Raw genomic sequence first — 72,089 nt, 5'->3', positions numbered from 1 at the left:
CCCTAACCCTAACCCTAACCCTAACCCTAACCCTAACCCTAACCCTAACCCTAACCCTAACCCTAACCCTAACCCTAACCCTAACCCTAACCCTAACCCTAACCCTAACCCTAACCCTAACCCTAACCCTAACCCTAACCCTAACCCTAACCCTAACCCTAACCCTAACCCTAACCCTAACCCTAACCCTAACCCTAACCCTAACCCTAACCCTAACCCTAACCCTAACCCTAACCCTAACCCTAACCCTAACCCTAACCCTAACCCTAACCCTAACCCTAACCCTAACCCTAACCCTAACCCTAACCCTAACCCTAACCCTAACCCTAACCCTAACCCTAACCCTAACCCTAACCCTAACCCTAACCCTAACCCTAACCCTAACCCTAACCCTAACCCTAACCCTAACCCTAACCCTAACCCTAACCCTAACCCTAACCCTAACCCTAACCCTAACCCTAACCCTAACCCTAACCCTAACCCTAACCCTAACCCTAACCCTAACCCTAACCCTAACCCTAACCCTAACCCTAACCCTAACCCTAACCCTAACCCTAACCCTAACCCTAACCCTAACCCTAACCCTAACCCTAACCCTAACCCTAACCCTAACCCTAACCCTAACCCTAACCCTAACCCTAACCCTAACCCTAACCCTAACCCTAACCCTAACCCTAACCCTAACCCTAACCCTAACCCTAACCCTAACCCTAACCCTAACCCTAACCCTAACCCTAACCCTAACCCTAACCCTAACCCTAACCCTAACCCTAACCCTAACCCTAACCCCTAACCCTAACCCTAACCCTAACCCTAACCCTAACCCTAACCCTAACCCTAACCCTAACCCTAACCCTAACCCTAACCCTAACCCTAACCCTAACCCTAACCCTAACCCTAACCCTAACCCTAACCCTAACCCTAACCCTAACCCTAACCCTAACCCTAACCCTAACCCTAACCCTAACCCTAACCCTAACCCTAACCCTAACCCTAACCCTAACCCTAACCCTAACCCTAACCCTAACCCTAACCCTAACCCTAACCCTAACCCTAACCCTAACCCTAACCCTAACCCTAACCCTAACCCTAACCCTAACCCTAACCCTAACCCTAACCCTAACCCTAACCCTAACCCTAACCCTAACCCTAACCCTAACCCTAACCCTAACCCTAACCCTAACCCTAACCCTAACCCTAACCCTAACCCTAACCCTAACCCTAACCCTAACCCTAACCCTAACCCTAACCCTAACCCTAACCCTAACCCTAACCCTAACCCTAACCCTAACCCCTAACCCCTAACCCCTAACCCCTAACCCTAACCCTAACCCTAACCCTAACCCTAACCCTAACCCTAACCCTAACCCTAACCCTAACCCTAACCCTAACCCTAACCCTAACCCTAACCCTAACCCTAACCCTAACCCTAACCCTAACCCTAACCCTAACCCTAACCCTAACCCTAACCCTAACCCTAACCCCTAACCCTAACCCTAACCCTAACCCTAACCCTAACCCTAACCCTAACCCTAACCCTAACCCTAACCCTAACCCTAACCCTAACCCTAACCCTAACCCTAACCCCAACCCTAACCCTAACCCTAACCCCTAACCCTAACCCTAACCCTAACCCTAACCCCTAACCCTAACCCTAACCCTAACCCTAACCCTAACCCTAACCCTAACCCTAACCCTAACCCTAACCCTAACCCCTAACCCCTAACCCCTAACCCCTAACCCCTAACCCTAACCCCTAACCCTAACCCTAACCCTAACCCTAACCCTAACCCTAACCCTAACCCTAACCCTAAACCCTAACCCTAACCCTAACCCTAACCCTAACCCTAACCCTAACCCTAACCCCTAACCCCTAACCCCTAACCCTAACCCTAACCCTAACCCTAACCCTAACCCCTAACCCCTAACCCCTAACCCCTAACCCCTAACCCTAACCCTAACCCTAACCCTAACCCTTAACCCTTAACCCTTAACCCTTAACCCTAACCCTAACCCTAACCCTAACCCTACCCTAACCCTAACCCTAACCCTAACCCCAACCCCTAACCCCAACCCTAACCCCTAACCCTAACCCCTAACCCTAACCCCTAACCCCGACCCTAACCCCTAACCCCAACCCCTAACCCCAACCCCCTAACCCCTAACCCTCATGACTAACCCTCATGACTAACCCCAACTCCTAACCCCTAACCCAACCCCCTAAACCTAACCCTAACCCTCACCCCTCACCCCTCACCCTGACCCTAAACCCTGACCCTAACCCATAATGACTAACCTGAACCCTAACCTGAGCCCCTAACCTGACCCTGAACCCTGACCCTGACCCTGACCCCAATAAGGATTTTATTCTTCTGATGTCAGTGTATGGTTTGTAATTGGTGTGTTATGGGTCTTGATCAGTGGAGGTGTGTGAAGGAAAAATTTGCCCCTCATTTGCATATTTAATTGGTAATTTGCATATCTGATGGGTTTGCTTGCATAACTAGTATTCTAATTGGGAGTAATGAGTGGTTAAAATAATCTGTGGTTCTGATTATTTTAATCAGAGATTACTCCCAATTAGAATACTGCTCATTATGTATGCAGGGGGGGTAATATTATACTAATAAAAGAAATAAAAAAAATAATAAGACTGGTGCAGCAGTAGGTTTTGGTACAGGGGCTGGGAGTGACTTTTTTTTTTTAATTTGTTTTTGAAGTGACTACCAGCCCCTGTACCAAAACCTACTGCTGCTTTTTACCAATTCAAAATATGTCTACTTACAATGACCAACATGTAAAAAATGCTGGTCACACCAGACATACACTGACAACTGAACACCCTCCAGCAAATGCTCAGACACGCTCTCTCAAAATCAACCATACTGAATGCTACACTGACACCCAGCGTCAGACATCCAAAAACTCAGCCTCGATCACAGATGAACACAAGCAGGCTGCCAGCCAGTCTGAGTCATGCACAGACTCCAGCATGGCCAAAGACAAGCACATATCTGGATGCCAACTCCCACCCTATCCAAGATGCCTGCTCACAATCCGACACAATGCAGCTCTGTCACACTCAGAGTCCCACACCATTCAAAACACGCACACACACAGACATTCACAACCCAAAGCAGCACTGCTCATACTCAAGCACAGTCCAACACATGCATGCTCAGAGTCCAGAGCCTTCTAGAACATGCACACCAAGATTCCAGCTCACCCATACACAAAGTCACACACACATAGTAACAGTCCAAGTCTGCCACCACCACAGTCCAACTCAGCCACACACACAGTCACACTCCCCAATGTGTGACTCCAACAGCATCCAAGTCAAACTCAGGCTCCACCACCATCCCACACAGGCAGCCATCCGATCACACTCCAGACCGTGCACCCTCAGACTCCAACAGCATCCAACACTGGGAGCCGCACAGTCACACTCTGCAATGTGGACCTTCACAGTCCAACATTATCCAAGTCAAGCACAGGCTCCACCACCGTGCAACTCTGCCACACACACAGTCACACAGCACAACCTGCACCCTCAGACTCCAACAGCGTCCAAGTCAAACACAGACAACCACACAGGCATGCTCCGGTACGTGCAGCCTCAGACTCCAGCAACATCCGAGTCTAACACACACTCCAACACCACCCACCACAGGCAACCGCATGGGCATGCTCCACAATGTGCAGCCTCAGACTCCAGCAACGTCCAACTCATGCATGCACATAGTCACGCTGCAAAAATTACACCCTCAAACTCCGACGACACCACACACAGCAACAAGCATGCTAAGACTCCAATGCGGTCTGACTCAAGCACACACAAAAATCAAGAGAAACACACATCACACAAACACAACAAAACTTTTAATGGAGAATTAAAATGTAGCTTTATTATAGACAGTGGAACTAGTCCTGCTCTCACCTAAACCCTATGGAAGTTATCGTTCGTAAACTTCACTGTTGGTAAATGCAGACCTTGAATCCTGATGACTGCATTTGTGAATCCAGAAACATGTCCCAAAGTCTGTCGGTCGCGGACTCCTACCTGCCGCTTCCCCCGTGCCTGTTGCTGATGCCGTTGTTGTCCTGGGAGCTTGATAGAGAATGCCATGCATTGCAAACATCTCCTTACTTGCCTTGGTATTCTTCCATTATATACATATTTCTTCCCTTACAACAGTGTAGCTTTTTCCCCTGAGCTCTAAAATACCTCTGCCCTATCCCTGAAGATATAGGGCCAGAGAAAGCTTCTCTCCTTCATTTGGCTAGCGAGCCCTGCACAAACCACAACGCAACTCTATTAAGGTGTAGTTTACCTACCAGATCTAGCTCTTGCCCCCATACACAGAATTTCACCGCATGTATAGCGGCTCCCCTGCTTTATGGCTTAGTGTGATATTTGCCTCAGAATACAGCCTAAACATATTTCATTTCCCCCTATTAGCTCATTGCAATCAATGTTCAGGTTCAACAGGAATTCAGTCCTATTAGCAGTCTATGCTTCTGTAATTACCTTTGAGTAAGTTTAACACCAATACCTCAGCACAGCCAAATCTACCAGCTGACTACTTATTAACACCAAAAACCCTGACTTTCCTGGAACCTATCCAGAGCTACATTTACCTACACCTTGTCCAGGCTCCCTCCTACACCATGATGGAACTTACCTGATCATTTACAACAATTACTACAAGTACCTGTACACTCCAAATGAGAACTGTTCTTGACACAACTACTTCTACCTTCCCCCCCGCCCCACCACTATCAGCCCTGTTTCCACATCAACACTAAAATTATCTGCTACCCTTGTAAATTCTAGTGACATATTACTATAAGCCATCATCTCATCAAAAAAATATCACACCTTACTTCTTTCTTTTTTTGGTGCAACCAAACCAGAAGCATTCTAGCCTTCACACATTCCAAACACACCGCTCTCTCAACGACCACACACAACACCCACCGCTCTCGGCTCCTGCCTGCCTCTGACCACCTACTGCCAGATGCCGTCCCCCCCCGCAGGCTTCGCTCCCCGGGAGCGCCGCTCGCGGGGGGCTCCTAAATGTCCCTGCCTGACAAAACCCTGCCCGGAGCCCTACCTCCGCCCAAACTTTGGCGACAACTGTCACCTCGCAGAGGGGCCGGGACCAGGGGAAAAAAACCCCAGCCAGGGGAAAAAAAAAAAAATCCCCCAGCTGGGGCTTTTTTATTCTTTCATTTGGCTCTGCGCACCTTCGGTAAGCAAGACTCAACTCCACATATGACCTGCGAGGCAACAACAAAACCAAAACACAAGCGCCACGCACTCCGCTCTCTCAACGACCACACAAAACACCCACCGCTCTCGGCTCCTGCCTGCCTCTGACCACCTACTGCCAGATGCCGTCCCCCCCCGCGGGCTTCGCTCCCCGGGAGCGCCACTCGCGGGGGGCTCCTAAATGTCCCTGCCTGACAAAACCCCACCCGGAGCCCTACCTCCGCCCAAACTTTGGCGACCACTGTCGCCTCGCAGAGGGGCCGGGACCAGGGGAAAAAAACCCCAGCTAGGGGAAAAAAAAAAAAAATCCCCCAGCTGGGGCTTTTTTATTCTTTCATTTGGCTCTGCGCACCTGCGGTAAGCAAGACTCAACTCCACATATGACCTGCGAGGCAACAACAAAACCAAAACACAAGCGCCACGCACTCCGCTCTCTCAACGACCACACAAAACACCCACCGCTCTCGGCTCCTGCCTGCCTCTGACCACCTACTGCCAGATGCCGTCCCCGCCCTGCGGGCTTCGCTCCCCGGGAGCGCCACTCGCGGGGGGCTCATAAATGTCCCTGCCTGACAAAACCCCGCCTGGAGCCCTACCTCCGCTCAAACTTTGGCAACGACTGTCGCCTCGCAGAGGGGCCGGGACCAGGGGAAAAAAAAAAGCCCAGCCACAGGGGGACTTTTCCATTCTTTCATTTGGCTCTGCGCACCTTTGGTAAGGCAGGACTCAACTCCACATATGACCTCAATGTCAGAAGTATTAGGGAAAAGGGGACATCACATCACAACAGTGTCAAATAACCAACAACCGACTAACAAATTCCCAATATGGTGCAGTACATTCACAGACAGGTTCCACTGACAAACAAGACAAAGACAGAGCAATGCGATGCAAGATGTAACACTGTACATGACGGTACACTGCTACACACGGTCCAATAAAGAGTGGCCGATGAAAGATTTTACGACACCGGGACGTACGCTGGCAGAAGACATCAGATGTCGGTCAAGAAAACGGCAGAGCAATACAATGCTAGGTGTAACATGATACAGGGCAGTACAAGGCAATACATGGTCAAATAAACAACAACCAAGTAAAATAGCCATGATACGGTGCAGTCCTATGACAGTGCCTAAAATAACAACCGATACAATGACGGGGCAATACAATGTGAGACATACCACAATACAGAGCAGGACAAGGCGATAGGCAGCGAAATAAGTTAGAGCCGATTAAAATGTCCACAAAACAGTGCAGTACAATGACACAATATTTAAAATTACAGTCAAGACCGTGACACTGCGATACAATGCAAGGCCTACCAGTATACAAGGTAGTAAAAGCCATCACCGGGGCAAACAAAGAACAAGTGTTTGCAAAATTAACAGTACGTTACGATACGATCCCAGACGCTCTGACAGTCAGGAAAATGACAGGGCGATACAATGCGAGACATAACAGTACACGGGGCAGTAAAAGCCAACATGCAATCAAATAAAGAATGGCATGCTAACAAATACACAACATTGTAGTGCTATGAGACGAGGTTTAAAAGGATGATCGAGACCGTGACATGGTGATACTATGCAAGACGTCACATTGTACAGGGCGGTACAGCACAATACACGGTCAAAAAAACCAGCCACCAAATAAAATATTAACAATACAGTGCAGTCCTATGATACATTGTCTAAAATAACAACTCCAGACAGTGACAAGGCGATAACGATGCAAGATGTAACAGTATATCGGGCAGCACAAGGCAATATGCGGCCAAAGAACAGACAATTAAAACACACAATACAGTGCAGCGCTATGACACAATCTCTAAATGTACAATCGAGACAATGACAGGACAATACAATGCAAGGCATTACGGTATACCGGGCAGCGCAAAGCAATATGCAGACAGATAAATAACATGGGACTCAAAAATTGACAATACGCTCCAGTACAATCCCGGGAACTCGGAAATGACAATCAACAAAATGACAGGGCGATACAACAGAAGACATTACAGCATACAGGGTGGTACAAGCCAACGTGTGGTCAAATAAAGAACAACCAATTCGAAAATTGACAAGACTGAAGTACAATCCCAGGCGGTCTGAAATAAGCCAAGATAATGACAAAGAATTACAATGCAAGATGTGACAGTATACGGGGCGCTGCAAGGCAATACCCGGTCAAATAAAAAACAACCCGCTAAAAAATTCGCAATACATTGCAGTCCTATGACAAAACGTCAAGAATGACCGTCAAAACAATGACAGAGCAATGAAAGACAAGTCATAACACAATACAGGGAAGTACAAGACAAGACACGTTCAAATAAATAAGTCCATTACAATACCCACAATACAACTGAGTCCTATGACACAACATCTAAAATGACAAATCAATACAGTGACAGGACAATACTACAATGCAAGACATCGCATTATACAGGGCAACAGAAGGCAATAAACAGTCAAATAAATAACAGCCGATTCAAAATTTAACTGTATAGGGCACTACAGTTGCAGACGGTCTGAAATGGCAATCGATACAATGATAGGGCCATATGATACAAGACGTGACATGACACAGGGCAGTACAAGGCAATATGCAGCTCAATGAAAAGCAACCCATTAAAATACCCACAATGCAACACAGTCCTATGACACATCATCTAAAATGACAATCGATACGATGATGGGGCACTGCAATACAAGACATTGCACTATACACAGTGGTACAAGGCAATATGCGGTCAAAAAACCAAGCACATAAAATATTAACAATATGGTGCAGTCCTATGACAGATTGTCTAAAAAGACAGTCAAGGCAATCACAGAGCAACACGATGCTATACATACCACAATACAGGGCAGCACGAGGCAATACGTGGCCAAATGAATAACAGACGATACCCACAATAGAATGCAGCACTATGACACCATATCTAAAATGTCAGTCAAGACAATGACAAAATGATAGAATGCAAGATATCACGGTATACAGGGCGCTACAAGGCAATATGCAGTCAAATAACTAACAGTCAACGTACTGCACTGTATTATGAATTTTGATAATCATTGACGGTCTGAATTGACAGTCCACGCAATGACAGTGCGATACAACGCAAGACGTAAGGGTATACAGAGGCAGTACACAGCAATACGCGGTCATTTAAAAAAAACAGGTGATGAAAAAATTCACAATACGGTGCGGTCCTATGACACAATGTCTAAGACAACAGGAAAAACAATACCATAGCAATACAGTGCAAGATGTAACGGTATAGCAGGCAGGACAAGGCAATATGCAGTCAAATCAAGAATGGCCGATTAAAATAACCGCAATACAGTGCAATGCTATGACACAATCTCTAAAATGACAATCGAGACGCTGACGGGGCAATACAATGCAAGACATAACAGTATACAGGGCAGTGCGGGATAATACCAAGTCACATAAAAAACAGCCGATGAAAAAATTAACAATACAGTGCGATATAATCCCAGACACTCTGAAGTGACAGTCAATGAGCAGGCAATACAAAGCTAGACATAATAGCAGGCATAACACCACAACACAGTCAAATAAATAGACAGCCTGTTAAAATAACCACAATACATTCCAGTCCCAGGACACGATGTCTACAGTGATAGTTAAGACAATGACGGAGCAACGCGATGCAAGACATAACATTATACGGGGCAGTTCAAGGCCAATACGCAATCAAATAAGGAATGACCAAACACAAAACTGACATTACAGCGCAGTACTATGACAGAATGTCACAAAAGACAGTCAAAACCGTGACACTCTTATACAAAGGAATACATAACACAATACTGAACAGTACAAGGGAATACACAATACAATACAGCACTAATTAAAGAAAAACCACAATACGGCACAGTACAACCAAACACAGTCTCGGGTGGCAGGAAAGGCAGTTTCAGAGGAATAACACTCGAGACAGAACATCATACAGGCCAGTCCAAGCCGGTACGCCGGCACATAAAGTACAACTGATTAAGAAGCTCGCGATATGGTGCCTGTCAATGCTAGAATGTATCAGATGGCTCTCGGGACAGTCACAGGGAAATACAATGCAACATATCAGAAAATAAAGGGCAGGACAAAGCAATAAAAATTTCAACATGGAGCAACAGATCAAATCCACCCACAATGCAGTGCCGTAAAATCCCAGAGAGTCTCAAATGACAGTCCAGACAATGACAGGGTAATAAAATGCAGGACGTGACAGTATACAGGCAGGTACAATGCAATACAGAATAAAGTAAGGAATGACCGATCGAAACCCCACAATAAAGAACAGTACGATTCCAAACAGTCTCGGGTGGCAATCAAGGCGGTTACAGGGTGGCAGAATTGAAGACGGAACATTACAGTGCCATACGATGCTGTATGCAATCAAATAACTACCAACCGATAAAACAAAACCTACAACGCCGTGGCGGGACAACACAAAAATAAATGAGATGGCAGTCCAGATTATGACAGGGCAATACAATGTGAGACATAACACAATACAGGGCGGTACAGTACAATACACAGTCAAAAATAAACAACCCGTTAAATAACCCATAATACAGTGCAGGACAATGCCAATATATGCAGGACAGCAGCCAGGAGGATGACAGAGCAGTACAAGACAAAATGTAACACAATACAGGGCGCTGCAATACAAAATATATCAGATAGCAGTCCGAACGACAACAGGGCAATGCAATGCAAGACAACACAGCACAAGGCGCTAACGAGGCAATGCATGCTCAAGAAGAGCAACCGATAAAATTCCCCAAATACATATGAGGACAATCCCAGAATGTCTAAAATGCCAGTGAAGAGAATGACACAGCAATACAGGCCACTGCCATGCAGGGGAGCGGAAAAGGGCTCTTGGGCTGGCCATTATTGATAAAGTAAGCTAATTAACTTATAGTCACATTAGCATTGGAAGAAAATATGTAGGTCCCCACTGGAGACAGACTCAGGCCTGTATTGCGAGCCATCCCCCAAAGCAGAAGTACCATTCATAACAGCTTCCACTGATGGTTATAGCTCAAACAGCAACCTGGGGAAGAAAAAGAAGGGGGAGGTGGGGGAAAAAGAGAAGTAAAAAGCAAAAGGGAGAAAAAAAGAGAAACAGGGTGGTGGGGGGAGGGGGGGGACGGGGGGAAAAAGAGAAAAAAAAAACAAGGGGGCAGGCCGTGGAAGAGAAGAAAAAAAAAAAGGGGGGCAGAGGGGCGGAAGAAGAAAAAAAAAAGGGGGGCAGAGGGGCGGAAGAAGAAAAAAAAAAAGGGGGGCAGAGGGGCGGAAGAAGAAAACAACAGGGAGGCAGCAGTGGGAAGAGAAAAAAAAAAGGGGGCAGCGGCGGCGGAGGAAAAAAAAGGGGGCTGGGCGGGAAGACAAGGAAAAAAGGGGGCAGCGGGGGAAGAGAAGAAAAAAAGGGGGCGGCGGGGGAAAAGAAGGAAGAAGAGGGGGAGAAGAAAAAAGGGGGCGGCGGGGCGGAAGACAAGAAAAAAAGGGGGGCAGCGGGGGGGAAGACAAGAAAAAAGGGGGCAGCGGGGGGAGGAGGAAAAAACAGAGGGGCAGAGAGGAGGGAAGACAAAATGGGGGGAAGAAGGGGGGGAAGAGGAAAAAAGTGGACTGGGTGGGAAGAAAAGAAAAATGGGGCTGGGGAGGAAGAGGAAAAAAAGGGGGGAGAAAAAAGGGGGCGGAAAGGAAAAAAGAGAGGGACAGAGGGCGGAAAGGACAAAAAAGGGGGGAAAAGGGGCAGAGGAGGAAAAAAGGGGATGGCTGTGGGGAGAGCAGAAAAAGGGACAGTGGGGCGGAAGAGGAAGAAAAAAGGGACAGTGGGGCGGAAGAGGAAGAAAAAAGGGACAGTGGGGCGGAAGAGGAAGAAAAAGGGGGTGGCCTTGGGGACAGAAGGAAAAGGGGGGGAAAAGGGGCGGAAAAAAAAAAACAATGGGCAGCTGTGGGAAGGGGAGGAAAAAGGGGGCAGAGAAGCAAAAGAAGGAAAAAGGGGGCGGCTGAGGGGAAGGGAAGAAAAAAGGGGGCGGCTGAGGGGAAGGGAAGAAAAAAGGGGGCGGCTGAGGGGAAGGGAAGAAAAAAGGGGGCGGCTGAGGGGAAGGGAAGAAAAAAGGGGGCGGCTGAGGGGAAGGGAAGAAAAAAGGGGGCGGCTGAGGGGAAGGGAAGAAAAAAAGGGGGCGGCTGAGGGGAAGGGAAGAAAAAAAGGGGGCGGCTGAGGGGAAGGGAAGAAAAAAGGGGGCGGCTGAGGGGAAGGGAAGAAAAAAGGGGGCGGCTGAGGGGAAGGGAAGAAAAAAGGGGCAGGGGAGCGGAAGAGGAAAAAATGGGGGGAAGGGGCAGAAGAGAAGAAAAAAGGGGGCTGGGGAGGAAGAGGAAGAAAAAAAAACAATGGGCAGCTGTGGCAAGGGGAGAGAAAAACCGGGGGGGCTGTGGCAAAGAAGAAGAAACAAAAGGGGACAGAAGGGTGGAAGAGGAAAAAAAGGGGACAGAGGGGCGGTAGAGAAAAATGAAGTGGGATAGAGGATGTAAGAGAAGAAAAGGGGGGCAGCAGTGGGAAGAGAAGAAAAACGGGCTGGGAAGGAAGAGGAAAAAAATAGGGGCGGCCGTTCGGAAGAGACGAAAAAAGGGGGCTGGACGGGAAAAAAGAAAAAGGGGAGCAGGGGGGCGAAAAGAAGGAAAGAAGGGGGGGCGGGGGAATAGAAAAAAGGGGGGGTGGGAAGATAAAAAAGAGGGGGGAGAGGGGTGGAGAGGAAAAAAAGGGGGACAGAGGGGCGGAAGAGGAAAAAAGGGGTCGGCTGTGGGGAGAGAAGAAGAAAAGGGGGCGGCGGGGGAAGAAAAAAAAAAGAGGGGGCTGGACGGGAAGAAAAGAAAAAGAGGGGCTGGACAGGAAGAAAAAAAGGGGAGCACAGGGTCAAAAAGAAGTAAAAAAGGGGGGCGGCAGGGGAAGAGGAAAAAAAGGGGGGCAGCTTTGGGGAAGGGGAAAAAAGGGGGGGCTTTGGGGAAGGGAATAGAAAAAAAAGGGGGACAGAAGGGTGGAAGAGGAAAAAAGTGGGCTAGAGGGGGTAAGAGAAAAAAGGGGGTGGCTGGGAGGGAAGAAGAAAAAAAAGGGGGGACAGAGAACCGGAAGAGGAAAATATAGTGGGGTAGAGGGAGTAAGAGAAAAAAGGGGGGCAGCAATGAGAGGAGAAGAAAAAAGGGGACTGGGAAGTGGAAAAAAAATAGGGGGGGCCATTCGGAAGTGAGGAAAAGAATAGGGGCAGCCATTCGGAACAGAAGACAAAAAAAGGGGGTGGACGGGAAGAAGAGAAAAAAAAAAAAGGGAGCAGGGGTGCTGCCGTGGGGAAAGGAAGATAAAAAAGGGGGGCGGCCGTGGGGAAGGGAAGAGGAAAAAAAAAGGGGAGAGTGGGGCGGAGAGGAAAAAAGGGGGAAAGGGGCAGGACAGAAAAAAAGGGGGCGGCTGAGGGGAAGGGGAAAAAAATAAGGGGGGCAGAGGGGCAGAAGAGGTAAAACAGGGGGCGGCCTTGGGGAGAGAAGAAAAAAGGGGGGGAAGGGGCAGAAGAGGAAAAAAGGGGGGCAGCAGTGGGAAGAGAAGAAAAAAGGGGGCTGGAGAGGAAGAGGAGGAAAAAAACAACCGGCAGCTATGGGAAGAGTAGAAAAAAGGAGAGGGCTGTGGGAAGGGGAGAGACAAACCAGGGGGGCTGTGGGAAGGAGGAAGAAACAAAAAGGGGGACAGAAGGGCGGAAGAGGAAAAAAAGGGGTGTAGAGGGGGTAAGAGAAAAAAAAGGGGGGCGGCCGTTTGGAAGAGAAGAAAAAGGGGGCTGGGAAGAAAGAAAAAAAAATATGGGCAGCTGTTCAGAAGAGAAGAAAAAAGGGGGGGCTATGAGGAAGAGAAGAAAAAAAGGGGCTGGACGGGAAGAAGAGAAAAAGGGGAGCAGGGTGGCGAAAAGAAGGAAAGAAGAGGTGCGGCGGGGGAAGAGAAAAAAGGGGGGAGGGGGCAGACAGGAAAAAAGAGGGGGGAAGGAGCGGAAGAGAGAAAAGGGGGGGAAGGAGCGGAAGAGAGAAAAGGGGGGGAAGGAGCGGAAGAGAGAAAAGGGGGGGAAGGAGCGGAAGAGGAGGAAACGAGTGACAGGTGGCTGTGGGAAGAGAGGAAAAAAGGGGGGGCAGAGGGGCAGAAGAGGAAAAAAGGGGGGGCAGAAGAGGCAAAAAAGGGGGCAGACTTGGGGAGAGAAGAAAAAAGGGGGGAAACGGGGCGGAAGAGGAAAAAAATGATGGGCGGCTGGGGGAAGAGTAGAAAACAGGGGGCAGCTGTGGGAAGGTGAGAGAAAAAAAGGGGGCAGCTGTGGGAAGGTGAGAGAAAAAAAGGGGGGACTGTGGGAAGGTGAGAGAAAAAAAGGGGGGACTGAAGGGCGGAAGAAGAAATAAAGGTGGGTAGAGGGCGTAAGAGAAAAAAGGGGGGCGGCAGTGGGAAGAGAAGAAAACGGGGGCTGGGAAGGAAGAGGGAAAAATAGGGGCAGCTATGAGGAAGAGAAGAAAAAAAGGGGGCGGCGGGGTATCAAAAGAAAAAAGGGGCTGGATGGGAAGAAAAGAAAAAGGGGAGCAGGGGAGCAAAAAAGAAAAAAAGGGGGGCGGCAGGGGAAGAGAAAAAAAGGGGACAGAGGGGCGGAAAGGAAGAAGATGGGGGACAGAGGGGTGGAGAGGAAAAAGAGGGGGCGGCTGTGGGGCGGAGAGGAAAAAGAGGGGGCGGCTGTGGGGACAGGAAGAAAAAGGGGGGCAGGGGTGCGGAAGAGGAAAAAAAGGGGGGCAGGGGTGCGGAAGAGGAAAAAAAGGGGGGCAGGGGTGCGCAAGAGGAAAAAAAGGGGCAGGGGTGCGCAAGAGGAAAAAAAGGGGCAGGGGTGCGCAAGAGGAAAAAAAGGAGGCAGCCTTGGGGAGAGAAGAAAAAATTAGGGGAACAGGGCAGAAAAGGGAAAAAAGGGGGGGAACGGGGCGGAAGAGGGGAAAAAGGGGGGCAGCCTTGGGGAGAGAAGAAAAGAGGGGGCTGGGGAGGAAGAGGAGGAAAAAAACAATGGGCAGCTGTGGGAAGAGTAGCAAAAAGGGGGCGGCTGTGGGAAGGAAGAAGAAACAAAAGGGTGACAGAAGGGTGGAAGAGGAAAATAAAGTGGGGTAGAGGGGGTAAGAGGAAAAAAAGGGGGTGGCCGTTCAGAAGAAAAGAAAAAAGGGGGCGGCTGTAAGGAAGAGAGGAAGAAAAAGGAGGAGCAGGGAGGCAAAAAGAAGGAAAACAAGGGGGGAAAAGGGGCGGAAGAGGAGGAAAAAAACGACGGGCGGCTGTGGGAAGAGGAGGAAAAAAAAACGACGGGCGGCTGTGGGAAGAGGAGGAAAGAGGGGGACAGGAGATCGGAAGAGGAAAAAAGCGGGGTAGAGGGGGTAAGAGAAAAAAAGGAGGGCAGCAGTGGGAAGAGAAGAAAAAGGGGGCTGGGAAGGAAGAGGAAAAAATAAGGGCAGCTGTTCGGAAGAGAAGAAGAAAAGGGGGCGGCAGGGTAAGAAAAGAAAAAAGGCGGCTGGACGGGAAGAAAAGAAAAAGGGGAGCAGGAGGGCGAAAAGAAGGAAAGAAGGAGGGCGGTGGAGGAAGAGGAAAGAGAGGGGGTGGGGGGAAGAGGAAAAAAACAGGGGGGAAGGCACGGAAGAGGAAAAAAGGGGGCGGCTGTGGGGAAGGGAAGAAAAATAAAGGGGGTTGGAAGGGAAGAAAAATAAAGGGGGTTGGAAGGGAAGAAAAATAAAGGGGGTTGGAAGGGAAGAAAAGAAAAAGGGGAGCAGGGGGGCGAAAAGAAGGAAAGAAGGGGGGCGGCAGGGGAAGAGGAAAAAAAGGGGGGTAGAGGGGCGGAAGAAGAAAAAAAGGGGGGGCAGAGGGGCGGAAGAAGAAAAAAAGGGGGGCAGAGGGGCGGAAGAAGAAAAAAAGGGGGGGCAGAGGGGCAGAAGAAGAAAAAAAGGGGGGGCAGAGGGGCAGAAGAAGAAAAAAGGGGGGGCAGAGGGAAGAAAAAGAAGGGGCGGAAGAAGAAAAAGAAGGGGCGGAAGAGAAAAAAAGATGGGGGAAAAGGGGCGGAAGAGGAAAAAAGGGGTCAGCTGTGGGGAAGAAAAAAGGGGGTGGCTGTGAGGAAGAAAAGAAGAAGAGGGGGTGGCGGGGGAAGAAAATAAAAAACCAAGAGCTGGATGGGAAGGAAAAAAAAAGGGGGAGCGGGGGGGAAGAGGGGCGGAAGAGGAAAAAAAGGGGGGGAAGAGGGGCGGAAGAGGAAAAAAAGGGGGGGAAGAGGGGCGGAAGAGGAAAAAAAGGGGGGGAAGAGGGGCGGAAGAGGAAAAAAAGGGGGGGAAGAGGGGCGGAAGAGGAAAAAAAGGGGGGGAAGAGGGGCGGAAGAGGAAAAAAAGGGGGGGAAGAGGGGCGGAAGAGGAAATAAGGCGTCAGCTGTGAGGAAGGGAAGAAAAAAGGGGTCGGCTGCGAGGGAGAGAAGAAGAAGAGGGGGTGGCGGGGGAAGAAAAGAAAAAAGAGGGGGCTGGACGGGAAGAAAAGAAAAAAATGGGAGCTGGACGGGAAGAAAAGAAAAAAATGGGAGCAGGGGGCGAAAAGAAGGAAAAAATGGGGGCGGCGGGGGGAGAGGAAAAAAGTGGGGGTGGCTTTGGGGAAGGGAACAGAAAAAAAAGGGGGACAGAAGGGCGGAAGAGGAAAAAACTGGGCTAGAGGAGATACGAGAAAAAAAAGGGGCACGGCCGTGAGGAAGAGAAGAGAAAAAAGGGGGCGGCTGGGAAGGAAGAAGAAAAGAAAGGGGGACAGAGAAGCAGAAGAGGAAAATAAAGTGGGGTAGAGGGTGTAAGAGAAAAAAGGGGGACAGCAATGAGAAGAGAAGAAAAAAGGGTGCTGAGAAGGAAGGGGAAAAAAATAGGGACGGCCGTTCGGAAGAGAAGAAAAAAGGGGGCTGGATGGGAAGAAAAGAAAAAGGGGAGCAGGGGGGCAAAAAGAAGGAAAAAAGGGGGGCAGCGGGGGAAGAGAAAAAAAAGGTGGGGCAGTGGCAAGAGAAAAAAGGGGGGAGAGGGGCGGAGAGGAAAAAAAAGGGGGAACAGGGGCAGAAGAGGAAAAAGGGGGCGGCTGGGGGGAGAGAAGAAAAAAGGGGTGGATGTGGGGAAAGGAAGAAAAGGGGGGCAGGGGGGAGGAAAGGAAGAAAAGGGGGGAAGGGGGGCGGAAAGGAAGAAAAGGGGGCGGCCTTGCGGAGAGAAGAAAAAGGGGAGGAAGGGCCATTAGGGGGAAAAAAGGGGGGGAAGGGCCATTAGGGGGAAAAAAGGGGGAAGAGGAGGAAAAAAGTGACAGGCAGCTGTAGGAAGAGAAGAAAAATAAAAGGGGGGCAGAGGGGCGAAAGAGGAAAAAAGGGGGCGGCTGTAGGGAGAGTAGAAAAAGGGGGCTGTGGAGGAAGAGGAGGAAAAAAGAGACGGGCGGCTGTGGAGGAAGAGTAGAAAAAAAAGAGACGGGCGGCTGTGGGAAGAGAAAAAGGGGGGAAGGGGCGGAAGAGGAAAAAAGGGGGCGGCTGTGGGGAGAGAAGAAAAAAGGGGGGGAAAGGGGCGGCAGAGGAAAAAAAGGGGGTGGCTGAGGGCAAGGGAAGAAAAAAGGGGGGCAGAGAGGCGGAAGAGGTAAAAAAAAGGGCAGCCTTGGGGAGATAATTAAAAAGGGGGGTGGCTGAGGGCAAGGGAAGAAAAAAGGGGGGCAGAGAGGCGGAAGAGGTAAAAAAAAGGGCAGCCTTGGGGAGATAATTAAAAAGGGGGGCAGCAGTAGGAAGAGAAGAAAAAAGGGGGGCAGAGAGGCGGAAGAGGTAAAAAAAAGGGCAGCCTTGGGGAGATAATTAAAAAGGGGGGCAGCAGTAGGAAGAGAAGAAAAAAGGGGGGCAGAGAGGCGGAAGAGGTAAAAAAAAGGGCAGCCTTGGGGAGATAATTAAAAAGGGGGGCAGCAGTAGGAAGAGAAGAAAAAAGGGGGGCAGAGAGGCGGAAGAGGTAAAAAAAAGGGCAGCCTTGGGGAGATAATTAAAAAGGGGGGCAGCAGTAGGAAGAGAAGAAAAAAGGGGGGCAGAGAGGCGGAAGAGGTAAAAAAAAGGGCAGCCTTGGGGAGATAATTAAAAAGGGGGGCAGCAGTAGGAAGAGAAGAAAAAAGGGGGGCAGAGAGACGGAAGAGGTAAAAAAAAAGGGGGCTGGGGAGGAAGAGTAGAAAAAAGGAGAGGGCTGTGGGAAGGGGAGAGACAAACTGGGGGGGCTGTGGGAAAGAGGAAGAAAAAAAAGGGGGGCAAAAAAAGGGGGGCAAAAAAAGGGGGGCAAAAAAAGGGGGGCAAAAAAAGGGGGGCAAAAAAAGGGGGGCAAAAAAAGGGGGGCAAAAAAAGGGGGGCAAAAAAAGGGGGGCAAAAAAAGGGGGGCAAAAAAAGGGGGGCAAAAAAAGGGGGGCAAAAAAAGGGGGGCAAAAAAAGGGGGGCAAAAAAAGGGGGGCAAAAAAAGGGGGGCAAAAAAAGGGGGGCAAAAAAAGGGGGGCAAAAAAAGGGGGGCAAAAAAAGGGGGGCAAAAAAAGGGGGGCAAAAAAAGGGGGGCAAAAAAAGGGGGGCAAAAAAAGGGGGGCAAAAAAAGGGGGGCAAAAAAAGGGGGGCAAAAAAAGGGGGGCAAAAAAAGGGGGGCGGCTATGAGGAAGAGAAGAAGAAAAGGGGGTGGTGGGGGAATAAAAAAAGAGGGGGCTGGACGGGAAGAAAAGAAAAAACGGGAGCTGGACGGGAAGAATAAAAAAGGGGGCACGGGGGCAAAAATAAGGAAAAAAGGGGGTTGCCGGGGAAAGAGGAAAAAAAAGGGGGGCAGCTTTGGGGAAGGGGAAGAAAAGGAGGGCAGCTTTGGGGAAAGGGAAGAAAAGGAGGGCAGCTTTGGGGAAAGGGAAGAAAAGGAGGGCAGAAGAGGAAAAAAGTAGGCTACAGGGGGTAAGAGTAAAAAAGGGGCGCAGCCGTGAGGAAGAGAAGAGAAAAAAGGGGGCGGCTGGGAAGGAAAAAGAAAACAAAGGGGGATGGAGAAGCGGAAGAGGAAAATAAAGTGGGGTAGAGGGAGTAAGAGAAAAAAGGGGGGCAGCAATGAGAAGAGAAGAAAAAAGGGGGCTGGGAAAGAAGGGGAAAAAATAGGGGCGGCCGTTTGGAAGAGAAAAAAAAAAGGGGGTGGACGGGAAGAAAAGAAAAAAAAAAAGGGGAGCAGGGGTGCAGCCGTGGGGAAAGGAAGAGAAAAAAAAGGGGGGCGGCCATGGGGAAGGGAAGAGGAAAAAAAGGGGGGCGGCCATGGGGAAGGGAAGAGGAAAAAAAGGGTGACAGAGAGTGGAGAGAACAAAAAAGGGGGGAAAAGGGCAGAAGAGGAAAAAAGGGGGCAGCTGTGGGGAAGGGAAGAAAAAAAAAGGGGCGGATGTGGGGAAAGGAATAAAAAGGGGGGCAGGGGTGTGGAAAGGAAGAAAAAAGGGGCAGGGGGCGGAAGAGGAAAAAAGGGGGCGGCCTTAGGGTGAGAAGAAAAAGGGGGGAAAAGAGCCGGTAGAGGGGAAAAAGGGGACTAAGGAGGAAGAGGAGGAAAAAAACAACGGGCGGCTGTGGGAAGAGTAGAAAAAAATAAAGGGGGCAGCTGTGGGAAGAGTAGAAAAAAAGGGGGAGGCTGTGGGAAGAGTAGAAAAAAAAAAAGGGGCAAAGGGGCAGAAGAGTTAAAAAGGGGGCGGCTGTGGGGAGAGAAGAAAAAAAAGGCGGGCAGAGGGGCGGAAGAGTTAAGAAAGGGGGCAGCCCTGGGGAGAGAAGAAAAAAGGGGGGGAAACGGAGCGGAAGAGGAAAAAAGGGGGCTGGGGAGGAAGAGTAGAAAAGAGGGAGGCGGCTGTGGGAAGAGTAGAAAAAAAAAGTGGGGCAGAGGGGAAGGGAAGAAAAACCGGGGCGGCCGTTTGTAAGAGAAAATAGAAAAACCGGGGCGGCCGTTTGTAAGAGAAAATAGAAAAACCGGGGCGGCCGTTTGTAAGAGAAAATAGAAAAACCGGGGCGGCCGTTTGTAAGAGAAAATAGAAAAACCGGGGCGGCCGTTTGTAAGAGAAAATAGAAAAACCGGGGCGGCCGTTTGTAAGAGAAAATAGAAAAACCGGGGCGGCCGTTTGTAAGAGAAAATAGAAAAACCGGGGCGGCCGTTTGTAAGAGAAAATAGAAAAACCGGGGCGGCCGTTTGTAAGAGAAGAAAAAGGGGGCTGGGAAGAAAGAGGAAAAAAATAGGGGCGGCTGTAAGGAAGAGAAGAAAAAAGGGGGCTGGACGGGAAGAAAAGAAAAAGGGGAGCAGGGGGGCAAAAGGAAGGAAAAAAGGGGGGCGGCAGAGGAAGAGAAAAAAAAGGGGGGAGAGGGGCGGAGAGGACAAAAAAGGGGGGAAAAGGGGCAGAAGAGGAAAAAAGGGGGCGGCCTTGGGGAGAGAAGAAAAAGGGGGGGAAAAGGAGCGGAAGAGGGGAAAAAAGGCAGGGGAAGGAGCGGAAGAGTAGAAAAAAGGGGGCGGCTGTGGGAAAAGAAGAAAAAAAGGGGGGAAATGGGCAGAAGAGGAAAAAAGGGGGCGGCTGTGGGAAAAGAAGAAAAAAGGGGGGAAATGGGCAGAACAGGAAAAAAGGGGGCGGCTGTGGGAAAAGAAGAAAAAAGGGGGGAAATGGGCAGAAGAGGAAAAAAGGGGGCGGCTGTGGGGAGTGAAGAAAAAAAGGGGGGCAGAGGGGCGGAAGAGGTAAAAAAGGGGGCAGCCTTGGGGAGAGAAGAAAAAAGGGGGGGAAACGGGGCGGAAGAGGAAAAAATAGGGGCGGCCATTCAGAAGAGAAGAAAAAGGGGGCAGACGACGAAAAAAAGGGGGGGGAAAAAGGGGCGGAAGAGAAGAGAAAAAAGGGGGGGGAAAAAGGGGGGGGGAAAAGGGGCGGAAGAGAAGAGAAAAAAGGGGGGGGAAAAAGGGGCGGAAGAGAAGAGAAAAAAGGGGGGGGGAAAAAGGGGCGGAAGAGAAGAGAAAAAAGGGGGGGGAAAAGGGGCGGAAGAGAAGAGAAAAAAGGGGGGGGAAAAGGGGCGGAAGAGAAGAGAAAAGGGGGGGAAAGGGGCGGAAGAGAAGAGAAAAAAGGGGGGGAAAGGGGCGGAAGAGAAGAGAAAAAAGGGGGGGGGAAAAGGGGCGGAAGAGAAGAGAAAAAAGGGGGGGGAAAAGGGGGGGGAAAGGGGCGGAAGAGAAGAGAAGAGAAAAAAGGGGGGGGAAAAAGGGGCGGAAGAGAAGAGAAAAAAGGGGGGGGGAAAAGGGGCGGAAGAGAAGAGAAAAAAGGAGGGGGGAAAAAGGGGCGGAAGAGAAGAGAAAAAAGGGGGGGGGAAAAAGGGGCGGAAGAGAAGAGAAAAAAGGGGGGGGGGAAAGGGGCGGAAGAGGAGAGAAAAAAGGGGGGGGAAAAAGGGGCGGAAGAGGAGAGAAAAAAGGGGGGTGGCCGCGGGAAGAGAATTAAAATGGGGGCTGGGGAGGAAGAGGAGGAAAAAAAAACAGGTAGTGTGTGGGAAGACAAAAAAAGGGGGGCAGAGGGGCGGAAGAGGTAAAAAAGGGGGCAGCCTTGGGGAGAGAAGAAAAAAGGGGGGGAAACGGGGCGGAAGAGGAAGAAATAGGGGCGGCCATTCAGAAGAGAAGAAAAAGGGGGCAGACGACGAAAAAAAGGGGGGGGAAAAAAGGGGCGGAAGAGGAGAGAAAAAAGGGGGGGGAAAAAAGGGGCGAAAGAGGAGAGAAAAAAGGGGGGGGAAAAAAGGGGCGAAAGAGGAGAGAAAAAAGGGGGGGGGGGAAAGGGGCGGAAGAGAAGAGAAAAAAGGGGGGGGAAGGGGCGGAAGAGGAAAAAAGGGGGGTGGCCGCGGGAAGAGAATTAAAATGGGGGCTGGGGAGGAAGAGGAGGAAAAAAAAAACAGGTAGTGTGTGGGAAGACAAAAAAAGGGGGGCAGAGGAGCGGAAGAGCTAAAAAAGGGAGCAGCTGTGGGGAGAGAAGAAAAAAGGGGGGGAAACGGGGCGGAAGAGGAAAAAATAGGGGCGGCCATTAAGAAGAGAAGAAAAAGGGGGCAGACGACGAAAAAAAGGGGGGGGGAAAAGGGGCGGAAGAGAAGAGAAAAAAGGGGGGGGAAAAAGGGGCGGAAGAGAAGAGAAAAAAGGGGGGGGAAAAAGGGGCGGAAGAGAAGAGAAAAAAGGGGGGGGGAAAAAGGGGCAGAAAAGAAGAGAAAAGGGGGGGAAAAAGGGGCAGAAGAGAAGAGAAAAAAGGGGGGGGAAAAGGGGCGGAAGAGAAGAGAAAAGGGGGGGAAAAAGGGGCAGAAGAGAAGAGAAAAAAGGGGGGGGGAAAGGGGCGGAAGAGAAGAGAAAAAAGGGGGGGGAAAGGGGCGGAAGAGAAGAGAAAAAAGGAGGGGGAAGGGGCGGAAGAGAAGAGAAAAAAGGGGGGGGAAAAAGGGGCAGAAGAGAAGAGAAAAGGGGGGGAAAAAGGGGCAGAAGAGAAGAGAAAAAAGGGGGGGGAAAAGGGGCGGAAGAGAAGAGAAAAAAGGGGGGGGAAAGGGGCGGAAGAGAAGAGAAAAAAGGGGGGGGGAAAAGGGGCGGAAGAGAAGAGAAAAAAGGGGGGGGAAAAGGGGCGGAAGAGAAGAGAAAAAAGGGGGGGGAAAGGGGCGGAAGAGAAGAGATAAAAGGGGGGGGAAAGGGGCGGAAGAGAAGAGAAAAAAGGGGGGTGGCCGCGGGAAGAGAATTAAAATGGGGGCTGGGGAGGAAGAGGAGGAAAAAAAAAAACAGGTAGTGTGTGGGAAGACAAAAAAAGGGGGGCAGAGGGGCGGAAGAGGTAAAAAAGGGGGCAGCCTTGGGGAGAGAAGAAAAAAGGGGGGGAAACGGGGCGGAAGAGGAAGAAATAGGGGCGGCCATTCAGAAGAGAAGAAAAAGGGGGCAGACGACGAAAAAAAGGGGGGGGAAAAAAGGGGCGGAAGAGGAGAGAAAAAAGGGGGGGGAAAAAAGGGGCAGAAGAGGAGAGAAAAAAGGGGGGGGAAAAAAGGGGCAGAAGAGGAGAGAAAAAAGGGGGGGGAAAAAGGGGCAGAAGAGGAGAGAAAAAAGGGGGGTGGCCGCGGGAAGAGAATTAAAATGGGGGCTGGGGAGGAAGAGGAGGAAAAAAAAAAAAAACAGGTAGTGTGTGGGAAGACAAAAAAAGGGGGGCAGAGGGGTGGACAGAAAAAAAAGGGGTGCCTGTGGGGAGAGAAAAAAAAGGGGGAGCCGTGGGGCGGAGAGGAAAAAAAGGGAGCGGCTGTGGGGAAGGGAAGAAAAAGGGGGGCAGAGGGGCAGAAGAGGAAAAAAGAGGGCGGCTGTGGGTAGAGAAGAAAAAAGGGGGGCTGTAGGGAGAGAAGAAAAAAAGGGGGGCGGCCGTGGGCAGGAAGAGGAGAGGAAAGTGAAAAGGGGGCGGCCGTGGGCAGGAAGAGGAGAGGAAAATGAAAAGGGGGCGGCCGTGGGCAGGAAGAGGAGAGGAAAATGAAAAGGGGGCGGCCGGCAGGGGTAGAAGGGCAGAAGAGAAAAAAAGGGGGCGTCTGGCGGGGGTAGAAGGGTAGAAGGGGAAAAAAAGGGGGCGGCTGTGGGGAGAAAAAGGAAAATAAGAGGGGGGCAGAAGGGCAGAGGAGAAAAACACAGAGGGCGGCGGCGGGGAAGAGAGGGGAAAAAAAAGGGGGCAGCGGCGGGGAAGAGAGGGGAAAAAAATGGAGGGCGGTGGCGGGGAAGGAGAGGAAAAAAAAGGGGGCTGGGGGGTGGGGAGAGAAAAAAAGGAGGGATCACACCACCACAGCGCTCCAATTTAGAAAAAAAAAATTAAGAAACTCACAATTCAGTACAATACAATCCCAGACACTCTAAAGTAAATCAGGACGACAGGGCAATACAGTGCAAGAAATAACATTATACAGAGAGGTGCACAGCACTACACACTCAAATAAAGAACAGCCAATGGAAAAATTGAAAATACATTGCCATCAAATGTTAGAAAACATCAGATGTCGTTCAAGACAATGACAGAGCGACACAACGGAAGGCTAGCACAATACTGGGCAGTACAAGGCAATATGCAGCTAAACAAAGAACAACTGATGAAAAAATTCACAACAGAGTGCAGTCTTATGACAATCTCCAAAGCGACCTTTACGACAATGACAGGGCGATACAATGCCACACATTACAGTATACAGGGCAGTACAACCCAATACGCAGACAAGTAAGCGACAGCCAATTACAAGACCCACAATACAGCACACTACAATGCCAGACAGTCTCAGATGTCTGTCAAGACAATGACAGGGCAATACAGTGCAAGACATAACATTAAGCGGGTCAGTACAAGGCAACACACAGTCAAATAAAGAACAGGAAAGTACAATACCCAAGACACACTACAGTACAATGGCAAATCCCACGTGTCAGTCAAGAAAATGTCAACGCCAAACGGAACACCACGCAGGGCAGTCCAAGGCAATACACAGTCAAATAAAGAACAGCCAGTCAGAAAACCCACACTATGCTGCTGTACAATCTCAAAAAGTCTCAGACAGCAGTCAAGACAATTACCAGGCAATACAGTGCAAGATGTGACACAATACAGTCAAGCGCAAGGCGACACTTAGCCAAATAAAGAACAGACAGTTAAAAAATTCACAATACAGTGCACTAATATGACACAATGGATCAGATGGCAATCAAGATGATGACGGGGCAATACAAGGCAAGACGCGACACCATACGGGGACAGAGAAGGCAATATGCGGTTGTTGCGGGCAGAGCGATTCACTTCACTCCTGAGAGAGAAGTTGAGAAACATTTAGAAACACACACACAGTGATTCAACAAAGGTAGCAGCGCAAGTGACAGCACTTCACCAGATTCCACGGCCACTTACCCCGGATTATTTACTGCCTAGGGGCCAGGGTCAGACAAGCTGACAGGGAGGCCCTCCTGTTGAGTCACGAGGCTCGGAAAGGACCCCCTTGTTTTCTAAGCTCCTTCTCAGAGAGGAGTCTAGGTGCGGCTGGATCCAATTCCTAGCCCCGGACTTGATCAACGGTTTACCTCTAAAGGATTACATCTGCACCATCAACCCATTATACCACTCAGCTAAGATTGCTAAATTTGCCATGTTATTAGTCACTTACCGAGAATCTGTTGCGGCAAGGCATCTCTCAGCCTTAAGGAACAGAACCTTACATGAGCATCCCCACTCGATGGGAGGTGCTGGCGAACGGACCACTGCCTTGCAAGAGAGCTCCAAGGGTTCTTTGTCCTGTTGACTATTTGTAGAGGCAGCTAATTGACTTTTAGTCATATCAGCCTGGGAAAAAGATATCTAGGTCCCCACCCCAGATGGCACATTGACTCTGTTGCCTGTGGGGAGGGGAGAAAGGGGGGAGGGGTGGAGGGGACCACACCGCTACAACAGTCAAACGAAGAACAACCAATTCAATAATTTACAACACAGAGCAGTACAATCCCAGACAGTCTAAAAGACGTTGAAACAGTGACAAACCAGTACAACGCAAGACATAACACAACGCACGGCAGCGCAAGGCAATACACAGCCAAATTAAGAACAACCGATCAAAACACTCACGATACAGTGCAGTCCTACGACAGAATGTTTAAAGTGACCGTCAAAACAATGATAGGGCAATGCAATGCATAACGCAGTACAGGACAGTACTATGGAACACACAACCAAAGAACTAATTCAGAAACTCACAATACAGTGCAGTACAATCCCAGACAATCTAAAATAACAAGCAAGACAACATCGTCAGGGCAACACAATGCAAGACAAAGTTATCCAGGGCAGTACAGCGCCATACACGATCAAATAAAGAACCGACAATGAAAGAATTCACGGTACAGTGCCATACAATGGCAGACTATCTATCAGATGTCAGTTGAGACAACAACAGAGCAATACAACGCAAGGCATAACACGATACAAGGCACTACAAGACACTGCACGGTCAAAGAAACAACCACCTATTAAAGAAGTCACAATACAGTGCAGTCCTAGGACAGAACATATAAAATGACTGTTGAAACAATGACAGGGCAATACAACGCAAGACAAAACACGATATGGGGCACTACAAGGAAAAAACACAGGCATGTAAACAACCACCCCTTAAAAAAACCCACAATACAGTGCAGTACCATGCCAGAATATATCACTCAGGACTATTATATGGCAATACAATGCCAAACGTAACACAGCACAGGGCAGTACAATGCAAAACAGAATGAAAGAAAGAACAACCTGGCAAAACCCCAACACACAGGGCAGCACCATCCCACAGGGCGTCAGGTGGCGGTCGAGACAGTTACAGGACAACAGAATCCGAGACGTAACTTTACACAGCGCAGTACAGTGCAATAGTCAGTCAAATAAATAACCCACGAAGGGACCCACAATACTGTGCCTTCCAACGCCAACAGAGGTCAGACAGCAGGCAAGATACCGACAGAGCAATACAACGCACAACGTAAGACAAGAGAGGACGGTCTAATGCTCAGACGCATCAGATGGCAGTCAAAACAATGATGCGGCAATACAATTCGAGACCCAACACAAAGGCGGTAGCACGGCAATACACGGTGGTCAAAGAAAGAGCACCCGGTAAAACCCCCACGATACAGATGGCTACTATCCCAGAGCGTCCACAATGACAGTGAAGAGGACGACGGGGCAATGCAACGCAAGACAGAACACCATACAGGGCACTACAAGGCAATACGCAGCCAAATAAAGAACAAACGTTTAAGAAAACCGCAATACCAAGTGGCACGTACCGGAACGGATCAGACGGTCGTCAGGGCGATTACAGGGCAATACCAATACAATGCAAGACAAAACACAACACGGGGCAGGACGAGGCAAGAGGTAGTCAAATAATGAACCGACAATCGAAAACCCACAGACGAGTACGCTGCAAGCCCGGTCGCAGATGGCACTCAATAAAGTGACTGAGCAACAGAATCCAAGACATAACATTATAGGGGGCGGTAGAATGCAATCTGCAGTCAAACAGGGAACAACCCATTAGAAAACTGACGAGAAAGCGTGCTCTAATGATAGAAAATATCAGATATCATTCGAGACGCGTCCAGAGCAATACAATGCAAGATGTAACAGTATACCGGGCACTACAATGCGATACACGGTGAAATACAGAGAAATGATTCTAGAACTGCATACAAAACTGACGAGACAGCGCACTGCAATGAGAGGACATATCAGATATCAATCAAGACGGGTCCAGAGCAATACAATGCAAGACCTAACAGTATACCAGGCACTACAATCCGATACATGGTGAAATACAAAGAAAACGATTCTAGAACTGCATACAAAACTGACGAGACAGCACGCTCCAATGAGAGGACATATCAGATATCAATCAAGACGGGTCCAGAGCAATACAACGCAAGACCTAACAGTATACCGGGCACTACAATCCGATAAATGGTGAAATAAAAAGAAAAGGAGTCCAGAACTGCACAGTCTTGAGAATTTTTTAACACAATGGCTGAAATGACAATCCAAACAATGACGGGGTAATCCAACACCAGACATAGCACTATACGGGTCAGCACAAGCCAATACCCGCTCAAATAAACAACAAACAATTCTAGGACTGCACGGGATTGGGAATTGTTTAACGAATACACAGTTCAATAAACAACAGCCAATTTTTGGACTGCAGTGGACTGTGAAAGTTTTAAACACAAAGTCTAAAGTCACAAACCCGACAATGACAGGACAATACAATGCGAGAGAGCGTAACGGCGTACATGGCAGTACAATGCAATACACCGTCAAATAAAAAACAGCTGATGAAGGAAGTGACAATATGGTGGCCTACATGGCAGAATACATCAGATGGCAGTGAAGACAACAACAGAGCGATACAATGGAAGACGTAACACCACACGGGGCAGTACGAGGCAATACACAGCCACATAAGAACCCATGAAAGACATCACAATACAGTCCAGTCCTAGAACAGATTCTCTAACGTGACCGTCAAGACGACAGGGCAATACAATGCAAGACGTAGCACAGGCAATATGCAGTTGTGGCGGCACAGTGATAAAATTCACTCCTAAGAGAGAGGTAGAGAAACATTTACAAACATAACAGCAGTGATTCAACAAAGGTAGCAGCGCATGTGATGGCAACTTTACCAGATTCCATGGCCACGCACCCCGGGTTATTTACTGCCTAGGGGCCAGGGTCAGACGAGCTGTCAGGGAGACCCTGCCCTTGAGTCACGAGGCTCGGAAAGGACCCCCTGGCTTTCTAAACTCCTTCTCCGAGAGGAGTCGAGGTGCGGCTGGATCACATCCTTGCCCCGGCCTTGGGCAACGGTTTACCTCTTAAAGTATCATATCTCCGTGATCAAACCCTTTATATCGCTCAGCTAAGATTGCTAAATCTGGCATGCTAGTCACTTACCCAGAATCTGTTGTGGCAAGGCATCTCTCAGCCTCGAAGAGCAGAACCTTAAGTGAGTATCCCCGGGAAATGATGGCGAACAGGCCGCTGCCTTGCAAGAAAGCTCAAAGGGCTCTTGGTCTGTCCGCTAGTTATACACTAACCTAACTGACTTAGTGTTTTGACTCTGTTGCCAGCCATTCCCAAAAGTTCAAGTGCCACTCGTAGTGACTCCTGCTGGTCCTTTTAGCTTAAGCAGCGGCCTGGGCGAAAAAGGGGGATGACATCGCAACAGCGGTCAAATACAGAACAACTGGTTATAAATTGCACAATACAGTGCCAGACAGTCTAAAATAACTGGCAAGACAATGACAGGGCGATACAATGCAAGATCGAACCTTACACAGGGCGGTACAAGGCAACATACAATCAAATGCAGAACAGACGATGAAAGAATTGACGGCACAGTGCCATACAATGGTAGAATATATCAGATGTCAGTCGCCACAATGACAGAGCGATACAAGGCAAGACGTAACGCGATACGGGCCCTACCAGGCGATACAGTCAAAGAAACAACAACCCATAAAAGAATTCACAATACGGCGCGGTCCTAGGACAGAACGTGTAAAACGACCGTCGAGACAATGACAGGGCGATACGATGCAAGATGCAGCACCATACCAGGCGGTAACAAGGCACCGTGCAGCCAAATGAAGAACAACCGATTAAAAAACCCAGCATACGTTCAACTGTAATACCAGAAAAGATCAGAAGGCAGTCAAGACAGTGACAGCACTATAATGCGAGAAGTAACACAATACAGAGCAGTACAAGGCATTACGCAGTCAAATAAAGAAGAACCGATTAAAAAACACACAATACAGTGTGGTGCGATGCCGGAGTAGATCAGAATGCAGTCGAGACTAAAAAGGGGCAATATAATGCGAGATGTTACACAACACAGGGCGGTACGAGGCGTTAGAAAGCCAAATGAAGGACAACCGATTCAAAAACCCGCAATACAGTGTGGTACGAGGCCCAAACAGATCAGAAGGCAGTCAACGCTATGATGGGGCAATATAATGCCAGACGTAACACAATAGAGGGCATTACAAGGCATTACGCAGTCAAAGAACAACCGATTAAAAAAAAACACGCAATGCGGTGTGGTACAATGCCAGAATAGATCACATAGCAGTCAAGAGCGTGACGGGGCAACACGATGCAAAACTGATACTGACCCAGGCGGAGCAATACTATTTCCAATATACAAGACCGTCTCAAATGGCAGTCGAGGACATTACTGAGCGACATAATGCAAAAACAACACGCTGCCCGGCAAGGCAATATGTGGTCAGATACAAAACAATCCGTTCCGGAAACAACATATCAAACAGTAAAACTCCACGGTCTCAGATGGCAGGCAAGACATATGCAGAGCAATACCATGCAATACGTAACACAATACAGGGCAATACAATAAAATACATAGGGTAACTTAAGAACGACGAATGAAAAAACCCACAATACAGCGATTACAATGGCAGACGGCCTGAGATGGCAGTCGAGACGATTGCGGGGCAATGCAACGCAAGACGAAACGCGATACGGGGCGGTACCCTGCAAAACCATCCCAGACGGCCAGCGGGGAAATTACAGAGCGATATAATGCTGAAAACAATGCCCTGCCCGACAACGCAATATATGGTCACGTACAAAACAATCTGTTAAAGAAACAACATACGGAACAATACCGTGCGAGATGGTTTCCGATGGCGGTTAAGGAAAATACAGAGTGATGTGATGCAAAACTGAAATAGCGCCAAACAATACAATACAATTTCAAATACACAGCCTTCAAATACACAACAAAATACTTAAGGATGCAATGCCAGAGTGTCTCACGTGACAGTCAAAACAGTGACAGACCGAAATGATTTGGGACGTACCGTGATACAGGGCAGAACAATGCAATACATGGTCAAAGGAAGAACAACCGAATAAAAAAAAAAATCCTTAGTACCATGCAGAATGATGACAGAATATATCGGACAGCTGTCAAGACAATGACAAAGCCATATGCTGCAAAACCAAAACACGGCCAGGCGACGCAACAGAGGTTCAAATACGCAACCGTGCGATTCAAAACAAAATATGGAAGGCTACTGTACCTGATCATCTCAGATGGCAGTCAAGACAATGACTAAGCAATACGACACGAAACCGAGATACGGGCAGGCAAAGTGATACAATTTAAAGTACAGACTGATGGAAAGCCACACAAAATACAGAACTATACGATGCAACGCGGTCTGACGTGCCGGTCAACACAATTACGGGGCGCTACAATGCAAGACCGATACAGAGCCGGGCAATGCAATACTATTTCAAATACACAATACGACACAAAACAAACAATACATAAGCATACAATGCAAGACAGTCTCAGACAGCAGTCAAGACAGTTACAGAGCAACGCAACTCAAAAACAACACAGAGCCCGGCAGTGCAATACAGTCAGATGCAGAACAATCCAAAGTAACAACATGGCGAACGGTACAACATGACAATCTCAGATGGCTGTCAAGACAATGACCGAGCAATACAGCGCAAGACGTAACGGAATACAGGCGTTACCATGCTAGACCATCTGAGACTGCAGACGAGAACACTACAGAGCAATACAATTCCAGGCTACACACAATACAAGGCAGTGCAATGCAAAACAGTGTCACATAACGGTCAGGACAATTACGGCTCCGCTGACGTGCCCAAAGGGCACCGCTCCTAGACAGCCTGGGGCACTACGCTCACTTTTAAATGCCTTGCTGCTATTTCCCACCCTGTCCCATCCCCTCCCCAAGGAAGCTCCACTGCCGGTACCTCAACTTCGCTGAGGGCCGGGACTCTGGAGCCCTGCTCAACAAGAAAAAAAAAAAAAAAAAAGAGTTACCATATATCAAATCGATTCATCCTGGAGGCACTGGGTTTCCTCTTCATCATCTGCAAAAACAAACAAAGGAACCCCAATTTGCACAAAACGGTGCCGTCGGGCACCATCGCATCCGTCAACACTAAGTTGTACTGCAATATCCCCCGCATCATATGCGCCGCACCCTTCTGCTCACCTGCTCCTCGTGGATTCCAGATTCGGACTTTGTGGCACTCTCTGGTTCTGGCACCTAAAACACCTAAGACACACAATATTACTGTTGAGCTTACGGGAAACCACCACCCCCACTCGCTACCTCTCTACTACCCAGCACACCTCCAACGCTCGTCCGGCTCCGGATGCCTGTGGTGCCTGCAAAACCAAAGACAAACACTCCACTGAGCTGCAACATAGTACTTTGCTATTAGACACCAACAGGTCCACAAGCGCCTCACTTGCTGGGACTACTCAGTGGGCGTGCAGCATCGCTCCTCTGACCCTGCGTGTCACGCCAACCAAAGAAACGCATGCTGAGATACCGCCCAAAACCCTACAAATTCCCATCTCCCGCTCCCTCGCCTCGCTCGCCCGTCCTCCCCTGAGGCATGCAACCTGAAGGCTCGCAAAGCGCCTGTAAAACCCAACCGACACGGGTTGCTTCAAACTTGAAAGTTGCTCCCTCTGAGGAGGATGTGATACTTCAGCCCACCCGTCGCTGCTGACCTTGACTGACTCATCCCCGTCCCCACATCCCATGTCATTCATTGCTTCAAAACTTCAAATCGGAAAGAACCAATACATACAGTACTCAAAGCCCCATCTTCTCTCTAACACCACGTGCTGACCCACCTTCTTACGTTGCTCCCCTATCCTACGCTGCCCTGCCAAGCTTGTCCTGTTGCATCTGCAAGAATGACATTAGAGAAACCACGTTGAGGCAGAGCAATAGAGTCATAACAACAGAAACTCCTGCACCTTTTTACAAATACCATTTAAGGTCCAAATACAACCGTACACAAAGAAAATAACAAAAAAAAACCACACCAAAACCAGCCATACCCTCTTCCACAGGAACTCTTCTTCACTACTGCTGTATTGCCTTTCCAACATGCCTGTGCTCTTCCCAAACAACAAAAATGCAAGAGCTGTCCACACCACCTCCTGATGGCTACCCTGAGATGACTCTAACACCTTTGCCCCGATCTACAGAGATTCATGTACCACGTGGAGACTCTCCACACGACTCCGCCCACCCTGGACACTACGCACCCGGGCAGGGCAGCCCCGAGCCAAACACTCACGGTTGCAGACAGACGCTACACAGAACGCTACGAACGACGCGCCTCAAAGACGACAGAAAACTCTCAGCAAGAAAGATGACAACGGGACCAAAGTCACCGTCGTGCAAGAAAATCTGGGGGATTGTGATGATGTCGATGTGAAGACGCTCTACGGAACCCCCTGAAACAAGCTGTAGAACATGATGGTACGTAATAAGAATGGACTGTTGAGCCCACTAAGATGGGCGTGCAGGAAGCCTGCCTTCAAGACCTAAGAACGTAACGATGCAGGGAAGAAATCCCAGTCGTGGAAGTGGGCCGTCTGGAAACTTCTGAGACAAGACCGATGCACGCTTTAAGATGCTGACGCAAGAAGAGCGGCAGCCGAATGGTGCTACGCCCACAGGCCCGAGCGTTCGAGACCCTAAGGATGATGCCTGGGGCCCCACATTGTGCTCCTGGAGCTCAAAGATGACCTCGACACCCAAGAAAGGGCTAAGATACACAACACAGACCACATGAACAACATGACAACACGCACAGGCTGGAACTGCCCTGCCTGGGACGCGCTAGCGTCACACTGAACAGTAAGCAACATTCTTTGCCTTCCCAAATATGACTGTGCCCCGGGACAGCCCTCGCCACTACGCTAACATCAAAGACACCATTTTGCAAAAGTCCACCTCAGCCTCTCTCCATCGCCTGACTGTCAACTTAGCTTTTGGAGGGCCAGGCATCTGGATCCTTCTTCAATGCGGTCTGCAAAAACCAGCCACCCGATACATTTCCACAGTCACCAGGTCCCTCCTCTTCCCTCTGCAAAAGGAAAAGAAAAAATAATCCCAGAGGCAGCCACAGCACCAGCAATAAGCATCCTGAGAGGAGATGCCAACCTCTTCCACGACACCGTCAGCCTCACAAACACCGTGGCATTCTGCTTGCCCGCTCCGCGCCTATTCCGGAGTCGGAGACTGTGGTGATAGTTATTCACAGCACCTAAGAGACCAAGAAACACAACATTACCACTTCGCTTCTGCCAAACCGCCACACCATCAACTCCTATCTTCTGTCTTCCCACGGACTCCGGGCTCTGCTGCAGACCCAGAGAGTCAGCAAAGCCCTGACCCGACCTACACCGGGGGCCTGCTGCAAGCCGCAAAGGCTCCAGGGACACGGCGGTACCCTGCACAATGCGGGGGCAATTGAACAGGTGCCCCACAGCCTGAAAGAGGTTATACCTTATGGCCCTGCTGCTTTCCTGTGAAATGTGAAAACTCCATCTACGGCTGCAGACAAGATGCTCACCTGGTCCCTGCGTAGTAATCTCATCTGCCCAATTTAGAAAAATTCTATCGGTGTCTTACCCGGGATATGGCAAAGCCGGTGGAAAAAAAAAAACCTCCCCAAGAAAGGTCCATCTTCAATGCACTCAGGGATTCCACGACAATACGCCGTGCCTGGAAAAGAGAAAACTATACCCTTAAACCATCTCGCTGCCCCTGAAACACTCACTACAACGTGACTGTCCTGAAAAACCACAAGGAAGAGAAGCAGCATACGAGACCGCTCTCTACTCTACATGCTGCCAGACCTCACCTGGTCCTCAAGGTCTTACCACCTCCAGCTTCCTACCTGCTATTCTCTAAGTGGGATAACATCGCCCCAGGAGCTGAGCCACCTCCAAAGCTGCAATCGACTGAAGGACCGGCGAAGCTCCGACCCTGGAGACGCCCGGCAGCAGAATGAGGTGCCCCAGCAGAGGCTGTGGGTTATATACCCCGGGCCCCGCCCACCGCCCTTCCCACCAGCACCTGGGAAAGGGGCCCGGCTGACCTCCAGAAGCCATAGAGCCTGCCAGAGAAGCGGCCTTTCCTCACAGGCCTGAAAAGTACAGCATGCAAAACACCAAAACGGAGAAAGCGACCCTTAGAGGAAATGACAACACGTCCTCTTTTATTACAGCTACATCAATTGCGTCAGCAAGAGGGCCCGGTAGGTACGTAAACTTAAACAAACTTTTGCAGGGCGTAGACAGAAAGAGAAAGACATCATCCTAACCTCCATAGGCAAGTAGATCATTAGGCCCGATAACCACGTTTTTAAAAGAAAACACCATGTCTTCCGATCCCTTGTAAAAGAAAACCCACAATGTTAGCGCGGCCACACGTCACTTCTATCGAGACCCCGCGTATTACCCGACTTCTGCCAGAACTACGTTCTGGCTAGGACAGACGGACAGAGTGCAAGCAGAGGCTCGTGCGCCACCTGTAATACAGCAGCTGAGAAAGAGCCGATGCTCTAGGCTGCCGCTCTCCTCAGCCGAGTCCGCTCCGGCGCCCTAACCGTCGTTGCTGTCGCAGTTTATGCTGGGCATTAAACCAAGTGACAGATGCTCTCTGTTAACTTCTCTCCTGAGGAAGGAAAGAACGTGAGGGAGACTTAGGAACTGAAAGAGAAACTGAACTCTTTCATCATGAACCATAAACAGAAAAGTAATACCCAGGAGAGACAACAATAACAGGAAAAAAATAAAATATACATACAAGCCAGTATCAGGCTCCCAGGATGACCATCGCTTCACCGGCAGGCACGGGCAAAGTCCGAGACTGGACACGGCAATGGATTGGAACCGGATTCTGGATCTGGTTGCATAAATGCATGGATCAGGATCAAACCCTGTTGGACGGAGGAGTCCTCGGACACCAGCCGCTGAAGCAAAGGTACCGACCCCTTCGATCCCTCCGCTTTTATACTGAGCGTGATGACGATGGGATGCGATACCCCATCAGTCAGGTTCGGGTCACCGGTCCTGTCTACTCTTCACGATGGGTGCGACCCCTCTATGCTTTTCCGCTTCCGACCCTCCAACAGGGCATATATAAAAGTGAGCTGAGCTACACTGTTACAGCAATAAGTATAAGCAAGAGCCTCTCCGCATGGCATCCCTTCGCATTAAGTGTAAATACGAGGTCTTGGCGCTCTGAAGGCAGATACTACCTGAAAAATACATCATTATCTTCAGACAGTTCAGTTTGTTGGAAGAGACTTACCTGAAGAGTAAAATGACTGAAAACAACACTGGTTCTATTGTACCTCAGACCTGCACATGGCTACGTAACCTCATATGCACATTAAAAAAAAAGAAGTGGCCAAATGTATTCATGGAGCCACCGGTCACATCTTCCCTTTATTACCTCGTGCCGAGCCACCTTTGTACCGCACTCCTGTCGGCTCCCCTGCATCGCCCTGTCCATCTCATCTCTCTGCATCAGAAAAAACACACCAATATCAAACATTACCCTAATGCGGCGCAGTACCTTAATTCCAAAGGTCTTGTTTCTACTTAGGAACCCTGTTCACCTAAGTCCAACTAAATTCACCTAAGTCCAACTGCCATCCAAAAAAAAAAAGTAAGCCCAGAAAATTAAACCCCACAGAAAGCAGCCTTACCATCTTTGAGATACTGTCTCCTTCACTAACCGTGAACACCCTCTCTGAATTAGCTCCGCTTATGCCAGCGCCCGCTAATGAAACACCCGTCCACACAGCCTCCTGAGACCTAATCGATTTGAAACGACTACGCAAACTTTGCCTGGGTCTAGGCAGATCCTCATATTCACTACAGACTCTCATAGTGATTCTGACTACCCTGGACACTACGCACCCGGGCAGGGCAGCCCCAAGCCAAACACACACAGTCGTAGACCAACACTATGAAGACCACCATGAAAGACACGCCTGAAAAGATGAGAGAAAACTCTCAGCAAGAAGAATGACGCCGGGACCAAAGTCACCATCGGGCAAGAAGACCTGCCGGACTGCAGTGGCGATGATGTGAAGAGGCTCTTCAGAACCCCCTGAAATAAAATATAGGACTTCACGGTCCCTGATGAGAAGGGATTGTCGAGCCCGACAAGATGTATGCGCAGGAAGCCTGGCTTCAAGACCTAAGAACATAACGATGCAGGGAAGAAATCCCAGTCACGGAAGTGGGTCGTCCAGAAACTTCCGAGACACAAGACCGATGCATTCTTTAAGATGCTAACACAAGAAGAGCAGCAGCCGAGTAGTGCTATGCCCACAGATCCGAGCATTCGAGACCCTAAGGATGATGCTCGAGTCCTCACACCACGGTCGTTGAGCTTAAAGATGACCTCGAGACCCAAGAAAGGGCTAAGATGCAGAATACGGACCACACAAATGACACGACAACACACACAGGCTGGAACTGTCCTGCCCGGGACGCGCTAGCGTCACACTGAACAGTAAGCCACATCCTTTACCTTCCCAAATATGACTGTGCCCCGGGACAGCCATCCTCACTACGCTAACGTCAAAGACCCCATTTTGCAATTGTCCACCTCGGCCCCTCTCCGGCGCCTGACTCTCTACTTAACTTTTGGATGCCCGGGCAGCGTCCAAATCCTTCCTCGATGCAGTCCACAAAAACCAGCCATCCGATACATTCCTGCGGTCACCAGCTTCCTCCTCTCCCTCTCCAAAAGGAAAAAAAAAAAAAAAAATCCCACAACAGCAGCCACAACACAAGCAGTAAGCATCCTGAGAGAAGACGCCTCCTCCACAAGACCGTCAGCCTCCTGAAAGCCGTACCCTGCACGCTGTGGGGGAAGGCGACAAGCGGTCCTACACCCTGAAAGACATTATACCTTACATTCCTCTTCCTTTCCTGAGAAATGCGAAAACTCCATCTACAGCTGCAGACAAGATGCTCACCCAGTCCCTGCAAAGTGATCTCATCATCTGCCTGATTAAGACAAGTGCTATCGTTATCTTACCTGGGACGCAGCAAAACCCGTGGAAAAAAGAAACCAAATAAAATTCCATCTTCAATACGGTCAGGGCTTCCAGGAAAACACGCCGCACCTGGAATAAAGAAAACCATACCGTTAAACCATCCCGCCACCTCTGAACGCTCACTACAACGTGACTGACCTGAAAAACCACAAGGAAGAGAAGCAGCATACGAGACCGCTCTCTACTCTACATGCTGCCAGACCTCACCTGGTCCTCAAGGTCTTACCACCTCCAGCTTCTTACCTGCGATTCTCTAAGTGGGATAACATCTCCGCCCCAGGAGCTGAGCCAGCTCCAAAGCTGCAATCGACTGAAGGACCGGCGGAGCTGCGACCCTGGAGACGCCTGGTGGCGGAATGAGCTGCCCCAGCAGAGGCCCTGGTTCCTGCACCCCGGGCCCCGCCCACTGCCCTTCCCACCAGCACCTGGGAAAGGGGCCAGCCGACCAGCAGAAGGCATAAAGTCTGCCAGAGGCGCGGCTGCGCCTTTTCTCACATGCTTGAAGATTACAGCGTGCAAAACGACAAAACGGAGAAAGCAACCCTTACGGGAAATGACAATACATGCTTTTTTACTACAGCTACGTCACTTGTGTCAGCAACGGGACCCGGTAGAGAAGTAAACTTAAACTTTTGCAGGGTGTAGATAGAAAGAGATACATGTCACACTAGCCTACAGAGGAAAGTAGATCATTAAACGCAATAACAATATTTTTATCAAGACTCAACGTGCTTTAGCTTCCTTGTAAAAGAAAACCCACAATGGGTCATACAGCACTTCTAGCGAGACCACGCATATTACCCGACTTCTGCCAGAACTGTGTTCTGGCTAGGACCGACGGACAGAGTGCAAGCAGAGGCTCGTGCGCCGCTTGTAATACAGCGGCTGAGAAAGAGCCGATGCTCTAGGCTGCCGCTCTCCTCGGCCGAGTCCGCTCCTGCGCCCTAACCGTCGTTGCTGTCGCAGTTTAGGCCGGGCATTAAAACAAGCGACAGATGCTCCCTTTTAACTTTTTTCCGCACGGGAGAAAAGAATGAGAGGGATTTATCAATTGAAAAAGAAAGTGTACTGTAATGAAATGTTAACAGAAAAATAATACCAACAAAAGACAACAGTAACAAGAAAACAAGGAAATATGTATAATATATACACAACACAGTATCAAGCTCCCAGGATGACCATCGCTTCACTGGCAGGCATGGGGAAAGTCCGAGACTGGAGTCAGCAACAGATGGAAACTGGAGGCCAGATTGGTTGCACAAACGCATGAATTGGGATGAAAGGATGACAAACGGACAGAGGAGTCCTCAGACGCTGGATGTTGAAGGAAAGGTACCGACCCCTTTGATCCCTCAAGCTTTTATACTGAGCGCGATGAGGATGGGATGGAATACCCCGTCAGTCGGATTCGGGTCACCGCTCCTGACCGCTCTTCACTGCGGGTGTGACCCCTCTACGCTTTTCCGCTTCCGACCCTCCAACATGGCTCACACAGTTACCTGACACAGGTTGTTACAGCAATAAGTATAACCAAGAACCTCTCCGCATAGCATCCCTTGGCATTAAGTGTAAATATATGCTCTTAGCACTCCGGAAGCCGATAGGACCTGAAAAATACGTCACTATCTTCAGAGAGTTCGGTTAGTTAGAAGAGACTTACCCGAACAGTAAAATTACTGAAAGGATAATTGGCTCTGTTGTACCTCAGACCAGCACATTCGCACATGGCTACGCAACCTCACATTCACATGAAAAAAAAAAAAAAGTACCCAGTTGTATTCATAGAGGTGCCAGTGACATCTTCCCTCTAATACCACAAGCCGAGCCACCTCCGTACAGCGCTCCTCTCTGCTCTACTGCATCACCCTGCACATCTTGTCTCTCCACATCTACAAAGAGATAAAAAATCAGTCAAACATTACGCTGATGCAGATCGATAGCTTAATTCCAAAGGTCTTGTTTCTACTTCAGAACACTGTTCAATTAGATCCAACTACAGCCTGCCACCAAAACAAAAAAAGAAGTAAGCCCACAAACATTACACCCCACACAAAGCAGCCTGAACATCTTTGAGATATTATCTCCTTTGCTAACCATGAACAGCCTCTCTGACTGAGCTCTGCTTACGCCAACACCCACTAATGAAAAACCCACGCACCCAACCTACTGAGAGCACGTCGATTCTAGATGACTACCCAACCTTTGCCTCAGTCTCGACAGATCCACATATTAACTATAGACTCTCATCACTATTCTGCCTGCCCTGGACTCTGCACACCCGGGCAGGGGGGCTCCGAGCCAGACAGACAGACACACACACACACAATCACAGACCAAGACTACACAGAACGCTAAAAACAACGCGCCTCAAGGCTGAGAGAAAACTCTCAGCAAGAAGGATGACACCCGGACGGAAGTCACCGTCGGGCAAGAAGACCTGGAGACGGTGGTGGTGATGTGAAGAGGCTCTATGGAAGCCCCTGAAACAAAGCGTAGAACTTCATCACCGGTGATAAGGAGGGACTGTCAAGACTGATAAGATATACGCGCAGGAAGACTGGCTTCAAGACCTAAGAACGTAATGACATAGGGAAGAAGTCCCAGTCATGGAAGTGGGCCGTCCAGAAGCTTCCGAGACGCAAGAACGATGCATGCTTTAAGATTCTAACGCAAGACGACCGGCAGCCGAATGGTGCTATGCCCATGGGTGCAGGTGTTCGAGACCCTAGGGATGGCGCCTGAGGCGCCATGCCGTGCTCCTGGAGCTTAAAGACGACCTCGAGACCCGAGAAAGGTCTAAGACACAGAACACGGACCACACAAATGACACATCAACAGACACAGGCTAGAACCTCCCTGCCCGGGAATGCCAAACAGTAAGCCGCGTCCCTTACATGCCTAAAGGAGACTGCGCTCCCGGACAAACCTCTCCCCTATGCCAACTTCAAAAACACATTTTTTCAATTCTCAACCTCGTCCCCTCTAGGGTGCCAGTCTCTCAACTTAGCTTGTGGAGGGCCAGGGGTCCAAATCCATCCTTGAGGCAGTCCACAGAAAACAGACATCCAATACGTTCCTGTGGTCACCAGGTTCCTCCTGTGCCTCTGCAAAAGAAAAAGAAAAACCATAATCCTCAAAGCAGCCACAGTACCAGCAATAAGCACCCTGAGAGGAGATGCTAACCTCCTCCACAACACCCTCAGCCTCATGAATGCCAAGGCATTCTGCTTGCCTGCTCATTGTCGACTCTGGAGCCAGTGCTACACAGTGATTCACAGCACCTAAGATACCAAGAAACACAACATTAGCACTGCGCTTCTGCCAAAACACCAGTCCCGTGCCCCAGCTCGATGATATCCAGCTCGCCTCAAATGCTAGAAACTAGAACAGACCAGGCTCCGTCGACACCCAAACCCAACTGCAGAACCTGTCCGAGAAAAAATCGTGAACCCGCATCCCTTTTCCTAACCATCCCCCAGTGCCAAAACTTGAGAAAGCCTCTCTCTTATCCCTGAGCTGTCAGGGAAGGAGCCCCACTTATTCCCCACAGCTCCCGCGCTCTATTTGCTGGCCCGAACCCCCGGCATCAGACGCTCCTCAGGAGCTGCTCTTCCCAGCCCCTCCCTTAATTCTGCCATTATCTCCTATCTTCTGTCTTCCCACGGACTCCAGGCTCTGCTACAGACCCACAGAGTCAGCGAAGCCCTGATCCAACCTACACCAGGAGCCTGCCGCAAGCCACAAAGGCTCCAGGCACACTGCGGAACACTGCGCACTGTGGGGGAAGGCAGTGAGCTGCCCCACACCCTGAAAGACATTATACCTTACATCCCTGCTGCTTTCTTGAGACGAGATGCTCACCCAGTCCCTGCAAAGTAATCTCATGATCTGCCCAATTGAGACAAATGTTACCAGCATCTTACCTGGGATACAGCAAAACCAGTGAAAAAAAAAAAAAAACACCAAGGAAGTTCCATCTTCAATACAGACAGGGATTCCAGAAAAATAGCCGTGCCTGAAGAGAGAAAACCATACCTTTAAACCATCTCACCACCCCGAAATGCTCATTACAACATGACTCACCTGAAAAACCACAAGGATGAAAAGTATCATACAAGGCCGCTCTCTACTGTATGTGCTGCCAGACCTCACCTGGTCCTCAAGGTCTTACCACCTCCAGCTTCTTACCTGTGATTCTCCAAACGGGATAACATCTCCACCCAAGGAGCTGAGCGGCCTCCAAAGCTGCAGTCGACTGAAGGACCGGTGGAGCTCCGACCCTGGAGACGCCTGGCAGCAGAATGAGCTGCCCCAGCAGAGACTGTGGGTAATATACCCCGGGCCCTGCCCACCATCCCCTGGTAAAGGGGCCAGGCTGACCTCCACAAGGCATAGAGTCTGCCAGAGGAGCGGCTGCTCCTTTCCTCAACAGGCCTGAAAATTACAGTGTGCAAAACACCAACTCAGAGAAAGCGACCCTTAGAGGAAATGACAATACGTGCTCTTTTATTACAACTACATCACTTGTGTAAGAAACAGGGCCCGGTAGGTAAGTAAACTTAAACTTTTGCAGGGCATAGGCAGAAGGAGAAAGACGTCATCCTAGCCTATGCAGGCAAGTAGATCATTAGGCCCGATACCCATGTTTTTAATCAAGACACAATGTCCTTTTGTTTCCTTCAAAAAGAAAACCCAAAATACTGGGGGGGCGGGGGGAGCCACGATATGTCACTTCTAGCCAGACCCCGCGTATTACCTGACTTCTGCCAGAATTATGTTCTGGATAGGAATGACAGACAAAGCGCAAGCAGAGGCTTGTGCGCTGCCTGTAATGCGGCGGCTGAGAAAGAACCGACCCTTCCGACTGCCGCTTTCCTCATCCGAGTCCGCTCCGGTGCCCTATCTGTCATTGCTGTCATGGATTACGCTGTGCATTAAACCAAGTGACAGATGCACTCTTTTAACTTCTCTCCTGAGGGAGACTTAGGAACTGAAAAAGAAACTGAACTCTAATGAAATATAAACAGAACAGTAATACCAAGGAAACAACAATAACAGTAAAACAGTAGCACAGAGAAAATATGTACCCACAACCCGGTATGGAGCTCCCAGGATAACCATCGCTTCGCTGGCAGGCACAGGGAAAGTCCAGGACCGAACCTCAAAACTTATGGGAACCAGATTCCAGATCTGGTTGCATAAATGCACGATCGGGATCAAAGGATGCCAAACAGACAGAGTCCTCGTATGCCGGCCATCGAAGGAAAGGTACCGACCCCTTTGGTCCCTCTGCTTTTATACTGACCGTGATGACGATGGGATGCAATACCGTGTTGGTCAGATTCGGATCACCGATCCCGTCCGCTCTTCACTGTGGGTGCCGCCCCTCTACGCTTTTCTGCTTCCGATGGGGCATATGTAAAAGTCAGCTGAGCGGCGCTGTTATAGCAATAAGTATAAGCAAGAGCCTCTCTGCATGGTATGCCTTCACATTAAGTGTAAATGTAAGGTCTTGGTGCTCTGGAAGTGGACACTACCTGAAAAACATGTCATTATTTTCAGACAGTTCAGTTAGTTGGAAGAGACTTACCTGAAAAGTAAAATGACTGAAAACAACACTGGTTCTGTTGAACCTCAGTCCAGCACATTAGCACATGACTACGCAACCTCACATTCACATGAAAAAAAGAAGTACCCAATTGTATCCATGGAGCCGCCGGTCACATCTTCCCTTTATTACCTTGTGCTGAGCCACCTTTGTACGGCGCTCCTCTCGGTTCCCCTGCATCGCCCTGCCCATCTCATCTCTCTGCATCTGGAAAAAAGCAACACACCGATATCAAACATTACCCTAATGTGGAGCAGTAGCTTAATTCCAAAGGTCTGGTTACTACTTCAGAACACTGTTCAACTAGGTCCAACTACAGCTTGTCATCAAAAAAAAGCCAGCCCACAGACATCACACCCCACACAAAGCAGTCTTACCATCTTCGAGAAATTATCTCTTCGCTAACTGTTAACAGCCTCTCCATCTTTGCCCTGCTTATGCCAACACCCACTAATGAAACACCCACACACCCAACCTACTGAGAGCTAATCAATTCCAGGCGACTACCCAATCTTTACCTCAGTCTCGACAGATCCACATATTAACTATAGATTCTCATCACTATTCTGCCTGCCCTGGACTCTGCACACCCGGGCAGGGGGCTCCGAGCCAGACACACACACAATCACAGACTGACACTACACAGAACGCTAAAAACAACGCGCCTCAAGGATGAGAGAAGACTCTCAGCGAGAAGTATGACACTGGGACTGAAGTCACCGTCAGGAAAGAAGACCTAGAGACTGTGGTGGTGATGTGAAGAGGCTCTATGGAAGCCCCTGAAACAAAATGTAGAACATCATCATCTGTGATAAGAAGGGACCGTCAAGACTGGTAAGATGTACGTGCAGGAATCCTGCCTTCAAGACCTAAGAACATAACAACGTAGGGAAGAAGACCCAGTCACAGAAGTGGGCCACCCAGAAACTTCCAAGAAGCAGGAACGATGCAAGCTTTAAGCTCGTAATGCAAGAAGGCCAGCAGCCGAATGGTGCTGTGCCCATGGGTTCAGGTGCTCGAGACCCTAGGGAGGGCGCCTGAGGCGCCATGCCGTGCTCCTGGAGCTTAAAGACGACCTTGATACCCGAGAAAGGTCTAAGACACAGAACACAGACCACACAAATTACACAACAACACCCACAGGCTGGTACCGCCCTGCCCAGGACGCACTAGCGTGATGCCAAACAGTAATCCGCATCCCCTACGTGCCTAAAGGAGACTGCGCTCCCGGACAAAGCTCTCCCCTATGCCAACGTCAAAGGCACCTTTCTGCAATTCTCAACCTCGTCCCCTCTCGGGAGCCAATCTCTCAACTTAGCTTGTGGAGGGCCAGGGGTCCAAATCCATCCTTGAGGCTGTCCACAAAAGACAGCCATCCAATCCATTCCTGCGGTCACCAGCTTCCTCCTCTTCCCTCTGCAAAAGGAAAAGAAATATTATCCCAAAAGCAGCCACAGCACCAGCCATAAGCCTCCTCAGAGGAGATACCAACCTCTCCCACAACACCCTCAGCCTCATGAACGCTGAGAAATTCTGCTCACCCGCTCAGTGCCAATTCCAGAGTCCGAGGGTATGGTGAGTTATTCAGTGCACCTAAGAGACCAAGAAACACGACATTAGCACTGCACTTTGCCAAACCACCAGTCCCGTGCTCCTCCTCGATACTATCCGGCTCGCCTCAAATGCCAGAGCCTAGAACAGACCAGGCTCCGTCGACACCCAAACCCATCTGCAAAACCTGTCCGAGAAAGACTCGTGAACTCGCCTCCCTTTCCTAGCCCTCCCCCAGTGCCAAAACTTGAGAAACCCCTCCTCTTCTCCCTGAGCCATCAGGGAAGGAGCGCCGCTTCTTCCCCACAGCTCCCACCCTCTATTTGCCAGCCCAACCCCCCGGCGTCGGCTGCTCCTCGGAAGCTGCTCTTCCGAGCCCCGCCTTCGCCAGGCACCTCCTATCTCCCATCTTCCCACAGACTCTGGGCCCTGCTAAAGACACACAGAGTCAGCAAAGTCCTGACCCGACCTACACCGGGGGCCTGCCGCCAGCCGCAAAGGCTCCAGGCACGCGGCGGCACTCTGCGCACCGTGGGGGAAGGCGATGAGCCGTCCCGTACCCTGAAAGACGTTATACCTTACGTCCCTGCTGCTTTCTTGAGAAATGCAAAAACTCCGCCTAAGACTGCAGACAAGATGCACACCCAAGCCCTGTGAAAGAATCTCATCATCTGCCTGATTAAGACAAGTGCTATCGTTATCTTACCTGGGACACAGCAAAACCAGTGAAAAAAAGAAACCAAATAAAATTCCATTATCAATACAGACAGGGATTACAGGAAAACACACCGCACCTGGAATAAAGAAAACCATACTGTTAAACCATCCCGCCGCCTCTGAACGCTCACTACAACGTGACTGACCTGAAAACCTACAAGGAAGAGAAGCTGCATACAAGACCGCTCTCTACTCTACACGCTGCCAGACCTCACCCGGTCCTCAAGGTCTTACCACCTCCAACTTTATACCTCCGATTCTCTAAGTGGGAGAACATCTCCTTCCCAGTAGACGAGCCGCCTCCAAAGCTGCAATCGACTGAAGGACCGGCATAGCTCTGACCGTGGAGAAGCCCGGCGACGGAATGAGCTTCCCCAGCAGAGGCCCTGGTTCCTGTACCCCGGGCCCAGCCCACCCCCCTTCCCACCACTGCCGCGGAAAGGGGCCGGGCCCACCACCAGAAGGCATAAAGTCTGCCAGAGGAGCGGCTGCTCCTTTTCTCACGTGCTTGAAGATTACAGCGTGCAAAACGACAAAACGGAGAAAGCAGCCCTTACAGGAAGTAGCAATAAGTGCTGTTTTACTACAGCTACATCACTTGTGTCAGCAACGGGACCCGGTAGAGAAGTAAACTTAATTAAACTTTTGCAGGGCGTAGACAGAAAGAGATACATGTCACGCTAACCTACAGAGGAAAGTAGATCATTAAACGCAATAACAATATTTTTATCAAGACTCAACGTGCTTTAGCTTCCTTGTAAAAGAAACCCCACAATGGGTCATACAGCACTTCTAGCGAGACCACGCATATTACCCGACTTCTGCCAGAACTGTATTCTGGATAGGACCGACAGTCAGAGCGCAAGCAGAGGCTTGTACGCTGCCTGTAATACAGCGTCTGAGAAAGAACCGACGCTTTGGGCTGCCGCTCTCCTCGCCCGAGTCCGCTCGGGTGCCCTACCTGTCATCGCTGTCCCAGGTTAGGCTGGGCATTAAAACAAGCGACCGATGCTCCCTCTTAACTTCTCTCCCGAGGGAGAAAAGAATGAGAGGGATTTATCGATTGAAAAAGAAAGTGTACTGTAATGAAATATTAACAGAAAAATAATACCAACAAAAGACAACAGTAACAAGACAATGAGGAAATATATACAATATATACACACAACACGGTATCAAGCTCCCACGGTGACCATCACTTCACTGGCAGGCATGGGGAAAGTCCGAGACTGGAGTCAGCAACAGATGGAAACTGGAGTGCGGGTCTGGTGGCGCAAACGCATGAATTGGGATGAAAGGATGACAAACGGACAGAGGAGTCCTCAGACGCTGGATGTTGAAGGAAAGGTACCGACCCCTTTGATCCCTCAAGCTTTAATACTGAGCGCGATAAGGATGGGATGGAATACCCCGTCACTCGGATTCGGTCACCGGTCCTGTCTGCTCCTCACCGTGGGTGCAACCCCTCTACGCTTTTCCGCTTCCGACCCTCCAACATTGCGCGCACAGTTACCTGACACAGGTTGTTACAGCAATAAGTATAACCAAGAACCTCTCCGCATAGCATCCCTTGGCATTAAGTGTAAATATATGCTCTTAGCACTCCGGAAGCCGATAGGACCTGAAAAATACGTCACTATCTTCAGAGAGTTCGGTTAGTTAGAAGAGACTTACCCGAACAGTAAAATTACTGAAAGGATAATTGGCTCTGTTGTACCTCAGACCAGCACATTCGCACATGGCTACGCAACCTCACATTCACATGAAAAAAAAAAAAAAGTACCCAGTTGTATTCATAGAGGTGCCAGTGACATCTTCCCTCTAATACCACAAGCCGAGCCACCTCCGTACAGCGCTCCTCTCTGCTCTACTGCATCACCCTGCACATCTTGTCTCTCCACATCTACAAAGAGATAAAAAATCAGTCAAACATTACGCTGATGCAGATCGATAGCTTAATTCCAAAGGTCTTGTTTCTACTTCAGAACACTGTTCAATTAGATCCAACTACAGCCTGCCACCAAAACAAAAAAAGAAGTAAGCCCACAAACATTACACCCCACACAAAGCAGCCTGAACATCTTTGAGATATTATCTCCTTTGCTAACCATGAACAGCCTCTCTGACTGAGCTCTGCTTACGCCAACACCCACTAATGAAAAACCCACGCACCCAACCTACTGAGAGCACGTCGATTCTAGATGACTACCCAACCTTTGCCTCAGTCTCGACAGATCCACATATTAACTATAGACTCTCATCACTATTCTGCCTGCCCTGGACTCTGCACACCCGGGCAGGGGGGCTCCGAGCCAGACAGACACACACACACACACACAATCACAGACCAAGACTACACAGAACGCTAAAAACAACGCGCCTCAAGGCTGAGAGAAAACTCTCAGCAAGAAGGATGACACCCGGACGGAAGTCACCGTCGGGCAAGAAGACCTGGAGACGGTGGTGGTGATGTGAAGAGGCTCTATGGAAGCCCCTGAAACAAAGCGTAGAACTTCATCACCGGTGATAAGGAGGGACTGTCAAGACTGATAAGATATACGCGCAGGAAGACTGGCTTCAAGACCTAAGAACGTAATGACATAGGGAAGAAGTCCCAGTCATGGAAGTGGGCCGTCCAGAAGCTTCCGAGACGCAAGAACAATGCATGCTTTAAGATTCTAACGCAAGACGACCGGCAGCCGAATGGTGCTATGCCCATGGGTGCAGGTGTTCGAGACCCTAGGGATGGCGCCTGAGGCGCCATGCCGTGCTCCTGGAGCTTAAAGATGACCTCGAGACCCGAGAAAGGTCTAAGACACAGAACACGGACCACACGAAAGACACGACAAGACACACAGGCTGGAACCTCCCTGCCCGGGAATGCCAAACAGTAAGCCGCGTCCCTTACATGCCTAAAGGAGACTGCGCTCCCGGACAAACCTCTCCCCTATGCCAACTTCAAAAACACATTTTTTCAATTCTCAACCTCGTCCCCTCTAGGGTGCCAGTCTCTCAACTTAGCTTGTGGAGGGCCAGGGGTCCAAATCCATCCTTGAGGCAGTCCACAGAAAACAGCCATCCGATCTATTGTTGTGGTCATCAGCTTCCTCCTCTTCCTCTGCAAAAGGAAAAGAGTCATCCTAAAAGCAGCCGCAGCACTAGCAATAAGCATCCTCAGAGGAGATACCAACCTCTCCCACAACACCCTCAGCCTCACCAACACCGTGGCGTTCCGCTTGCCTGCTCCGTGATGATTCCAGAGTTGCAGGCTGCTGTGACAGTTATTCACGGCACCTAAGAGACCAAGAAGCACAACATTAGCACTGCACTTCTGCCAAACCACCAGTCCCGTGCTCCTCCTCGATACTATTCGGCTCGCCTCAAATGCCAGAGCCTAGAACAGACCAGGCTCTGTCGACACCCAAACCCAACTGCAAAACCTGTCCGAGAAAGACTCGTGAACGCACACCCCTTTCCTAGCCCTCCCCCAGTGCCAAGCCCCTCTCTTCTCCCTGAGCCATCAGGGAAGGAGCCCCACTTCTTCCCCACAGCTCCCACCCTCTATTTGCCAGCCCAACCCCCCGGCGTCGGCTGCTCCTCGGAAGCTGCTCTTCCGAGCCCCGCCTTCGCCAGGCACCTCCTATCTCCCATCTTCCCACAGACTCTGGGCCCTGCTAAAGACACACAGAGTCAGCAAAGTCCTGACCCGACCTACACCGGGGGCCTGCCGCCAGCCGCAAAGGCTCCAGGCACGCGGCGGCACTCTGCGCACCGTGGGGGAAGGCGATGAGCCGTCCCGTACCCTGAAAGACGTTATACCTTACGTCCCTGCTGCTTTCTTGAGAAATGCAAAAACTCCGCCTAAGACTGCAGACAAGATGCACACCCAAGCCCTGTGAAAGAATCTCATCATCTGCCTGATTAAGACAAGTGCTATCGTTATCTTACCTGGGATGCAGCAAAACCCGGGGCGGTGGGGGAGGGAGGGGAATCAAACAACGTTCCATCTTCAATACAGTCAGGGCTTCCAGGAAAACACGCCGCACCTGGAATAAAGAAAACCATACTGTTAAACCATCCCGCCACCTCTGAACGCTCACTACAACGTGACTGACCTGAAAAACCACAAGGAAGAGAAGCAGCATACGAGACCGCTCTCTACTCTACATGCTGCCAGACCTCACCTGGTCCTCAAGGTCTTACCACCTCCAGCTTCTTACCTGCTATTCTCTAAGTGGGATAACATCTCCGCCCCAGGAGCTGAGCCAGCTCCAAAGCTGCAATCGACTGAAGGACCGGCGGAGCTGCGACCCTGGAGACGCCTGGTGGCGGAATGAGCTGCCCCAGCAGAGGCTGTGGGTTATATACCCCGGGCCTCGCCCACCGCCCTTCCCACCAGCACCTGGGAAAGGGGCTGGGGCAACAAGGCATAGAGCCTGCCAGAGGAGCAGCTGCTCCTTTCCTCATAGGCCTGAAAAGTACAGCATGCAAAACACCAAAACAGAGAAAGCAGCCCTTACAGGAAGTGACAATACATACTCTTTTATACAGCTACGTCGATTGTGTCAGCAACTGGACCGGGTAGAGAAGTAAACTTATTTAATCTTTTGCAGGGCGTAGACAGAAAGAGAAAGACATCATCCTGACCTAAATAGGCAAGAAGATCATTAAGCACAATAACAATATCTTTAATCAAGGCTCAATGTGCTTTAGTTTCCTTATAAAAAAAACCCCACAACGAGTCATTCAGCATTTCTATCAAGACGACACATATAACCCGACTTGTGCCAGAACTACGTTCTGGATCAGACCGACGGACAGAGCGCAAGCAGAGGCTTGTACGCTGCCTGTAATGCAGCGGCTGAGAAAGAACCGAGGCTTGAGGCCGCCGCTCTCCTCGGCCGAGTCTGCTCCCGTGCCCTGTCTGTCCTTGCTGTTGTGCCTTAGGCCGTGCAGTAAAACAAGTGACACGTGCTCCCTTTTACCTTCTCTACTGATGCAGAGGAGAACAAGACAGCGATACTTAGGGACTGAAAGATAAACTGAACTGTAATGAAATCTTAACAGCAAAATAATACCGAGAAAAAGCAACAGTAACAAGAAACCAATTAAATGTATACTGGACATACACAACCCGATACGGAACTCCCAGGATGACCACTGCTTCACCAGCGGACACGGGGAAAGTCTGGGACCGGACTCGGTGGCAAACTGGAACCGGATTCCAGACCCCGTTGCATAAATGCACGGATCGGGGTCAAAGGACAATGAACAGACAGAGGAGTCCTCAAAGGCCAGACGACAGGTACCAAGCCCTTCGATGCCTCCACTTTTATACTGAGCGTGATGACGATGGAATGCAATACCCCATCGGTCAGGTTCGGGTCACCGGTCCTGTTTTCTCTTCACCGTGGGTGCGATCCCTCTACGCTTTTCTGCCTCCGAAGGGGCATATAGAAAAGTTAGCTGCACTGTTTAGGAATAAGTATAAGCAAGAGCCTCTCTGCACGGCATCCCTTCGCGTTAAGTGTAAATATAGGGTCTTGGCACCTTGAAGGCAGATATTACCTGAAAAATATTTCGTTATTTTAGAGACAGTTCAGTTCGTTGGAAGAGACTTACCTGCAAAGCAAAGTGACTGAAAACAACACTGGTTCTGTTGAACCTCAGTCCAGCACTTCCACATGTGGCTACGTAACCTCACATTCACATGAAAAAAAGTGGCCAAATGTATTCGTGGAGCCGCCGGTCACATCTTCCCTTTAATACCTCAGGCTAAGCCACCTTTGTCCTGCGCTCCCGTCGGCTCCCCTGCGTATCCCTGTCCATCTCATCTCTCTGCACCTGAAGAAAAACCCAATACACCAACATCGAACATTACCCTGATGCAGAGAAGTAGCTTAATTCCAAAGGTCTTCTATCTACTTAGGAACCCTGTTCACATAAGTCCAACTACAGCCTGTCATCCAAAAAAGAGAAACCTGCAAACATTACACCCCACACAAAGCAGGCTTACCGTCTTTGAGATACTGTCCCCTTCGCTAGCCGCAAACACCCTCTCCGACTTGGCTCCACTTATGCCAGCGCCCGCTAATGTAACACTCGTCCACGCAGGCTCTCGAGAGCTAATCGATTAGAGACGACTGAGCAACCTTTGCCTGGATCTAGGCAGATCCTCATATTCACTACAGACTCTCATCGTGATTCTGCCTACCCTGTACGCTACGCGCCCGGGCAGGGCAGCCCCGAGCCAAACGCACACAGACTGACGCTACACAGAACACTATGAACGACGCGCCTCAAAGGATGAGAGAAAACTCTCAGCAAGAAGGATGACGCCGGGACCAAAGTCACCGTCGGGCAAGACAGCCTGCGGCACTGTGCTGGTGACGATGTGAAGAGGCTCCACAGAACCCCCTGAAACGAAGTGTAGAACTTCACAGTTCCTGAGAAGGGACTGTCGAGCCTGACAAGATGGACACACAGGAAACCTAGCTTCAAGACCTAAGAACGTAACGACACAGGGAAGAAGCCCCAGTCGCTAAAGTGGACCGTCCAGAAAGTTCCAAGACGCAAGACCGATGCGCGCCTTAAGCTTCTAATGCAAGAAGAGAGGCAGATGGTTGGTGCTATGCCCACGGGTGCAGGCATTTGACACCATAACGATGGCACCCGATGCACATCCCGTGCTCCTGGAGCTTAAAGATGATCTCGAGACCCAAGAAAAGGTCTAGGATGCAAAACATAGACAACACAATCGACATGGCAACACACACAGGCTGGAACTGCCCTGCCCGGGATGTCTTAATGTAACACTGGACAGTAAGGTACATCCTTGACCTGCCCAAAGGAGACTGTGCCCCGGGACAGCCCTCCCTGCTATGCTAACGTCAAAGACCCCATTACACAATTGTCAGCCTCCGCCCCTCTCCGGTGCTGGTCTCTCAACTTAGCTTTTGGAGGGCTAGCATCTGATTCCATCCTTGACGTAGTCCACAAAACACAACCTGGGTCACGGGCATACTTCTCTTCCTCTGCAAAAGGAAAAGAAAAAGTCATTGCAAAAACAGCCACAACACCAGCAATAAGCGTCCTGAGAGGAAATGACGACCTCCTCCACAAAACCCCTCGAGCCTCCTGAACGCTGGTGCGGTCCGATTGCTTTCTCCGCACCGATTCCAGAGTCGGATGCTGCAATGACAGTTATTCACGGCACCTAAGACACCAAGAAACACAACATTAGCACTGCACTTCTGCCAAACCACCAGCCCTGTGCTCTACCTTGATACTATCCGGCTCACCTCAAATGCCAGACCCTAGAACAGACCAGACACCATCGACAACCAAACCGAATGACAAAACTTGTCCAAGAAAAACACATGAACCCGCCTCCCTTTCCTAGCCATCCCCTAATGCCAAAACTTTACAAACTCCCTCCCTTCTCCTGAACCGTCAAGGAAGAAGCCCTATTGCTTCCCCACAACTCCTGCCCCTTATTTTCCAACCGCTCCTCAGGACCTGCTCTTCTGAGCCCTGCCCTGTGTTTGGCAAACATCTCCTGTCTTCTGCCTTCACAGAGACTCCGGGCTCTGCTACAGACCTGGAAAACTAGGAAAACTGTTATGGACCCTACCGGTAACCTCCTGCAAACTGCAAAAGCTTCAGAGCCCCTGTGATACCCTACATGCTCTGGAGGAAAATGGTGAGCCGTCCCTACTGTTATGACCCTGCTGCTTTCTCAAAACAAGTAAACTTGATATATGGATACATACAAGACAGTCACACTAAATCCTGCTCTAATATCTCATAACGCATCCGATTGAGACTAATGAAAGCAACAATATAGCATATATCAAAATTAGAAAGAAGTATAAAATTTTATATTCGATGAAATCAGAAATTACAATAAAACACACCATCTGCCATAAGCAAAAAAAGGACACATACTATTAAACCATGTAAACAAACTAAATGCTCCCTATAAAACTAAAAATACAGGAGCAAAAATAAAAAACCAAACATACAACTCCACTTTCTATAGCAACAACCCTTACATCAAAAAGTCTTACCTCTGATGTCTTACCTATACTACTTTAAACACTAAAACAAGCCTTCCCAAAAAAACCACACAAGATCCAAAACAACACTTAAGAAACTTCTGACCGTGGAAAAAACCAGCAGCAGAATAAGTTCCTGGCCTGAAGCTGTGGCTCATATACCCCGGGCCCCGCCTGCGGCCCTCAGGCCCCGCCCACCATCTTTCCCACAATCCCCTGGGTAAAGGGTGGGGCCAACCCCCAGAAGTATAAAAGCAGCTGAAGGTGCAGTAGGTGTTGTTATTTGCTTTAAGTTTACCAACTACAAAATAGTGAAGAGTGACCCTTGCTAGAAAAACCATTATCTGCTCCTCCTCTGCAACTACATCTATACCATCAATGATGTGTCCAGGTAAGCAATTAAATTATTTTTTTTACGGGATGTAGATAGAAAAAAAATAAATATCAGACTAATCTCTATAGCAAAGTAGTTTATTCAGTGCAACGACAACATTATCATTTCAATTTAGGTACTTAAGCGTCCTTCAAAAAGGAAAAAATACAAACCCAAACACGATATATTATTATGGGGTCATTCCTTATTTCTAGCGAGACTGCGTGCACTACTGAACTTCTGCCAGAAGCCCTTTGTGGATGGGAGTGAGTAACAAAACAGAATCAGATTCTGTAAGAAAACTTTCTCCAAAACATATTCCTCTGTGAAATACGGTATTTACTGTAAATTGCTAGCAATTTAAAGTCATGTTGATAATCTCTCTTTGACTTTTTACTCAACAGCGCTACTTGAGTCCCAAAATACAAAAAGGAACAAAAAAGCATGGAAATACAAGTCACATATTTCCTGAACCTCCATAAAGCACCCTAATTAACACCTAAGTAGCTAGAAGAAAAACAAATTGTAAAAGGCAGCAAAAATCATCATAGTGGACATATGGATAGAAGTAGATGAAGGCTACGAGGAGATCTGAGACTATGGTAGACATCTTTAGGAAACCCAATGCAAAGTAGAAAAATATTATACCACAGAAACCAAACACAAGGCTCTAGAGCACATAGATGACTTTGGAAAAGGTTCTCGCAGAACAAGACGCGTTATCGCATAGATTAGAGAGGTCCTGAAGGAGCCAGAGAAACTAAACATATCTTGGGATGCGATGAGATCAACAGGGCATCGAGCAAAGTACGATTGTCCTCAGGGGACTGACTTCAGGCGCACCAAAAGCAAGAAAGAACAGGAAGACTGATGGCATTAACCGTTGCAAACTTGAGAAAGGATCGGAGGGGAAAAAAAGGGTGCAAGATGTGCTCCAGAGCTAAAATGACGTTCTGGCGCTTAAGGGATTGTCGTGGTTTTGTCCAGATTGGCCAATCAGAAAACCAGATAGCCCTTCCCCCCTCCCTCCTCACAGAGGAGAGGAAGAGTTAATGACACTTATGAGTGTAGAAGAACAGCTGTATGAGTAGTGTAGAAGAACAGCTGTCCTCTTTAGATGTCGGCCATTGAAGAAAAAGTGACCCAGAACCCCCTTTCCCCTTTCATCCCTCAACTTTTATACTGAGCGTGATGCAGATAGGATGGAATACTCTGTTGGTCAGTTTTGGGTCACCTGTCCCATCTGCTTCTTCCTGCAGGTGCGACCCCTCTACGCTTCTCCGCTTCTGAACCTCTAATGGGGCAAGCAGCGAAGCTAGCTGACCTTGGTTGTTATAGCAATAAGTCTAAGCAAGAACCTTTGTGCATACGGTTCCTTGGTATAATCAGGACTTATCACTCTGAGAGTAAACAGTTGCTGAACAATATGGTGTTAATTTCAGACTTTAGCCAGTTAGAAGAGACCCAGCTAAAAAGTAAAATTACAAATCGGAAAATTGGTTCTGTTTTACCTCAAACCAGGACAGGGATGTCTTACGATAGCTCAGCGATGGTAGCGGACGAGTCCCCGCCTGAGAGACCGAATAAGCCTCACAGATAACAAGACAGAACTCTGAAGGGAATTTTGACAAAGTACAGATGATGTCAGGGGACAGAATAAAGGCATCCTAAGCATCAAAGAAGAAGTTAAGGGCGCTCTGGAGAGCACAAAAAGAACAAAATCGAAAGGGAGCTGAAGTGCTGTGGAGTATAAGAAAGGACTCGGAAGACAAGGCTTTAAAAAGCGCAGGCGTTCTGAGGGGGTAGGGTAGGAAAAAAAGGCTCGGACATGCAGCAAGGCTTTAAGAGCCTCAGGAAGAGGTACGGACAAACTACAGACGAAGGAGTGAGAGCGGAACTCCATGGAGACGCCCTCGATGGTAGAGAGAAAGATGAAGGGGCGCCACGTAGCAAAGAAGCACGGGAGGCTCTGATGGAACAAGAGAGACAGAAAGGGAGATAAAATGCTATGAGGAGCTGTGGTGTTCCAGAAAGGTCTCGGGAGGCTTGGTGAGGGTGAAAAAAGGGGCATCGAGGGGTGCTGATAGACAAAAGAAGGCTGGGCGGAGGACTAGGAGGAACTCGGATGATCGTCTGAGGGGAGTACGCGTGTTCCCGGGTGGCTGGAGACGAAATACGGGAATCCTAGGTAGCACAGAGAAACAAATGAGTGCACTACATCTCAAAGACGGACCCACCTAAAATGCTACGAGATGCATGCCGGTCGCCGGGAAACTCCCGAGGGGCATCGTGACCGGGAGAAGAAAAGTCCCGACGGAGCCGGAGAGACAGAAAAGCGACAGGGAACGTGATGATTAAATCTGGAGGGGATCCAGACTGAGTAAACGTTGCCTCGGAGGCCAGGGAACTAATAGCTGCACGGCTCTAAGGAGGAGAGGACAGAAGAACAGCGTTGGGTGTTGAAGAACAGCCGAGAAGACCCTCCTGCCGAGCAGTGACATTCAGACTGGAAGCCCTTGCTTCCTAAACTCTGGTGAGGCCCCACCTCGAGTACTACCTTCAGTTTTAGCCCCTCACTACAAGAAGGGCAGTGAGGTGTTGGAGCATGTCCTGAGAAGGGCTACAAAGCTGGTGAGGGGGCCGGAGGGCAAACCTTAAGAGGAACGACTGAGGGAGCTGGGATTGTTTAGCCTGGAGAAGAGGAGGCTGAGGGGAGACCTTATCACCCTCTACAACTACCTGAAAGGAAGTTGTAGAGAGATGGGGGCTGACCTCTTCTCCCTGGTGACAAGTGATAGGATGAGAGGAAACGGGTTCAAGTTATGTCAGGGGAGGTTTAGATTGGGTATTAGGAAATATTTTTTCACTGAAAGGGTTATTAAACATTGGAATAGGCTGGCCAGGGAGGTGGTGGATTCACCATCCCTGGAGGTGTTTAAAAAAAGGGTAGGTATGGCACTTAGGGATATGGTTTAGAGGTGGTTTTGGTGAGGGTAGGTTAATGGTTGGACTTGATGATCTTCAAGGTTGCTTCCAACCTCAGCCATTCTATGATTCTATATTGCAGCCCAAGGCTCCACAGGTCTAGGTAGTTACGCTAAGCAAAACTTCGGTGTGTGACACTGTGTCACATATAGGGACTTGGGAAGTCTTCCGAGGGAAGGAGAGGGGTGCGCAAAGTCCGCGACAAAGCTGAATATGTGCTAAGGGTAACCCTGGAGGCATCTATAGCTGTTGTGACGTGATGAGAAGGGTCCTGAATGGGCCACAGGGACAGAAGAAGGTACAGGGACATGAGGAGGAAAGTGGAGGGGGGCGGTGGAACAGAGTGCAGATGTCCTCAGGAGGCCGGGGACCAAATGGAAGCATCCTAGATGGCACAGAGGGTGATAACAGGGCTCCGAGGCACAAACACAGCTGAGGACGGGTTTCTGAGAGAAAGAGCTCAGACGTAAAATTTTATAAGTCACAGGAATTAAGAAAATAAGAAAAAAAAAATTAAAGAATAGAAATGGCGAACTCAAAACACTTAGAAAGAAAATCAAAAAACAGAGGGCACGAAGGAAAGACAAGAAACAATTAAAAAGAAAGACAGCAAAGGAGGTAAGTGTAAACGGAAAATCTTAAAAGCGTCCGTGATTAAAGGAGCAAGGAAACGAATTACAGAATAACAATGGCAAACTAAATCGGAGACGTAGAAACAAAAATTAAAAAGCAACAGCGTTAAGGAAAGACAACAAATAATTTTAAAATGACAGCAAAGAGAACAAAAGTATACATAGCAAGAACACTGAAAGAGCGGTACCAGTAGAGTAAATAAAGAGAAAAATTACAAATTAGGGACGGCGACCAAAGACAGATGTAGAAAGACAATTTTAAATGCAACAGCAGGAAGGAAAGACAGGAAATGATTCAATGAAAAGATAAGCCATAAAGACAACAAACAAGACCAAAAAACCCCAAAACTTAAGAAGTGATGGGGATTGGGGAAACAAAACAAAATGATTAGGAAACACGGACGGCAAACTGCAACGGAGATGTAGAAAGAAAATTTTAAAAAGCCTCTGCATTAAAGAAATAAGAAAACATTTAAAAATATACCCAGTGCACCAGATAAAAATGGACAAAAAGAACCTTTTAAAAGCAAGACTGATGACAGAAAGAAAGGAAAAAAATTAAAAACATAGCAAGGGCAAAATAAATAAAAAAGTGTAAACGGAACGGAGTACCAGACCAATACAGAAGAAACCAAAATTGGTACTGGCAGCTTCATAAAAGTAGACACAGAATTTTTAAAGCGAGGGGGTAAGAGAAAGACAAGAAAAATAACAAGGCGAGGATGGCAAACTGGATAAAAGTTGAGAGAAAGAAAATTTAAAAAACAAACAGATTAAGAAAACAGGGAGCAAAAAAAAAAGGGTCAACAAACTGAATAAAGACAGACAATGAAACAAAATTGGAAAAGTAACTAAGTAGAGGACAGGCAAGAAGCATTAAAAAACACAGACAGGGATCTGGGTAAATGGAGACACAGAAAGAAGATTTGGAAAGCAACGGGGTACTGGCCATACAGGCAGGCAGCCATTTAAATAGCAGGAGATGGAGTCGGACCGACAGCCACAGAGAAAGGACACTGGAAGAGGGATGCGGGGTGGAGCAGAGGGAGTCACTAGAAATAGAGACAGGTTGCTGGGTAGGGGGAGACCTACAAATGCAATTTTCACAAGCAACAGCGAAGAAGGCAGTGGGGGAAGAATAAAATAATAGAGCATGGGGAGCTGGGAAGGCAGAGGCACAGAAAGGAAACGGAGAAGGGGAGAAAGAACATGCTGGCATTAAGCAGAAGAGCAAAAAGCTTTTGGGGAGCCAGAAGCCGGGACAAGCAAGGCGGCAGGCAGAGATCAGAAGAGGCATGGCAGGGAAAGGCCTGGACATGCACAAGAGGGCACACGACTCACCGCAGCTCCTGGCACGTGTGGGAGACCTTCGCTGCTCACAGGCTTCTCTCTCTGCCCCTTCGTCCTCCGTGGTGCAGGCGACCTGACGACCCTTGCCCACCTAGGAGCGGGCAGGGGGTGCCTCGACGCTCTTGTCCCATGAGGCTCACACACGCAGCCGACGAAGGCAGCGAGCTCCCGGCGCTCTGTGCTGGTGGTGCCCTCCGTCAGGGATGGCTGGGAGGGATCCTTCCTCGCTGCGGGGACCGTCCGTTCCTGGCTGGAGGCACCTGCCTGTCGGAACCCCCTTCGTTTGACTCCTCAGCCAGCGCTGGCAGGCAGCTGTGCCCAGGCAGCCCCCTTGGAAGCTAGAGGCCCTTGGCAAAGCAGACCCATCCCCAGGGCAGCCTTTCTTTTTAAGCCCTTGGCCCAGCCCATGCTCACCTCATGGGTCCCACCTGGGCTGCCTCAGCCCCAGCTGGAGCCCACTGGAAACAGGGGCCATTGCCAAAGCCCCACAGCACATCACCCCCTCCCCTGAGCCCCTCCCAGCAAGCCAGCCAGCTCTGCACCCTGGGGGCAGCAAAGGCAGCCAGGTGCACAGAGGAGGCAGGAAGTGTTTCTTCCTTCATGTGCCCAAGAAATCCCGGCAGCGAGTTGGCTACGAGGCTCAGTGCCCAAAGGCAACAGGACAGCGGGAGAAAAGGGAAGGAAAAAGCAGGAGGAAGAACAGAGGGACATAGGGAAGGGGGGTGCGACAGGAAGGCAGGAAAGGGGATGCTGCCAACAAGAGCTGAGAGAGGAGAAGGGAGACACTGTGCAAAAAAGCCCAGGGACAGAGAGATGGAAGGACAAAGAAGAGAGACGGGGAGCAGGAGAGAGAGGCGGAAGGGACCAGCAGGACAAGACGACAGAGACGAGACAAAGGAGCGGGGGAAATGTAAAATCATGAAGAAATAAAAAAGAGAAACAGGGACCCCGACAGAAGTACACATTGAAAGAAAACTTCGAAAAACAACAGGGCACAAGAAACATAAGCAAAAACTAACAGAGAGATGTAGAAAAAAAACATGAAAAAAGTGACAGGGTGCAGGACAGAGAGGGAAGAACAGGGAATTATAGACAGGGAAATGGTTAGAAGGAGATGCAGACACAAAATTTTGAAAGGTGCAGGATACAAGAATCATACCCAAGACTGCACAGAAAGAGAGGGAGGAAGACTATTATGAAAAGCGACAGGGTACAAGAAACGTGGGAAAGAAATTAAAACTTATTTGGGGAGACAGATAGAGGGAAAGGTAGCAAGAATAATTGAAAACTAACTGGGATCAAGAAACATAAGAATTAGAAAGAAAGAGATGGAAAGTAAGAAATTAAGTTTCAAAAGAGATCGGGTACAAGAAACTTAGTCAAGCGTGAAAAGACAAGGCCAGGGAGCGTAGTAGAAGTCATCTGTGGTGGATTGACCTCGGCTGGCCCCTGGGTACCCACCCAGCCACTCTGTCTCTGCCCTTCCTCAACGAGACAAGGGGAGAAATTAACATCAAAAAGCCTGTACGTTGAGCAACAGACTCAGTTTGGGGAAATCCATTTAATTTATTGCCAATCGCATAATGAGAAACAAAAACGAATTTAAAAAACACCTTCCCACCACCCCTCTCTTTTTGTCTGGGATCATCTTCACTGATGAACTTCTCTACATCGTAACCCCGGACAACGCAGGGTGACAGGGAGTCAGGGCTGTGGTCGGTTCATCTCGCATTGTCTCTGCCGCTCCCTCCTCCTCGCCCTCTTTTTTCTGCTCCAACAGCGGGGCCTCCAGGGGTTGCAGGGGACTCTCTGCTCCGCTCCTGGCCAGTGTTGCTGACCACAGTGGTGTTTGACCAGCGGAAGGTCCCTCTCTGAGCTGGCTGTGCCCAACGTGGGGGGAGCTTCTGGTGTCTTCTCACAGAACCCACCCCTGCAGCCCCTGCCCCCGCAAAGACCTTGTCACGTAAACCCAATACAACAGCCATCTGCTCCAGGGCAGAGAAGCGGGGGCGGCAGGGAACAGGCAAAGGGAGCCACAGGGGAAAGAAAACAACCATGGGCTACAGACCAGACAGAAGAAAGCGAGAGGGAGCCAGACAGAGAGAGAACCATGAAGACAAAAATTGGCTATGGGACAGATCTTTCAATATGATAACATCGTTTCTATAATATAGCAGATGGAGGTTTTTATTTTGAACTCCTTTTTATATACATAAACTCATGTTTAACAATAGGTATAAAAATGAGAAAGTCCTTTATTTCAATGCCTCATGCCCATATATACAGGTTTTATTCTATTTTTAAACACACATTCCCCCCATGAATTTTCAGGCATTTTTGGACTGTGAACTGCCTCTTTTGGGGGGAACCCCATGTGACACTCCACACCCCCCGAAAAGGTCTTCTCTTGACTTAGAAATACCAGCTGGAGTACAATTACAGCCTGACATCAAAAAAAAAAATACACAAACATCACACCCCACACAAAGCAGCCTTAACATCTTGGAGAGGCAGTCTGCTTCACTACTGCTGAACAGCATGTCCCACATAGCTCTGCTCATCCCAAAAAAAAACCCCTTAATTAAAGAGCTGCCCACACCACCTGCTGATGGCTACTTGATGGGAGTTGACTGTACCACCTTTGCCTCAGCAGTATCATTAGATCAACGTATTACCCATAGACTCTTGCTGCTCTTCCCCCTACCCCTGACTCTACAGCCCCAGGCAGCGCAGCTCCACGCCAAACACACCCACGTGCAGCCCAACACCACACAGCACTAGAGACAACGTGACTCCGAGACGAGAGAAAACTCTCCACAAGAAGAATGACTTTCAGACAAGAGACGCTGTCGGGCAAGAAGACCGACAGGGCCGCAGCGCTGACGCGACCAGGCTCTACGGCCAAGCCATAAAAGAGTCAAATGTAACGGACCATTCCAAGAAGTTCCTGTCAAAACAGAGATGACGTATGTGCAGGAAGCATGGCTTCAAGACCTGAGAACGTAAGGATGCAGGGAAGAAATCCCAGTGCGTAACAGTAGGTGGCTAGAACTGCTAGGGCTCAGAGAAGACAGCTGCTCAGGCAGCTGGCAACGACGCTGCAGAAGAGGACCGTCTGGAGACTTCTGAGAGGCAAGTCCGATCAGCGCTTTAAAATTGTTCGGCAGGACAAGAAGCGCCCAGTGGGCGCTCTGCCAATTAGCCAAAAAAAAAAAAAAAAAAACAAACACCAACCAAAACACCAGCACAAAAACAAGACCACAAAACCACAAACATGACACACCACACAAAGTGATTCTCAAACTGAAAAGATGTATGCGCAGGAATCCTGGCTTCAAGACCTAAGATCTTAAGAATGCAGGGAAGAAGTCCCAGTCACTGAAAATGGATGCCTAGAGAACAGAGCGCACTTAGAAACACACACGCAGGGACTCAAGAAAGGTAGAAGTGCACGTGACAGCGCTTCAGCAGATTGCACGGCCACGTACCCCGGGTTATTTACTGCCTAGGGGCCAGGGTCAGGCGAGCTGTCAGGGAGACCCTCCCCTTGAGTCACGAGGCTCGGAAAGGACCCCCTTGCTTTCTAAACTCCTTCTCCGAGAGGAGTCTAGGTGCGGCTGGATCCCATCCTTGCCCCGGCCTTGGGCAACCCTTTCCCTCTAAAGGATCGTATCTGCGCCATCAACCCGTTCTATCACTCAGCTATGATTGCAAAGCTCTGCATGCTATTAGTCACTTACCCAGATTCTGCTGCGGCAAGGCGTCTCTCAACCTCGAGGAGCAGAACCTTACGTGAGCGTCCCCGCTCAAGCGCAGCAGGTGGCGAACAGGCCGCTGCCGGGCAGGAAGGCTCCAAGGGCTCTTGTCCTGTCCACTATTTGTAGAGGAAGCTAATTGACTTGTAGTCAGATCAGCCTGGGAAAAAAATAGTTCAGTCCTCACTCCAGACGGTGTGTTGACTCTGTTGCCTGCGGGGAGGAGAGAAAAGGGGGTTGGGGGGGGTGAGGGGGTGGGAAACGGCGGGGAGGAGGCCACCGCACCACCACACCGGTCAAACAAAGAACGACCAATTCAAGAATTCACAACACAGAGCAGTACAATCCCAGACAGCCTAAAACAACAGTCGAAACAATGACAGACCAATACAATGCAAGACATAACACAACACGGGGCAGCACGAGGCAATACGCAGCCAAATTAAGAACAACCCATCAACACACCCACGATACAGCGCAGTCCTCCGACAGAATGTTTCAAGTGACCGTCAAAACAACGATGGGGCAATGCAATGCAATGCCTAACAGTACAGGACGCTACGATGGAACACACAACCCAAGAACTCATTCAGAAACTCACAATACAGTGCAGTCCAATCCCAGACAAGCTCAAATAACAAGCAAGACAACGTCAGGGCAATACAAGGCAAGACAAAGTGACACAGGGCAGTACAACGCCATACACCATCAAATAAAGAACAGCCAAGGAAAGAATTCACAGTACAGTGCCATACAATGCCAGACTCTCTCTCAGATGGCAGTCGAGACAACGACAGAGCGACACAACGCAAGGCGTAACACGATATGGGGCACTACAAGACACTGCACGGTCAAAGAAACAACAACCTATTAAAGAAGTCACACTACAGTGCAGTCCTAGGACAGAACGTCTATAAAATGACCGTCTAGACAATGACAGGGCAATACAACGCAAGACAAAACACAATACAGGGCACTACAAGGCAAAACACACTCACATCAACAACCACCCCTTAAAAAAATACCACAAAACACACTGCAGCACCCTGCCACAATATATCATGTGGCACTCAGGACAATTACATGGCAATACAATGCCAAACATAACACAGCACAGGGCAGTACAATGCAAAACAGAATGAAAGAAAGAACAACCTGACAAAACCCCAACACACAGGGCAGTACCATCCCACAGGGCATCAGGTGGCGGTCGAGACAGTTACAGGACAACAGAATCCGAGACGTAACTTTACACAGCGCAGTACAGTGCAATAGTCAGTCAAATAAATAACCCACGAAGGGACCCACAATACTGTGCCTTCCAACGCCAACAGATGTCAGACAGCAGGCAAGATACCGACAGAGCAATACAACGCACAACGTAAGACAACAGAGGACGGTCTAATGCTCAGACGCATCAGATGGCAGTCAAAACAATGACGCGGCAATACAATTCGAGACCCAACACAAAGGCAGTAGCACGGCAATACACGGTGGTCAAAGAAAGAGCACCGGATAAAACCCCCACGATACAGATGGCTACTATCCCAGAGCGTCCACAATGACAGTGAGGAGAACGACGGCGCAATGCAACGCAAGACAGAACACCATACAGGGCACTACAAGGCAATACGCAGCCAAATAAAGAACAAATGTTTAAAAAACCCGCAATACCAAGCGGCACGTACCAGAACGGATCAGACGGTCGTCAGGGCGATTACAGGGCAATACAATGCAAGACAAAACACAACAAGGGGCAGGAAGAGGCAAGAGGTAGTCAAATAATGAACCGCCGATCGAAAACGCACAGACGAGTACACTGCAATCCCGGTCGCAGATGGCACTCGATAAAATGACTGAGCAATAGAATCCAAGACATACCATTATAGGGGGCGGTAGAACGCAATCTGCAGTCAAACAGGGAACAACCCATTACAAAACTGACGAGACTGCGCGCTATAATGAGAGAACATATCAGATATCAATCAAGACGGTTCCAGAGCAATATAAAATGCAAAACCTAACAGTATACCGGGCACTACAATCTGATACACGGTGAAATACAAAGAAAACGATTCTAGAACTGCATACAAAACTGACGAGACAGAACACTGCAATGAGAGACCATATCAGATATCAATCGAGACGGGTCCAGAGCAATATAAAATGCAAGACCTAACAGTATACCGGCCACTACAATCCGATACATGGTGAAATAAAAAGAAAACGAGTCCAGAACTGCATGGTCTTGAGAATTTTTTAACACAATGGCTGAAATGACAATCCAAACAATGACATGACAATCCAACACCAGACATTGCACTATACGGGTCAGCACAAGCCAATACCCGCTCAAATAAACAGCAAACAGTTGAACCGCCGATCGCAAACCCACGTACGAGTGCGCTACAATCCCGGTCGCAGGCGGCACTCGATAAAATGACTGAGCAACAGAATCCAAGACATAACATTATAGGGGGCGGTAGAATGCAATCTGCAGTCAAACAGAGAACAACCCATTACAAAACGGACGAGACAGCGCGCTACAATGAGAGGACATATCAGACGTGTTACCACGCTGCACCGCCCCAGACTGCAGACGAGAAAACTACAGAGCGATCCAAGAGTCGCTGAGTTTCCTCTTCACCATCCGCAAAAATAAACAAGGGAACTCCAATTTCCACAAAACGGTGCCATCAGGCACCATCGCATCCGTCAACTCTAACTCGTACTGCAATATCCCCCACATCAGATGCACTGTACCTTTCCGCTCACCTGCTCCACACAGATTCCAGATTCAGACTTTGCAGCGCTCTCCGGTTCTGGCACATAAGACACCTAGACACACAATATTATTGTTGAGCTTACGGGAAGCCACCACCCCCACTCGCTACCTCTCTATTACCCAGCACACCTCCAACGCTCGTCCGGCTCCAGAGGCGCGCAACCCTGCAAAACCAAAGACAAACACTCCACTGATCTGCAACGTAGTACTTTGCTATTAGACACCAACAGGTTCACAAGCGCCTCACTTGCTGGGACTACTGAGTGGGCGTGCAGCATCGTCCCTCTGACCCTGCGTGTCACGCCAACCAAAGAAACGCGTGCTGAGATACCGCCCAAAACCCTAACACGTGCGGACCCATTCCCATCTCCCGCTCCCTCGCCTCGCCCGCCCGTCCTCCCCTGAGGCATGCAACCTGAAGGCTCGCAAAGTGCCTGTAAAACCCAACCAACACGGGTTGCTTCAAACATGAAAGTTGCTCCCTCTGAGGAAGATGTGATACTTCAGCCCACCCGCCGCTGCTGACCTTGACTGACTCATCCCCGTCCCCACATCCCATGTCATGCATCGCTTCAAAACTTCAAATCGGAAAGAACCAATACATACAGTACTCAAAGCCCCATCTTCTCTCTAACACCATGTGCTGACCCACCTTCTTACGTTGCTCCCCTATCCTACGCTGCCCCGCCAAGCTTGTCCCGCTGCATCTGCAAGAACATCAGAGAAATCACCCTGAGGCAGAGAGCAATAAGGTCGTAATAACAAAGTCTTGCACCTTTTTCCAAATACATCTAAGGTCCAAATACAACCTTACACGAAGAAAATGACAAAAAACAAATCCCCACAAAAAGCAGCCATACCCTCTTCCACAGGAACTCTTCTTCACTACTGCTGTATTGCCTTTCCAACATGCCTCTGCTCTTCCCAAACAAGAAAAATGCAAGAGCTGTCCACACCACCTCCTGATGGCTACCCTGAGATGACTCTAACACCTTTGCCCCGATCTACAGAGATTCATATAATACATAGAGACTCTCCACACGATTCCGCCCACCCTGGATGCTACACACCCGGGCAGGGCAGCCCCGAGCCAAACACTCACGGTTGCAGACAGACGCTACACAGAACGCTACGGATGATGCGCCTCAAAGACGAGAGAAAACTCTCATCAGGAAAGATGACAACGGGACCAAAGTCACCATCGTGCAAGAAAATCTGGGGGATCGTGATGATGTCGACGTGAAGACGCTCTACGGAAGCCCCCGAAACAAAGTGTAGAACGTGGCGGTCCATAATAAGAAGGGACTGTCGAGCCCAACAAGACGGACACGCAGGAAGCCTGCCTTCAAGACTAAGAACGCAGTAACGCAGGGAAGAAGTCCTCGTCCTGGAAGCGGGCCGTGCGGAAACTTCCGAGACGCAAGACCAATGCACGCATTAAGTTTCTAACGCAAGAACGGCGGCAGCCGAGTGGTGCTACGCCCACAGGTCCGAGCATTTGAGACCCTAAGGATGACACCCGATGCCCCACAACGGGCTCCTGGACCTTAAAGATGATCTCGAGAGCCAGGAAAGGGCTAAGATGCAAAACACAGACCACGTGAACGACACGACAACACGCACAGGCTGGAACTGCCCTGCCCGGGACGCGCTAACATCGTGCCGAACAGTAAGCAACATCCTTGACCTGCCCAAAGGAGGCTGTGCCCCAGGACAGCCCTCCTCACTACGCTAACATCAAAGACCCCATTTGGCAATTGTCCACCTCCGCCCCTCTCCAGTGCCTGACTCTCAACTTAGCTTTCGGAGGGCCGGGCATCTGAATCCTTCCTCGATGCAGTCCACAGAAACCAGCCATCCAATACAGTCCTGCTGTCACCAGGTCCCTCCTCTTCCCTCTGCAAAAGGAAAAGAAAAAAATAATGCCAAAAGCAGCCACAGCACCAGCCATAAGCATCCTCAGAGGAGATACCAACCTCTCCCACAACACCCTCAGCCTCACCAACACCGTAGCGTTCCGCTCGCCTGCTCCGTGATCATTCCAGAGTTGCAGGCTGCTGTGACAGTTATTCACAGCACCTAAGAGACCAAGAAGCACAACATTAGCACTGCACTTCTGCCAAACCACCAGTCCCGTGCTCCTCCTCGATACTATCCGGCTCACCTCAAATGCCAGAGCCTAGAACAGACCAGGCTCTGTCGACACCCAAACCCAACTGCAAAACCTGTCCGAGAGACTCGTGAACTCGCCTCCCTTTCCTAACCATCCCTCAGTGCCAAAACTTGAGAAAGCCCCTCTCTTCTCCCTCAGCCATCAGGGAAGGAGCCCCACTTCTTCCCCACAGCTCCCACCCTCTATTTGCCAGCCCGACCCCCCGGCGTCGGCTGCTCCTCGGAAGCTGCTCTTCCGAGGCCCGCCTTCGCCAGGCACCTCCTATCTCCCATCCTCCCACAGACTCTGGGCCCTGCTAAAGACACACAGAGTCAGCAAAGTCCTGACCCGACCTACACCGGGGGCCTGCCGCCAGCAAAACCGCAAAAAAAGCAAAAAAGCAAAAAAGCAAAAAAGCAAAAAAGCAAAAAAGCAAAAAAGCAAAAAAGCAAAAAAGCAAAAAAGCAAAAAAGCAAAAAAGCAAAAAAGCAAAAAAGCAAAAAAGCAAAAAAGCAAAAAAGCAAAAAAGCAAAAAAGCAAAAAAGCAAAAAAGCAAAAAAGCAAAAAAGCAAAAAAGCAAAAAAGCCCGTGTTCATGTGACAAGCGCGTGTCTCTTCTCCGATTGAATTGTTCAGCCCTTACATGTCCTCTTCGATGACTGGAGTTTTGATGCAAGTGCTTTGACCTTCTCACTCGCTTTTCTGATCTCTCTGTCCCATCTCACAGCTGTATCTCAGCCTTCTGCTGACGCAGGAGAGAAAGGTCCCTTTCTTCATTTCCAAGAATTAGAGTTCCCTTTCCTTTGATCGTAACGGTCACTCAAATTTGTAACGTTAAGCATACGCTCTTCATCAATATTACTTATACAATTTCGTTGTGCTAGTTAAGTTCCAATATATCAAATTCAAACGCAACTACTATCCGCCCTTCTTGGACTAAGGAGGAGCTCAGCCAAAGTCTGCTATGCTGCTAGGTTACATCTTGCAGCCCAAGGCACCGCAGGTCTAAGCAAAACTTCGGGGTGTGACACTGTGTCACATATAGGGACTTGGGAAGTCTTCCGAGGGAAGGAGAGGGGTGCGCAAAGTCCGCGACAAAGCTGAATATGTGCTAAGGGTAACCTCGGAGGCATCTATAGCTGTTGTGACGTGATGAGAAGGGTCCTGAATGGGCCACAGGGACAGAAGAAGGTACAGGGACATGAGGAGGAAAGTGGAGGGGGGCGGTGGAACAGAGTGCAGATGTCCTCAGGAGGCCGGGGACCAAATGGAAGCATCCTAGATGGCACAGAGGGTGATAACAGGGCTCCGAGGCACAAACACAGCTGAGGACGGGTTTCTGAGAGAAAGAGCTCAGACGTAAAATTTTATAAGTCACAGGAATTAAGAAAATAAGAAAAAAAAAATTAAAGAATAGAAATGGCGAACTCAAAACACTTAGAAAGAAAATCAAAAAACAGAGGGCACGAAGGAAAGACAAGAAACAATTAAAAAGAAAGACAGCAAAGGAGGTAAGTGTAAACGGAAAATCTTAAAAGCGTCCGTGATTAAAGGAGCAAGGAAACGAATTACAGAATAACAATGGCAAACTAAATCGGAGACGTAGAAACAAAAATTAAAAAGCAACAGCGTTAAGGAAAGACAACAAATAATTTTAAAATGACAGCAAAGAGAACAAAAGTATACATAGCAAGAACACTGAAAGAGCGGTAGCCGGTAGAGTAAATAAAGAGAAAAATTACAAATTAGGGACGGCGACCAAAGACAGATGTAGATAGACGACTTTAAATGCAACAGCAGGAAGGAAAGACAGGAAATGATTCAATGAAAAGATAAGCCATAAAGACAACAAACAAGACCAAAAAACCCCAAAACTTAAGAAGTGATGGGGATTGGGGAAACAAAACAAAATGATTAGGAAACACGGACGGCAAACTGCAACGGAGATGTAGAAAGAAAATTTTAAAAAGCCTCTGCATTAAAGAAATAAGAAAACATTTAAAAATATACCCAGTGCACCAGATAAAAATGGACAAAAAGAACCTTTTAAAAGCAAGACTGATGACAGAAAGAAAGGAAAAAAATTAAAAACATAGCAAGGGCAAAATAAATAAAAAAGTGTAAACGGAACGGAGTACCAGACCAATACAGAAGAAACCAAAATTGGTACTGGCAGCTTCATAAAAGTAGACACAGAGTTTTTAAAGCGAGGGGGTAAGAGAAAGACAAGAAAAATAACAAGGCGAGGATGGCAAACTGGATAAAAGTTGAGAGAAAGAAAATTTAAAAAACAAACAGATTAAGAAAACAGGGAGCAAAAAAAAAAGGGTCAACAAACTGAATAAAGACAGACAATGAAACAAAATTGGAAAAGTAACTAAGTAGAGGACAGGCAAGAAGCATTAAAAAACACAGACAGGGATCTGGGTAAATGGAGACACAGAAAGAAGATTTGGAAAGCAACGGGGTACTGGCCATACAGGCAGGCAGCCATTTAAATAGCAGGAGATGGAGTCGGACCGACAGCCACAGAGAAAGGACACTGGAAGAGGGATGCGGGGTGGAGCAGAGGGAGTCACTAGAAATAGAGACAGGTTGCTGGGTAGGGGGAGACCTACAAATGCAATTTTCACAAGCAACAGCGAAGAAGGCAGTGGGGGAAGAATAAAATAATAGAGCATGGGGAGCTGGGAAGGCAGAGGCACAGAAAGGAAACGGAGAAGGGGAGAAAGAACATGCTGGCATTAAGCAGAAGAGCAAAAAGCTTTTGGGGAGCCAGAAGCCGGGACAAGCAAGGTGGCAGGCAGAGATCAGAAGAGGCATGGCAGGGAAAGGCCTGGACATGCACAAGAGGGCACACGACTCACCGCAGCTCCTGGCACGTGTGGGAGACCTTCGCTGCTCACAGGCTTCTCTCTCTGCCCCTTCGTCCTCCGTGGTGCAGGCGACCTGACGACCCTTGCCCACCTAGGAGCGGGCAGGGGGTGCCTCGACGCTCTTGTCCCATGAGGCTCACACACGCAGCCGACGAAGGCAGCGAGCTCCCGGCGCTCTGTGCTGGTGGTGCCCTCCGTCAGGGATGGCTGGGAGGGATCCTTCCTCGCTGCGGGGACCGTCCGTTCCTGGCTGGAGGCACCTGCCTGTCGGAACCCCCTTCGTTTGACTCCTCAGCCAGCGCTGGCAGGCAGCTGTGCCCAGGCAGCCCCCTTGGAAGCTAGAGGCCCTTGGCAAAGCAGACCCATCCCCAGGGCAGCCTTTCTTTTTAAGCCCTTGGCCCAGCCCATGCTCACCTCATGGGTCCCACCTGGGCTGCCTCAGCCCCAGCTGGAGCCCACTGGAAACAGGGGCCATTGCCAAAGCCCCACAGCACATCACCCCCTCCCCTGAGCCTCTCCCCGACCACCAGCTCTGCATCTTCTTCCTAGATGCTCTCCCTTCACTTTTAGGGGGAACCCCATGTGACACGCACCGCCCGCCCCACAACAAGGTCTTCTTTTGACTTAGAAATACCGTGCAGAGTAACACTACAACCTGCCGTTAAAAAAAAAAAAAAAACAAAAAAAACAAAAAGAACAACAACCCCCCCCCCCACAAAACCAGAAACATGGCAGGCCACAAAAAATGACTCTCAACCTGAGAAGATGTATGCGCTAGGAAGTCTGGCCTCAAGACCTAAGATCTTAAGGATGCAGGGAAGAAGTCCCAGTCACTGAAAATGGATGCCTAGAGAACAGAGCGCCTTTTAGAAACACAAAAGTGATTCAACAAAGGTAGCAGGAGCGCACAGGATGGCACCTCACTAGACTCCACGGCCACGTACCCCGGGTTATTTACTGCCTAGGGCCAAGGGTCAGACGAGCTGTCAGGGAGACCCTCCCCTTGAGTCAGGAGGCTCGGAAAGGACAATAGAGGACGGTCTAATGCTAAGACACATCAGATGGCAGTCAAAGCAATGACGCGGCAATACAATTTGAGACCCAACACAAAGGGGGTAACACGGCAATACACGGTGGTCAAAGAAAGAGCACCCGGTAAAACCCCCACGATACAGATGGCTACTATCCCAGAGTGTCTACAATGACAGTGAAGAGAACGACGGGGCAATGCAACGCAAGACAGAACACCATACAGGGCACTACAAGGCAATACGCAGCCAAATAAAGAACAAACGTTTAAAAAAACCGCAAGACCGAGCGGCACGTACCGGAACGGATCAGACGGTCGTCAGGGCGATTACAGGGCAATACCAATACAATGCAAGACAAAACACAACACAGGGCAGGACGAGACAAGAGGTAGTCAACTAATGAACCGCCGATCGAAAACCCACAGACGAGTGCGCTGCAATCCCAGTCGCAGATGGCACTCGATAAAGTGACTGAGCAACAGAATCCAAGACAACATTATAGGGGGCGGTAGAATGCAATATGCAGTCAGAGAACAACCCATTACAAAACTGATGAGACAGTGCACTACAATGAGAGAAAATATCAGATATCAATCAAGACGGGTCCAGAGCAATACAATGCAAGACCTAACAGTATACCGGGCACTACAATCTGATACACGGTGAAATACAAAGAAAACATTTCCAGAACTGCACGGTCTCGAGAATTTTGTAACACAATGGCTGAAATGACAATCCAAACAATGACGGGGTAATCCAACACCAGACATAGCACTATACGGGCTCAGCACAAGCCAATACCCGCTCAAATAAACAGCAAACAGTTCTAGGACTGCACGGGATTGGGAATTGTTTAACGAATAGACAGTTCAATAAGCAACAGCCAATTGTCGCACTGCAGTGGACTGTGAAAGTTTTCAACACAAAGTCTGAAGTCACAAACCTGACAATGACAGGACAATACAATGCGGGACAGCGTAACGGCGTACATGGCAGTACAATGCAATACACCGTCAAATAAAAAACAGCTGATGAAGGAAGCGACAAGACGGTGGCCTACAACGGCAGAAAAGATCAGATGACAGTCAAGACAACAACAGAGCCATACAACCAAGACGTGACACCACACGGGGCCGGACAAGGCAATATGCAGTTGTGGCGGGCAGAGCGATTCACTTCACTCCTAAGAGAGAAGGGGAGAAACATTTAGAAACACACACACACAGGGATTCAACAAAGGTAGCAGTGCACGTGACAGCGCTTGCAGCTACATCTATTGCATCAATGATGTGTCCAGGTAAGCAATTAAATTATTTTTTTTTACGGGACGTAGATAGAAAAAAAATAAATATCAGACTAATCTCTATAGC

General features: G+C 49.3%; 1 long non-coding RNA gene across 1 annotated transcript; it reads right to left on the bottom strand.

The window, feature by feature from the left end:
- Nucleotides 1–30,952: 30,952 nt before the first annotated feature.
- On the bottom strand, nt 30,953–65,363 carry LOC128902736 (uncharacterized). Its single transcript, XR_008463873.1, has 3 exons — nt 65,314–65,363; nt 31,090–31,125; nt 30,953–31,012 (listed from the first exon to the last, which is right to left on the bottom strand). It is a non-coding gene; the product is annotated as an uncharacterized LOC128902736 (long non-coding RNA).
- Nucleotides 65,364–72,089: the final 6,726 nt, after the last annotated feature.

The sequence above is a fragment of the Rissa tridactyla genome, chromosome Z (genome assembly GCF_028500815.1).
Source record: "Rissa tridactyla isolate bRisTri1 chromosome Z, bRisTri1.patW.cur.20221130, whole genome shotgun sequence".
Lineage (NCBI taxonomy): Eukaryota > Metazoa > Chordata > Aves > Charadriiformes > Laridae > Rissa > Rissa tridactyla.
Note: the sequence above shows the minus strand (reverse complement) of the source record. Positions and strands in the feature narration are given on the sequence as shown.